This window comes from Pinus tabuliformis, chromosome 2_1 (genome assembly GCF_031772625.1).
Source record: "Pinus tabuliformis cultivar Carrire ecotype Pingquan chromosome 2_1, CPIR1, whole genome shotgun sequence".
Lineage (NCBI taxonomy): Eukaryota > Viridiplantae > Streptophyta > Pinopsida > Pinales > Pinaceae > Pinus > Pinus tabuliformis.
This window is the reverse complement of record NC_142299.1, coordinates 585,746,931-585,819,019: the sequence shown is the minus strand read 5'-3', so window position 1 is coordinate 585,819,019 and position 72,089 is coordinate 585,746,931. Positions and strand designations below refer to the sequence as shown.

Here is a 72,089-nt window from a genome sequence, read left to right as displayed (position 1 = left end):
ACTTGATGGCAACAACAACACCAAGACACTCTCCCCCTTTGACATCAAGGGCAAAGGGCGGACCAAGATATTCTCTCCCTTGTGTTGTTCATGCTCCCCTTGAGTACATGCTGAATTCTCTGATTGAGCTCCCCTTTGTACATGTTGAGATGCACTGAAACCATCCATGCTCCCCCTGAGCACAAGCAGAGTCTGCAAAAATATTCTCCAAAAGAATAACATGACTTTATAACTCAACTATGTGAGTATGACATTCCTATCACCAATGATGCATACATACATCCATCTCCCAACCAAGTGGGGATATACCAAATTTGACTCATCCACCTAACCAAGTGGGGATATACCAATTGTTTATACATGACAAATATAATTACATCATCCATCCCATGCAAAGTGGGGATACAAATTACATCATGTGTCCAATAGGACTCATTCAAATGTGTGAGAAGACATATCACACCCTAGACTTTTACATGACTTAAGCAATAAGAAGTATAAATATTTGAAGCCATAGTTGGACTTAGCTTTTGTCTAAGATATTCAAATGTTTCTCTGGGTAGTGGTTTAGGAATATATCAGCAACCTGTTCTTTGGAGGGAACATACTCCAATTTGACCTTTTGTTCAAGCACTTGTTCACGTAGAAAATGGTATTTGATGGGTATGTGCTTGGTCTTGGAGTACATGACTGGATTCTTTGAAATACTGATGGCACTTGTATTATCACATAGAATGGAGATGGGTGGAGTATATGTGATCTGAATGTCTTGCAAGGTTTGCATCATCCAAAGTAGTTGTGTGCAGCAAGATGCAACAGCCACATATTCTGCTTCAGTTGTGGATAAAGCAATTGAACTTTGTTTCTTTCTGAACCAAGACACTAACCTGGAACCCATATAGAATGCACCACCACTAGTGCTTTTTCTGTCATCAACACTTCCTGCCCAATCTGCATCTGTACATGCATGAAGAGTAAGATCTTCATCTCTAGGATACCATAAACCAAAGTCCTGAGTTCCTTGAAGATATTTGAAAATTCTTTTGACTACCTAAAGATGTGATTCCTTTGGATTTGCTTGGAATCTTCCAACTATTCATACTGCATGCATGATGTCAGGTCGAGTACCTGTTAGATAAAGCAGACTGTCAATCATGGATCTATAAGTTGGTTGATGTACTGCTGTTGATTCATCATTTGCACTGAGACTACATCCTGTTACCATTGGGGTACATACAGGTTTAGTATCTTCCATTCCATACCTTTTCAAGATCTGTTTGAGATATTTGGTTTGTGAAAGAAAAATACCATCTTTATTTTGTTGAACTTGTAGACTGAGAAAATAGGTAAGTTCACCAAGCAAGGACATTTCAAATTCTTGCAACATTACTGAAGCAGAATTCTGACTCATGGATTCTTCATTGCTACCAAAAATGATATCATCAACATAAACAATAATAATTAGAAATTTATCAGTTTCAATCTTTGTATATAGATTGCTATCTGTTGAACCTTTTGTAAAACCTTGTTGGTGTAGATATTTGTCAAGGCGGTAATACCAGGCCCTTGGATCTTGTTTCATACCATAGAGGGTCTTTTTGAGTCTGCATACAAGTTTTGCATCATTTCCAAGAATGAATCCTTCTAGTTGTTCAATATAAAATTATTCTTCTAAATCTCCATTTAGGAAGGTTGATTTTACATCCATTTGGTATACTTTGAATTTCTGAAAGCTAGAAAGAGCAAGAAACATCCTTATGGCTTCAAGTTTGGCAATAGGTGCAAAAGTTTCTTCAAAATCTATACCTTCTTGTTGAGCATACCTTTTACAAACAAGTCTGGCCTTGTTTCTAATGACTTCTCCATTTTCATTCAGCTTGTTTTTGAATATCCATTTAGTTCCTATAATATTTTTATCATGAGGTCTAGGAACTAATTCCCAAGTATCATTTTTTTCAATTTGCTCAAGTTCTTCATCCATGGCCTTGACTCAACATTCATCTTTACATGCTTCTTTTACATTTTGAGTTTCGGCGGAGGGTAGTAATGCTAGATAGCTTGAGGTCCCTGTAATAGTTCTTCTTGTCTATACGCCTGCATCTTTTTCCCCTAAAATTTGAGTTTCTAGATGATTTTTCTGAACATACCTGGATGGAGTCTTTTCTTCTACCACGATTTCTTCTTCTGGTGCTTCATTGGTTTCTTCTTCAATATGATTTTGATTTGATGTGGGAAAATAATCCCCATCTTCTTCATTGTCATAATCTTCTGTTGATTCTATCTGTTTTGGATTTTTGCATGCTTCATCAACTACAACATCAATGCTTTCAACATTTTTTCCAAATCTTTTATTATAACATTTATATCCTTTACTTCTGGAAGAATAACCAAGAAGAATATCTTCATCTGCTCTGGGTTCAAATTTACCAATTTTTTCATCAGTCCTTTTGATATAACATTTGCTTCCAAAAACTTTAAAGTATTTTACAGTAGGAGTCTTACCATACCAAAGTTCATGTGGAGTTTGAGTGTTGTTTACCCGAACATTTGCTTAGTTGATAATAGTTACAACAACGAATGCAGCTTCACCCTAGAAGGTTGCAGGAGTTCCAGATTCATCTAGCATAGCTCAAGCCATTGGTTGAATTGTTTTGTTCATTCTTTCTACCACACCATTTTTCTGAGGAGTCCTTGTGGTGGAGAATTGCCTTTTTATTCCATGCTGTTCACAAAAGTCAAAGAATTCATCCGAGGTAAATTCCCCTCCTCAATCAGATCTGAGGCATTTGATTTTTCGATCTAATTCATTTTCAACCAAAGCTTTGAAGGCTTGGAAATTTTCAAAAGCTTCATCTTTATGCTTTAGAAGACCTATCCAACACATTCTGGAAAAATCATCAATGAACAAAATAAAGTATTCTTCTCCACGAGGTGACTTTTTCCTTGATGGTCCACATAAATTAGTATGGACAAGTTCAAGAGGCTTACTAGCTAACCCTTCTTTTTCCATGAAGTGAACTCTGGTTTGCTTGCCGATTTGACATGGTTTTCATATTGTATTTTCTGGGATGCTGATATCTGGAAGATCACGAACAACCTTGAATCTGCATGCTTTTCTTATTTGAGAAAAGATTAGATGTCCCAATCTTCTATGCCACAGCCAATTTTCATCATTTTTGCTTAGATAGCACTGTTGTTGTCCTCCCTTGAGTATGTATAAGTTGTTTGGAGTTCTTGTACCTTTTATCACAGTCTCTCCTGTATCAAGCTCACGAACAACACATCCGTTTGATCGAAACACCACTTCATTTCCTTGATATTGAGTATGAGTTACCTGAGGTTGGTTGTGGCTTCTATTCATCCTTGGAGTCAATTGAGTCTGATTTACTTGGTGATCTGCTTTATGCCTTTGCTGATGATTGTCATACTATTCATTGGTCTTTACTGCATCAAGATAGCTTTTGTTGGAGGTTGACGACTTCTGTGATTGAGATGCTTCTTTAGTATATCCAAAACCTGTCTTTATCAGAGGAGGACGTTGAACTTTGATAATTTCATTTAAAGTTTATGCTCCTTTAGCAAATCTAAGATTGAGAGATTTCGTTTTCTCAAGATCCTTTCTTAGACCCACAATTCACATTCAAGTTTTTCATTATGTTTTTCTTTTCCAGCAAGTTGGTATGTCAAGGTATCTATAATCATATTCTTTTCTTCTAACAGATTTTGAGTTTAGATGTTTCTTCATGAAGGTCTTCCTCTTATAAAGCATCCCAAAAATTATCATCGTCATAAGCCCATGAGAAGTCTGTAATCTTGTCTAGTTTTATCTTCATCACTATTAGATAAACCATCGATATCTTCATGAGTATAGTAACTCCTTTTATTCACAACTTGTTTTCTATTCCCTTTTGCATATTTATTTCCTTTTTCAAAATTATCTTTATGAGGACATCTGGCAACATAATGACCGACTCTGCCACAAGAAAAGCATTTGAAGGGTAACTTACCTCTAAACCTTCCAAAACCCCGTTGAAGCTTTTTGACAAAGTTTACCTCATCTTCTTCTTCTGAAATATGTCCTGATTCATTGTGTTCTTCCTTTCCTTTTGCTGAAGCTTTGAATGCAGCTTCTCTCATATCTGATGGTCCTCCTTTTCTCATCTCAAAGGCAGTTAAGATTCTGTGAAGCTGCGTCATAGTGATATTCTGCAAATCCTGTTTTTCTTCTATGGCAGACACTTTGGATTCAAATTTAGCAGACAAGGATCTCAAAAATTTCTCAACTAAGGTAACTTCCTTAATTTCTTCACCTAGATTCTTCATACAATTGACAACCTCATCTATACGTAGGAAGTAACTAGTTATGCTTTCATCACTATGCATCTTAATAGTTTCATACTAGATTATGAGAGTTTAAAGCTTAGCACGTTTTACCTAAGAGTCTCCTTCATAGCTCAGAACGATTTTGTCCCATATTTCCTTGGCTGATTTGAGCTGCATGAATTTGACAAACTTTGATTGTGACAGACTTCCCAATAAAGTATTGACAGCTTTGACATTGGTTTCATATTGCATTTTACCTGCTGTATCTGTAGGAATTGTTGTTGGAAATGTATATCCTCCTTCCACAATTTCCCAGACATCCGTTCCAAGCGATTGTAGATAGGTTGTGGTTCTTATTTTCCAATGAAAAAAGTTGCTTCCATCGAAGATTGGAGGTCTGATTGATCCCATGCTTTCTTGATTATTCATGTTGATGGATCTCCCTTCAAGCGATCAAGCTTCTTCTGAAAGACCAGCTTTGATACCAATTATTGGAAATAATACTGAGAGGGGGGTGAATCAGTATTATCAGATCAATAATTTTATTTCCCAAATAGATTATATACGCTACTTCAGTGAAGTGAACTGGTGTGTACACGCGACTGTGCTTAAAAAAACCAGCGTATATGCAAAGAACTTGTGATTTAGACAGTTTATCATGTGTTCAGCTTAAACCAATATATCAAAGATTTATTAGACAGTGTAGAAAAAGCAGAATAAAGCATCACACATAAGCAACACACATGAACACCAAGATTTAAGGTGGAAACCCAATGTGGGTAAAAACCACCTGCTATTGTCATCTCTGTCTTCTTTTAATAATAAGAAAATTTGTTTACAATCTTGTACTACTGCAGACTCATACCAGTATGCAGGATTCTACCTGCAGAAGGTTACAACCTTCTCTCATTTTCTAGCTTCTACTGGAAGGGAGCTACAACCCCCTAGCTCTTGTACTAGCCAATATGTTTACTAGTACGTAGGTGCCAGCCTACAGAAAACTCCACTCTTCCACTAGGGACCACGTTTCATGAATTTTCAGACTGGATACTCCTGGATCACAACACCACAAATTGAAGGCCACGTTTCATCAAATTTTCACACTGGACCCATCAAAGCCTTTTAAACTTAAACTGCATCAACCAATATTCAGTTAATCTGAACAATCAGATCACTGACACCAAAACTCTGTGCTGAACCCAGAACCCTGCATCATCATCCAGAACCAACTGTAACCTCAAAAATCATGCATTAGAGTGTATACGCTACTTGGTTGAACCCAGCCTGTGTGTATAAGCCACTTCCTTTAACCCAACCTACATATATCCCTAAAGATACTGAATCATACATTTCTAAACCACAAATTGTACTGATAAGTGACATTCTGAAGATCTACTGTCATATTATAGAGTTCAAAACAGATAGCAGCAAGGATCACCCTTCCCTCTTAATAAATCAATCAATTAGACTCATTTTCCTTATACAACAGTTCTATGTTCAGATCTAAGAGGACTTCATTGACAAACAACAATAAAACAACAGAATTTGATCAGATAGATCAGTCAGATCTGAATATAAGATTTTCTTTTTTGCATACGCTACTTGGAAGAGTCGAACCTGCGTGTATACGCGCTTTGGCCGAGACGAACCTGCGTACAGATCTGCAAATTTTGACTTAGAACTTTTGCTGCAATTCCAGACTTCAGACAAACCCAGATCATGATAGATAACAAATAGAACAGGCGAAAAACATCAGATCTGGTCACAACCAATATCAAATCATTCAAGAATAAGTCATTTCAAGTCTCATGATTCCTGATCCAATGTTAAACTCAAGGTGCACATGAATATTTCAGATCCAGTCGCAAACATAACCCTGCAACATAATATATACTTCAGATATAAGTATTCCTTAGAATCTCATTGCTTGCACACTTTGGCATAATGATATTCTCCTCCTTATATACTCTTAGGCCTTTTTTAATACCCTGGACCAAAATACCTTGGATCAAATACCTTGGACCAAAAACTTGGTTTTCCAACATGTATGTGCATTTCCTCTTGTGAAAGTGTGTGTATACGTTATACGCTACTTTTGTTTTGTTAGGCTGTGTCATGCGGAAAGAGTCAATTTTGCGGAAAAAACCGACCTCCCTAGAAGCTTAAGGCTTTCTAATGACAAACAAAACAATAAAGCACTATCTTTCCCTAAACATGCATTTAAAATAAAAGCAACCAGGTGTTTAAGGCTTACCTTTAGTCCAACGTTGTTTGTAGTAGCCAAACCTCTTCGATCCAGATGAGCTCCTTCTCCTTGAAGCCTGCATACACAAACAAGCAAACGATTACATAGCACCTGAATAACTCATATAATAAAACATATTCATCATAAAGACCAAGGAGTTTATGAAACAAATTATAAATAACAACTTGTTGAGAAAAATGAACTTAATTGTATTAATTGGAAACAAAAGAAACCTTACAACCAGTGCCTTGGTGTTGTGCAGGTCCCTCCCAGGGTCCAGCAAGAGTTCTCCTCTACTTTGATCAGCTCACCCACTTCCAAATGAAGCTAAGAAAGGATTGGAATCTCTCCTCTCAAGCTCTATAAGGGAGTCCTAATTTCAGCAGCATCTACCCTTAGGAATGTTCAACTTTCAACCTCCTTTACCTCTGGCCCAATGCCTATATTTATAATGCTTTGGAGGAAGTTAAACAGGTCCACCATCAATGGGATAAGCCCCTCTTTCAAAGGGATAGCTCCCCTCTTCATGGGATAAGTTCCTCTTTCATTGGGATGCATGAACCATCTGGAGGCGCTCAATACACGTCAAACCATCTTCTAGAATGCTCTAGAATCAACCGCAAGTAAGTTTTTTGAAGTAAAACTTGTGCCTTTTGACTTTTACAGGGGTACGCACCCACCCCTTTACAGACAGAGCGTACAAGTACGCAGGTATTATATACTTGAGGTGCGTGCACGCAGGTAAGAGTAAGAGAAAGTGCGGAACCAGAGTTATATTGCTTTTTTAAAGGCTTCCTCTCTTTTTTGGAGTTTGACATGAGGAGCAGAGATATAAGACTTGCCAAGGAGGACAGTATGATTATTGATGGAGCCATACTGACTGCAAATAGTCATGGTGACAAATTTTAGTGTAACAGATTGCCCCCTAAAGTGCGAAGCCTGTAGTAGATTAGGGTTTTATATCATCTAGGAAGGGTGAAGCACTTTATCATTTCGAGGATTATCTTGTGGAGAGCCCAGTCGGAACCTGCAAATATTCAACACAAAATACATATATGAGATCATATCATCGCTGAGGTAGGCATTCCCATACTCAGATCAAAAACTTAACTAACAAACTAACTACTGCTCTGATATAGGAATGATTTCGTAATAAATCATAATCATAGACACATGTAGACACAGTATGGACGCAGCCATCTGTTTATGAATAGTCCACAACATAATGAATACAAAACTCCTCGCAGCCTGGATGTGGAAACTAGATCCAGGGTCTTCATTTCTATATCCCGATATAGTACGATTCTATCCATGCGAATAAATGAGTTGATGTCGAACATGGTAGAAACCACTTGATTACCAGTCAATGATGTAAACCGTTAACAAGTGTGAGAGAAACCACCAGTGATGTCAATGGCTCTCAAAGTACCCAGTTCAATCCATGAGATGTGAATAGATGTGTTGATGTCGAACATGTCACGGAATCCTTTGATCGAAATTCAATGATGTAAACTGTCGTCAAAGGCGAGAAACCTGCCATTGAGGCATGCAGATCCCAAGGTACTGACGATTCCTAGATCATCTTTCTAGATAACGTGCTGATGTCGATAGAAAGCGATCCGTTGCAGGCAAGCCCACAACACGAAATCATAGATCAAGTTGAAGAAATGTAGCTGTAAGGACTGACTCAGGGATGGTCAAGATGGATGACATATATTTTGCAGATGAATCATGGTTTATTTGCAGTGACCTCTTGAACACATAACGACACAACAGATGGCTTGGTGAGAATTGTCCCAAAGTTAATACCCAGAAACCGGCTGAAGACTTTCAATGTGGTCTGATCAACTATTAGGCAAAGGATTTCCCAACCTAGGTGAATGAAAAGTGTCGTGTTCAAGAGTGGTGATAAGGTTTTTCCGAGACAGAATATAACAAATAGGCTCATTTTTCTCTCTTTTCCCCCACCATTTCTGGCAAGTACCTCTTTATTTTTTACAAGCTTGAGGAGGATAACATTTGCTTGATTATAAGCTCATCCTTCGGATGAGTCCAACTTAGTTTAGATTCGAACCCTAAGAAGGAGTGGTTCGTTCCTGTTTGTAATCGAACAGGTCCTTTACTGTGAAATTTTAACGAGTCCAGTATATGAGAAACTCGGCGTTTTTCAACTTTAGAGAGTCTGAAAAAACTTAAGAAGACTCCAGGGTTGACCATTTTCGTAAATTTGTGTCTCCCAAGCCCGAAAAAGTATAAAATAATACTTGAGAGAACCGCTTGATCTTTACGACCAAGGAGTACTTTCATGATTAGTGTCTCTGATCTGAAAAGTAAAAAGTGATCAAGGACACGTCGTTTTATTTCCAATATCGGATTTGAAACGATAAAAATCTGGCAATCTTTTCATGTTTTTACGGTAAGAAAAGAGCTGTAAGTGGACCATCTTTTAATTCCGTTTTAACGAGTGTAAAAGAAACGCTCGGCAATCTTTTCATGTTTTAGGAGTTAGAAAAGGGCTTAAAGATGACTCTACTTGTTTTTGTTTGTAAAAAATGACAATCTTCCCTGAAAATCCTTTATCCTGCACAAAAACCAACACATTACTCATACCTGTTGAAGATAGATAAAAATACTTTGAAAAATACCTTTTCATGGTGAAAAATAAACAAATTTACCATTTATTTACCCAAAAAACCTATAAAAAGGGCTTTTACCAATTCATTTTTACCATTTTATTGTTTGAGGAGAGCAAAAGGGCTTTTGGCAAGAAACTTCCCGTGGACATTGCGGAGAATCCGACCGTCGAAATCGAACGCCGTCTCTTCCAGGTATTTTACAACATCCTCCTCTTCAATTTCATCCATTTAGAATTCTTTTTTAGGCCCCAGATTTGATTTTTTGGAGGTTTTATGGTTTCAAAAACCGCCTCTCGGGGTACGCGGGCACCACACTAGGGATCCGCGTACCCCGACATTTTCGCAGTTGGAAAAATGCCAGGGGCACGCACCCTGCCTTTAGAGACTCTGCGTACCCACGCTCTGTTCCTAAAGGCGGGGTGCGTACTCCGCGCAATGAGTTTTTAAACCCTAAATTCTCCAAAATGGACCAAATTTTTTTGATTTTATGGAATCTAATGGATGTTTTCTGGTGTGTAGATTGTTCACCATGCTTGATTGGCGCGAGAGAGAGCACGAAGATGTTGATTTGGCCGCCATTAATCATCAACCGTCAATTGATGCTTTGAAGGCATGCGGCCTTTATAAATACTGGGCCATACCTGGCATGAGGGCCCAAGTGAGCTTTCTAGAGTGGCTGGTAGAAAGATGGAACGTTCAGGACCAGTGTTTTTATATTGGAGGGCACCAGCTTGAGATGGAGCCGGCAGATATCTATTTTCTCACTGGTTTTCCCAAGAGAGGCGAACACTTGACTCTGTTCGGGACTAGGCCAGGTGGCCAGTCTGTCACTAGTCTCCGACTAGAGTGGTGTAACACTCAGTCTCAGGAGAAGGGGATAGACATCAAAACTATATCCCGACCTGAACTTATGGTGATTGCCTTTATAGTTACCAGACTTTGCGGGGCTGCCGCTTTACACATTGCCACTGGATCCCAGATGCGGATGGCGATTGATTGCTATCGAGGTACCATTTTCAACTGGTGTGAAGCTGTGTTGGCCAATGTAAAAGGCCAACTGACTAGGGCCAAAAACGGACAGCTAAAGACCTTTGGTTATGGGACTTTAGTTGTGAGTTTTGGCTTAGAGAGGGTTCCGATGCTGATCCCACAGCAACTCACTATTGAGGCTGGGCTTCCCCGAGAGCCCAAATTGATGCGATGGGTTGCGGTTATGGCCCGTCATCCTGATGAGGGAACGGAGGTTGTCCTATTTACTCCGGAGTACTTTCGCTGGTTAGAAAACCAGGTCTTTTCTATACAGGATTTTCCTTATGCCGGAGTTGATTTTCGTGGAGATCCGGACATGGTTCTTCCACAGGGAGAACAATGGGATGACACAGGTAATTCATTTTTCACAAGTTTTTAAAACTATCTATTATTTTTGTTTTTTTTATATCGACTCAAAACTGATAGTTATAATTTTCAAAATGCAGATGTAGGCCCACGATGTCCAGCCAATCTCCGGCCTTACGAGAGGAGACTACCAGCAGCAGCGGCACCGGCCCCACAGGACGAGGCCACAGAGACTTTGGCAGAGTTGGAAAGTGACCTGGAGCGTCTCACAGCAGATATACCAGAGACTACCATAGATGATATTCCAATCAGGTTTCAGTGCTATGTAGTCGGGGTCCCAGGACCTTTTAGGAGGTTCTTGTGTAGGGTGGCCCGTGCAGTGGTGTCATATAGAGATCATCACCAGTGATTGGATGGTCGTTTTGTAGACACATGTGACATTTTGGTTTTTTGTACTTATCATTTTTGCCAATCATAAGGTGTTTTTCAACCTATGATCGAAGACGATGTATTTTTTAACACACTCCTATATATATATCATTATAACCGGCTTATCTTGTAAATCATGTTATGGAATGGTTTTAAATTTACATGTATGATTATTGCAAATGTCTATTTAACATTCGAGAAGCAATTGCATCTGCTAATGTATTTAAAGACCTTGGAATATGTTGATATTCAATGTAATCAAACTCACGTTCCAAGAGACGCACTCTCAAAAATAACCTTAATAACACTGGATTTATGATGGCATACACTCTATTAAGCTGTAATAAAACGAGTTCAGAATCTAACCTCACTATCAAACTCCGAATCCCAAATGAAATAGATTCAGACAATAACTCAATCACTGCACTGTATTCGGCAATGTTGTTTGTTGTTTGACCGAGGCTCACCCCATGCATAGATACTAAATCTTCAGAGGGCGAATAGATAACCCAAGCTGCGGAAGAGATATTCCGTGTACTACGACAAGCACCATCAGCGAAACCAATGTATGTTTGGAGAGGCATCGACATTTGCAATATCAAGAGTAAAACCAAGATAAGCAGAAATAACGACGAAAACACACTCTCTAAGCTAAGCACACTGTCTAAACTAACAAACACACCAGCTAGAAAGAAAAACTAACCTAACTAAAAATCTCCATACCCATTCTTTTAAGCATAATACCTCTTCAAGTAAAGACCATTTTTGGGTTCACCTAAAGAGTCCCCGTCAAAGTATACCAACTCATAGGCCCCTTTTGCTAGCTTTCACTTGACAATATAGGGCCCATGCCACATAGGAATGAATTTTCCAGCACCTAATTTATCATTAGCTTGATCATATAATAACACTAGGTCTCCTTCCGAAAAATTTCGAGGGGTCACATTTCGATCATACTGAGCTTTCATACGTTTTGCGTGAGTCTCGATCGCCAATGCAGCATCACGTCGATTCTCATCTAATTGAGCTAAGTATAATAAACGCTTCTCCTCTTCGGAAGTAGCTGGGAGTAACTCGATGGCCATTTGCAGTGACGGGATTTCGCATTCAATGGGTAGCACAGCTTCCAAACCATAAACTAGTTGGAAAGGAGTGAACCCTGTTGATGTTTTCACTGAGGTTCGGTACGCCCAAAGTGCTGAAAATAACATGTTGTGCCAATTCGACCGATGAATACCAATGATTCGTCGGATCATGATAACTAGAACTTTGTTGATGGACTCAACCAGACCGTTGGCTTGTGGATAATAAGGAGTTGAACTATCGTGGCGCAAACCAAGCTGGCCTGTAAGTTCTGTCATCATAACGTTTCGAAAATGGCGCCCATGGTCAGTGATTATCGCTTGTGGGACACCAAACCTAGCAATTATATGATTGAACACGAAAATTGCAGTTGTCTTGCCGTCTGCCTCGAATGTAGGCATCGCCTCGGCCCACTTAGTAAAATAATCTACCGCAAGGATGATATACGCATGCCCCCCGGCCGAGTGAGGGTTACATGTAATAAAATCGATACCCCATTTGGCAAAAGGACCAACGGCAATTATAGGGTCAAGAGGAGCAGGGGGAGCGCGCATCTTTCGATCAAACACTTGACAGTTGTGGAATTTTCGGACCATAGTAATACAATCTTTAAACAAGGACAGTCAGAAGTAGCCAGCGCGCAATATCTTTTGGGTTGTGGCATACCCAGACATATGACCGCCACACGCTCCAAAGTGACAGTCATTTAGAACCCTTTCAGCCTCTTCGTGAGTCCGCCCCACGGCGATAAAGAGTATCCCAATAATTTTGTATTGTTGGGACTGGAATCTAATTTTTCGACGTTCCGACCTTGAAACGTCGGGCCGAAAGGATTGGGTCTGGAGATAGACGATGATATCCCCATACCACGGATCTAAAGTGCTGATTAGAAACAAAGATTCGTCCGCAATGGGCTCCTTTGCCACAGTTTCCGTGTCAGCACGCTGGAAGTCACACATTAACTCCGCAAAAACTAAAGATTTCTTAGACTTAGATTTCTCAAACTCCAAGTCGGACTCCTGCAGGATAACAATCCATTTAGAGTACTTGCCCCCTAGCAATTGTTTGGTCAAAATGTAGATCATAGGGTTGCAATCCGAAATTACTGTAGTTTTACGAAGTAAAATGTAGCGACGAAAACGTTGGACAGCTTGAATGGCTGCCAATGCCAATTTCTCCACATGTGAGTATTTTAGCTCAGTCGGATTTAACGTGCGACTGAGGTAATATATCACATGTTCACTTCCGAATTCATCTTCCTGGACTAACACCATTCCAATAGTGGAATGCGAAGCTGTGAGGTATAAGAAGTAGTCCTGGTTGTAGTTGGGAGGATGCAGCAACGGTGCATGGGTCAATGCGTGCTTGAGTGCATCAAAAGATTTCTGAGCTATCTCATCCCAAGAGAATTGAGCGTTCTGTTTCAACAACCGGGTAAAACCCTTAGTGACCTCGGCGTAGTTAGGAATGAATCGTCGTAAAAAGTTTGATTTCCCTTGCAAACTTTGGAGTTGGCGAAGACTCGAAGGAGGAGGCAAGTTGATGATAGCTTCGACCTTCGAGGGATCGACACGAATGCCGGCTTTTGAAACAGCAAACCCCAGCAATCGACCCGTTTCTATACAGAAGACACATTTGTGTGGGTTCAACCGAATTCGATAATGCCTACACCTCATAAAGATTGCTCGTAAATGGACAAGGTGATCAGCTCTATGTAAGGAATGAGCAGGCAAGTCATCGAGATAGGGTTGCACAATGTGCTTGATGTCATGAAACGCATAAGACATCGCCCTTTGAAAAGTTGCTCCGACATTCTTGAGCCCAAAAGGTAATTTGCAATAAGCAAATGTCCCCCATGGACAAATGAAAACCGTTTTTGGTTGATCGGCAGGTAGAATATTGATTTGATTGTAACCAGAAAAATCGTCCATAAAGGAAAATATTTCGCTGTCAGCACAATCATCAATGATTTGATCGATATAGGGCGTAGGGTAGTTGTCTTTTGGACAAGCTTTATTAATGTCCCTATAGTCGATGCATATTCTTATTGTTCCCTGCTTTTTATTCACAGGAACAATATTCGATACCCAATCTGTTAACAGGATCGGATAAATGAAACATGCTTTCAACAGTTTCTCAACTTCTGCTTTAATTGCAGCCGCTTTTCGTGGGTGAATCTGACGCAAACGTTGCCGGACGGGTTTAGCGTCCGGGTAAGTCTTGATCTCATGAACAACAATCGCGGGATCAATTCCTGGCATTTCCTCATAGGACCAGGCAAACACGTCGCGGAATTCTTGAAATAGGGCCTTGTATGTTTGAAATTCGTCATTTGTACACGAGGCACCTATATGAATGTTCTCATCAATTCCAGGCTTAACCGAAATGTCAATGGGAACAGTTCGAGAGATGTTTCCCAAATTCAACTCTGAATCAGGATGTTTCATTGGATTCTGAGGTTCCTTGACATATTCAGTCGTAAAGATTGATGAGAAATCATTTTCAAAACGATCATTCTCGGGCAAGAACGAAGATCTATGATGGAGATCTTCCCATGGTAAATCATCTACACATAGGATTTCACGAATTTGCTCATCAGAGTGAACAAGTTCAGGAAACGTAGTCGAGTCCGAGCTTGATGTGAAAAGTGATTCCTCACAGACCACATTCATTAAGTCGATTTTGGTTGAACGCGGGTCGGTAAAAGACTGCACGGCTTCATAGGCAATTTCATATGGACTCAAAGGCATAGCATCACCAAATGAGTCTATCTCAGATTCTAAAGGGACGATCCAAGGATCATCATAAACAATGGTGTCTGATGTAATCATATGAATGGATGCAAATGAAGACAATGCGTTGATTGGAGGAAAAGGAAAAGTTCCCAGTAAACCGGCATCTTTAACTAATCCTACGCCAACATCCTTATATGGGATAGTCGTTTTACCGACATGCTGAATACTCTCTGAAGAGGCTGGGTCGGATGAAAAGAAAGCCAGTTGATCTATTGTTACGATCTTTCCATTATGTGGGAACTTTATTACTCGGAAGACCGACGAAACGACCGCTGTCATAGCGTAAGACCAACTTCGACCCAAGAGAAGGTTGTAGTCTAGAGGGGCATCAACCACCTCCACATCTAGACTAACGGTTTTTCCTTCAACCCCTATAGGCAAATCCTGTAGAATGCCAAAAGGATGAAACCCACGGCCATCAAAGGCCTTAAGAATTGTCGGGGATTGATTTAGTGAAGGAGAACCAAGCGATCTACAACACTGTATCGACATAATACACGTTGAAGCTCCCTCATCAATTACAGTCCAATGAATAGGCATGTTTTTGACTATCACTGGAATCTGGAAAGCCATTTGATGAGGTAAACGTGGTGTACTATTTTCTAGATCGAAGATTATTAGGTTCGGGTCCTGAACATCAACAGCTCCTATAGCCGGCAAAAGTAATTTACGCTGTGCTGGGCATGATTGCAGCACTTCCAAAGCCGACATCGTTGAGGGTGAAACAGCTAAGTCCTCAACAATGTTATAATTCTGGGCCGCTCTCGCATGTGGATTGAAAGCAGACTTTCAAAGTATACCCTTGGCGGGCGGTTTGATTACTAAGTCAGGGTTAGGTTTCTCGATCTGTAGCGGATCAGAACCGGGAGCTGAGGTTGATGGATTAGAATGAGAAGATTCTTCTTCTTTGCCATCAACAGGACTTTTACTACCATAATCTTGCGATCGAGTCGCAATCCTTACATGGGACATCATCAATATGGGTTCTTCATTGGCACTCGAGGAAGAACCTATCATCTTGCTATCTTGATTTGGAAATGGATCCTTCAAAACAACAGGAGTTTGGGAACCTTTGACAATCTTCGCAACCTCGGCTCGATGAGGGCAGTCTCTTGTAAAGTGATCCTCTTCACAAATAAGACAAGGATATCGAGGTTTGCGTTTTTCGTCATTGGTTTCCAATTTTTTAGTTTTCTCCTTTGGAGTTTTGTCTGCTTTATTCATCTTCTTTCCTTTCTTCTTTCCACCGGATTTTGATTTAGCCGTAGATAATTCTATAGCGTGAATATCGGCAGAAACCTCTGCAGAAGAATCTCCTGTCGGGGAATCAGGCAAGGTTATGATAGGAGAAGAATTCTTGGAAGACTTCTTCTTACTTTTAGTGTTAACCGTACCAATCATACCATCAGCGGCATGAGATCCCGAAGGAGCTGTAGCGATTTGATTTGACTTGGGAAGATCGGGGATCTTTTCGTGTAACGTACCTGACTGAGTATAGACCAAATCAAGGTACTGTGCTTGAGCAATCACTTGCTCCTTAGTAACTACTCCGGATTTAGCAACATCTTCAGTGATCCTTGGCAACAAAGATTTTACAAACCACTCAGCCAAGATTTGATCCGGAATAAATACCTTCACTAAACGTCGTCGACGTCTCCACTCATGAATATGATCTGAAATGTACGTGGATGTCGATTGTTTTAGCGAAGTTAATAATTCCGTGCCATTGTCATATCGGACTGGCAACTGGAAATGAGTTAAAAACGAAGTAGCTAACTGACTAAAATTATAAAAAGAGGCTCGTGGTAACTCAATATACCACTTGGCCGCAAGACCAATGAGAGTGTGTTGGAAAAGACGTAAGCAGATCGAATCATCCGAGATGGAATTAGAGGCACACCAGAGGTGGTAAGTCATCACATGATTCGACGGGTCCTCTCCAGACTTACCTTCGAACTTGGGAATGTCACTGGGCAACTTAGTCGGCATTGGCGGCCAAAACGGAAGATAATTAATTGGATCGTTCGTTAGGCGCGACAAGTCTAGTAAGTCCAAAGTTGCGATAAACGGTAGCTGCCGGTTAGGATCCCTAAAACTCTGGGTCATGAGACCAGCCCCAGGAGGAGGATATCCAGGATAACTAGGAATAGGAATCGCATTCGGGATATTGTATCCTCCTGGAAAACCAGGATTAACTGCACCGTACTGGGGTTGTTGAGGTTGTTGATAAGTGTACCCAGGATACAGTTGATACTGATAAACTGGCTGCTGGACAGTAGGACCGAATTGGTACTGTCCCTGGTACGGTTGATAAATGAATTGTGGTTGACTTGTGACAACCGTACTTAAACCAAGTTGTCCTACAGGCATCTGAACCGTAGTTTGAATCGTGGATCCAGACGGTGGTAAAGATGTCTGAGGAGTAGATACAGGAACAGTAGAAACCGGAGCTGTCGATACTCCAGAAGTAGGTGGGGTAGATTGAACAGATGTTGCGGTAGTTGCAGCAGTCGTTTGAGATGGAGTACTAGGCGCAATAGGCCCAGACTGAGAAACTACCGAAGGTACAGAAGTTTGAATATTATATTGGACTGGTTGCTGGGGTGAACCAGAAACTAAGGGTTGTACAGTTTGAGATGACAACTGTACATTTGGCTGCAACACTTGTTGCATTTGCGATGGATCCCACACTATGTTCATTCCGGGGTACTGACCCATAATAGGTTGAGAATATTGAGATCCAAAACAGGGTTGAGGGTAGGATTGATAATTGAAAGGTACATTTCCCGTTCCTTGAACATAAGATTGACCTTGGGGTGGTTGGAAACCTTGATTTGAGTACTGACCTTGGGGCAGATACCCTTGAGGCATGTACTGATACTGGGGTTGACCTTGAGGTATAAATTGATACTGGGGTTGACCTTGGGGTACATATTGAGTCTGGGGTTGACCTTGAGGAATGTATTGTACCGTAGGCACGTACTGTCCTTGAAGTTGCCCCCCAGGTATTAATTGAGGCTGCCCCCCAGGCGGTAACTGGCCACCTTGAGGTTGAGAATTGGGAGTAGAACCTGACATCATAAGAATGTCTTCTATGCTCAACGGCTTTGCACCATTGCTTCCAGTGAATAACCCATGTTCAATGGGTTGAGGAGATGCTCCCACAAAAGTACCAGAAAGTGACTGATACCCAGAGGGAACAGAAGGACCGCCATACAAAAATGATTCAGGTGATTGAGTAAACATGGACAACTGACCTGACATATTTACGGGAGTGTAAAAACCCCTAGGTGGATAAGGAGTACGAGGTGGTGAAAAACTTAACACTGGGTTGTCCAAATAGTTAGTTAAAGAAAAATACCAAGTAGTACTTCTAGGTGGACTGTAAAATATTGATTCACGCTCCCTTAGATCAATAACAGGTTGATTTTTAGGGATAGGGATGCCTGTTTCTTCTTCCGGAGCAAGTTCTTCAATAGCTATCAAACCAAAAGGAAGATTTTCGGTGATTACTCTTTCTACCCTAGGTGAATTAGGAGCACTAGAAGTTGGAGAGACAAAACCCAATGTTGGAGTAACAGGTTCAGATATCTCAGGTTCTTCACCTATATCACTGACAGATGAAAAGCTACCAGCAAGTTCGGAAACTGAAATAGACTCAGGATTATAGCCTGTTACTAGAGCTTGGTAATCAGGATGTACAACCAATGAAGACTCTCCTTCTTCAGGTGACCCAACTTTACTGCCACTAGGAGTTACGAGGACTTTCAAACCTTCGTAATGACTCGGGACTTCTTCAGGAGGTTTGCCTCGAAGTCTACGGGACTTCCTCAATAAATTAGCCACGGTAACAACCTCAGGAGACTGGCCCTGAAGTCTACGGGACTATCTTGGTAATTCAGCCACAGCTAAAAACTTTTAACTACTGCACACGCAAACAAAGTAAAATCTCAAAGCAAACTGCCTAAAGTTTCTAAAGAACCAAACAAATTTGAATCACACGCCTAAAGAATCTAGAGATCAAGCACACACAAACAGTAACTTTCCAGACCGAAAACACTAGTTGGTGATGAAATCCAACCTCGCAGAATTCAATACAGAAATAGCGGTTGGAACAGTTACCCCAGCAGCCTGCTTAATGAATAGACTAGACCAAGTTCCTCCACTTTAACCGTCTCGAGTGAAGTGAACCCCCCAGAAAATCCAAGTGAGTCTAGCCGACGTCTGCTCCAGGTACAGTGGGATCTTCCCTCCATCGTCACCTTAGGAAGAATCCTAAAGAATATGGTCACTAAGGCTACCGACTGAGACAAATACACCTGGGGGAACAGTCTATGATCCGATATGCACGCAAGGGCAGAGTAGCAAGCTCAATCCCCTTGAAGGCTCCTTGACATAATCCAAGGTTTACCAACAAGTGACCCCAGGCTCCTCGACAATGGTTAATCCGAGGTTTACCGTTTGTAATACGTGAATATCTGGCGTCGTTCCCAATGAGGAAGGATTGATTCCCACACTGGTTCGGACACAATCTCGTGCTTCTCCTTTATGAGGAGCTTTCCCAGAGCATAAATGCAACAATTGGATTTCTTCCTACCACAAGATTTAGCTACTTGTTTGTTTTTACTGTCTTGGAGAGTTAATTACTCTCCTACTCCAAGGCACTAGCCTAAGCTAAGTTGGTGTATCAGAGCCCTAGAAATAAAATGTTACTAGGTGAATTTTACTTTAAGCATTAATTTTTATGGCTTTTCTTTAGGACAAAAGGTAGCAGAGATGAAACTTATGATGTGTAGACTCGACTCAAATCCACTAAAAAGATGCACCTAGGATGAAACAAAACAATCTTTCCTTTTCAATGAATTCCCTAGATAAGAGAGTTGGAGAATGCAAAATTTATAAAGACAACTTTCTTGGCAATGAAAATCAAAGAAAAACAAATCTATTTATCTTTTCCAAAGCACACAACACAAGACCACTAATTATTTCACGAAAACTTCATTTCTCTTTTCAAAGACTTCAAACGCTACTAAAACAAACTTTCCTCAAAAGAGATTTTGTATTTTTTTTTCTATTTTAACAAAGCATGTAAAACTACTTAACAAAAATCAACTTTAAAATCAAAACTAAACAAAAATCAAGTTTAAGATCTATGAAAATCTAGGAGAAATTTACCTAAAAGCAAATCTAATGAGGTAAAAGCCTACAAAATATAATTCCAGGTTGTTTTACTCAGTTACAATTCAACCAAGGACTAATTCATGCAGAATCATAAATCAGTCAAAAACAAAAATAACAAGCTCTTGTTCTTTTTCTTAAGAATGAAATTCACAGCTTAACAAACAAGCCTTCTCGAAATTCCGCAAAGAGACAACACAACGGTAGGTTTCTCAAACAAAGGTGGATTTTACAAATGGTCTAACTCCTAAGAAGACTGAAAAGACCAGGGATATCCAAGGTTTCTACAACTTCTAAAGCCAGAGTCACTACAAGACCAATCAAAAAGCCAAACCTAGGGCTAGAATTTCTATGAACTTCACTAAAACCCTTGATGCTAATGAAACAAGTCTAGATGAAAGCTTCTGACAGGTAGCCAGTGGATCTGGGCAGCAATAAACAAACTAGAAACAAGATCTAAAAGGTAAAAAGGGAAAAATTGAAATTTTCTAAACTTTTGACAGGGTATGCAGGCAGCCTGTTTACACAGGTGCGTCCACGCTCTGTGCACAAAGCAGAAGTGCGTACAAGTACGCACTGTGCTTAACCCAGAGGGTGCGTACTTCTCTCAAACACAAGAAAAATAAAAAATAACTCAATCCTAAGCTATTCCACCCAAATTCACAGTCAATCAGTCAAAAACTAGAAAGAAATCAAAGTTTCTCAAATCAAAGTATCAATCAAAAGAGAAATCAATCAAATCCATGGAATCCCCAGTGGAGTCGCCATTTTGTCATGCGGAAAGAGTCAATTTTGCGGACAAAACCGACCTCCCTAGAAGCTTAAGGCTTTCTAGTGACAAACAAAACAATCAAGCACTATCTTTCCCTAAATATGCATTTAAAATAAAAGCAACCAGGTGTTTAAGGCTTACCTTTAGTCCAACGCTGTTTGTAGTAGCCAAACCTCTTCGATCCAGATGAGCTCCTTCTCCTTGAAGCCTGCATACACAAACAAGCAAACGATTACATAGCACCTGCATAACTCATATAATAAAACATATTCATCATAAAGACCAAGGAGTTTATGAAACAAATTATAAATAACAACTTGTTGAGAAAAATGAACTTAATTGTATTAATTGGAAACAAAAGAAACCTTACAACCAGTGCCTTGGTGTTGTGCAGGTCCCTCCCAGGGTCCAGCAAGAGTTCTCCTCTACTTTGATCAGCTCACCCACTTCCAAATGAAGCTAAGAAAGGATTGGAATCTCTCCTCTCAAGCTCTATAAGGGAGTCTTAATTTCAGCAGCATCTACCCTTAGGAATGTTCAGCTTTCAACCTCCTTTACCTCTGGCCCTATGCCTGTATTTACAATGCTTTGGAGGAAGTTAAACAGGTCCACCATCAATGGGATAAGCCCCTCTTTCAGAGGGATAGCTCCCCTCTTCATGGGATAAGTTCCTCTTTCATTGGGATGCATGAACCATCTGGAGGCGCTCAATACACGTCAAACCATCTTCTAGAATGCTCTAGAATCGACCACAAGTAAGTTTTTTGAAGTAAAACTTGCGCCTTTTGACTTTTACAGGGGTACGCACCCACCCCTTTACAGACAGAGCGTACAAGTACGCAGGTATTATATACTTGAGGTGCGTGCACACAGGTAAGAGTAAGAGAAAGTGCGGAACCAGAGTTATATTGCTTTTTTAAAGGCTTTCTCTCTTTTTTGGAGTTTGACATGAGGAGCAGAGGTATAAGACTTGCCAAGGAGGACAGTATGGTTATTGATGGAGCCATACTGACTGCAAATAGTCATGGTGACAAATTTTAGTGTAACAGGCTGCGTGTATACGTGCCTTGGACAAAGTAAACCAATGTATACCTATCTTTCTTCATTCTTTGGAGTCTAATCTGTAATCCTTTGCTATTGACCTGCTGCACTTTGAACTTTCATCTGAGTGAGTTGCCATCAAGGACAATACCTGTATCATAATGCCAACATGATCTAGGGTCCAATGTAGTGATACTCTAAATAAAGAAGATAATCAAGCTCCACACCTAACAATCTCCCACTTGGAGATTGATTATAGCAACTCCATCGCTTCTTCATTTGCTAGACATTGAATCCACTTTGGACCTGGTTGTTTCTCATCTTCTTCATCATACTTGAACACCAATTGAAACTGAGCAGAATCTCAGTTTCTCCCTAGTTACAACTTTTGTTAACATATCTGCAGGATTTTGGCTAGTGTGTATCTTTTCCAACTTCAACTGTCCATCTTCCAACGCTGACCGTATGAAATGATACTTGAGTTGTATATGTTTAGTCTTGGAATGAAATGTAGAGTTCTTTGCAAGATGTATGGCACTTTGGCTATCACTGTATAACCTGCCCAACTACTGCTTCTTACCCAATTCATCCAGAAACCTTTGTAACCAAAACATTTCTTTACTAGCCTCTGTAGCAGCAACATACTCTGCTTCCATTGTTGAGAGTGCAACAACACTTTGTAGTCTTGAGACCCAACTAACAGTTGGTCCACCTACAGTAAACACATACCCTGTTATGATCCTCCTATTATCTCTATCACCTGCATATCTACATCAACATATCCCTGTAGAGTAATGTTTGAACCACCAAAGCATAATTCTTGATTTGTGGTACCTCTCAAATACCTAAGAATCCACTTCACCGCCATCCAATGTTCTTTTCCTGGATTGTTCATGTACCTGCTTACAACTCCCACTGCATGTGCAATATCAGGCCTTGTGCATACCATTGCATACATTAAGCTTCCAACTGCTAATGCATATGGAACTTTAGACATATGAGCCATTTCTTTCTGAGCCTTGGGACACTCCTCCTTACTTAATTTGAAATGGCTAGCCAAAGGTATACTAACTGGTTTTGTATTCTTCATATTAAACCTTTTCAACACCTTTTCTATGTACTCACTTTGAGACAATGTTAATTTGTGATTCTTCATGTATCTAGTTATTCTCGTACCAAGGATTTGTTTTGCAGCACCCAAATCCTTATTGCAAATGAGTTCGCCAATTTTATTTTGAGAACATTTATTTCCTATGTGTTAGAACCTGCAACAAGCATGTCATCTACATACAATAACAATATAATATAGCTGCCATCAATTTTCCTTTTGAGATAAACACAATGATCATAGTGACATTTAGTATAACCTTGTTCAGACATAAACCTGTCAAATTTTAGATACCAATGCCTTGGAGCCTGTTTTAAGCCATACAAGCTCTTCTTCAACCTGCACACTAGTTTCTCCTTCTCTTTTACCTCATATCCTTGTGGCTGCTGCATATATATCTCTTCCTCCAAATCACCATGGAGAAAGGTCGTCTTTACATCTAACTGCTCAAGATTCGAATCTTCAGCTGCTACTAGACTTAAAATAGTTCTGATTGAAGTCATTTTAACAATAGGGGAAAATATCTCATCAAGTCTATACCCTTTTTCTGTGCAAACGCCTTCACCGCAAGTCTAGCTTTATACCTTTTTCTTCCTCCATCTTCTTCCTTCAACCTATAAACCCATTTATTTTGCAATGTTGTTTTACCTGTAGACAACCTGACTAAGTCCCAAGTATGGTTATGTGCTAAGGAGTCCATATCTTCTTTCATGGCTTGCTCCCACTTCTTTCTATTTTCTGCCTGCAATGCTTCTTCATAACATTCTAGTTCACCAGAATCACTCAACAATACATAATATAATGAAGGAGAGTATCGTTCAGGGGGTCTACCTATCCTGGTAGATCTTCTAACACCACTTTCAGGTGTTTGAGGTACTTGTTATTGTTGTGGTTGTTGTTCTGACTGTTGATCATTATGATTTTCAGGCACCATCACTTTTTCTGTGATCTCATTAAGCACTGTGTATTCTCTGTTTTCTTTTTCCCGTTCCTTTTCCTACAGCTGATCCTTATAAAAAACCTTTTCATTGAATATGACATCTTTGCTCCTAATGATTTTGTGTTTTTCATAATCATAAAAGTGATAACCAAAATCATTAACATCATATTTAATAAAGGTACATTTCTTTGATTTTTCCTCAAGCTTTGTTCTATATTCTTTATTAATGTGGACAAAGGCTTCACAACCAAAAGTCTTTAAAAAAAAGTAGTTTACCTTTTTACCTGTCCATGCCTCCTCTGGAATACCACCATCCAAGGAACTTGAAGGCCCTCTGTTTATTAGATAAACAATGGTATCTACAACATCTTCCCAAAATTGTAAAGGAAATCCTACATGCAATCTCATGCACCTTGCACGCTCTATGATTGTCCCATTCATCCTTTCTGACACACCATTTTGTTGTGGTGTTCTTGGAACTATCTTTTCTCTGTGAATTCCACTTTCTAAATAGTACCTATCAAACTCTTTGCTACAATATTCACCTCCGTTGTCTGACCTGAGACACTTCAACCTTTTTCCTATCTCATTTTCAACCAAAGCTTTCCATTTCTTGAAAGTATCAAATACATCAGATTTATTTCGAACACAATAAATCCAGTTTTTTCTGGTTGCATCATCAATAAAAGTAACATAATAGTGAGAGCCACCGAGAGATGATACCTGAGAAGGTCCCCATACATTTGTATGCACAAGTTCTAATTTTTCGCTCTTATTTTCTTTCCCAACTTTGAGAAATCTTATTCTCTTCTGTTTTCCATAAACACAATTTTCACAGAATTCAAAATCAACATGCTTCAAACTTGGAATCAAGTTTCGTGAGTGAAGGATATGCATCTCCTTCTCACTCATGTGCCCAAGCCTATGATGCCACCATGCCATATCTGCTCTTGTAGAGGTTAAAGCATTAACAGAATTAGAAATAACATTGCATAAATACAATTTACCAACATTTTCTCCTTTTGCTATTACCAGCGCTCCTTTATTGGCCTTCCATGTTTTATCTGTGAAAGTAGTTACGCAACCTTGACCTCCCAACTTTCCTGTTGAAATCAAATTTTTCTTTAAATCTGGAACATGCCTTACCTCCTTCAATGGCCATTGATTTCCATTATGCTATTTTATGAAAATTATACCCATTCCATTGATTTTACAAGGTTTATCATCACCCAATCGAGCCTGTCCAAAATCTCCTTGAACATAATCATGAAAATGTTTCCTATCAGGTGTGGCATGGAATGAGGCCCCTGAATCTACCACCTAGGCATCAATAATATTTTCTAATGAAAGAATCAAAGCATCTTGCAACACATCACCTGTCACATTCGCTTCATGGTTGTTTTCTTGTTGCACGTCTCCTTCTTTTTCCTTTTGAGACTTGCAGTCTTTCTTCAGGTGTCCTTTCTTCCTGCATTTCTAGCACACTATCCCCGATTTGGACTTGGATTTGACTTTCCTTGACTTACTGCGATATCTTGGGCTCTTTCCTCTTTCCATTTTTCTTCCCGTAGTCTCTGCAATCAAAGCATTACCTGATGTCTCACCGGAGCTTTTCCGTCACATTTTCTTGCTAAGGATTGCACCGACAACATCATCAAACTTTAAAGTACTAGATCCAGAGACAGAGTTACTAATGGCCATAACTAAACCATTCCAAATTTCTGGCAATGAGCATAGAAATAACAGAGCCCTAACTTCATCATCAAAAGTTACCCCTACAAAACTTAACTGATTGGTAATTGTCTTAAATTCATTTAAATGATCAGCAACAGATCCACCTTCTGACATCTTCATATTAAATAAACACTTCATGAGAAATACCTTATATGAGGCCGAGGGTTTTTCATATAGTTTGGCCAATGTCGACATTAAATCCGCTGTTGTCGTTTCCCTTGAAATATTAAAGGCTATCGACGCTGCTAGGCACAACCGTATTGTTCCAAGTGCCTTTTTGTCAAGAATATCCCATTTTGTGTCTGTCATACTTGTTGACTTCTTTGCCTTTCCGCTCAATGGTTGGTACAAATCTTTCTGGTACAAATAATCTTCCATCCGCATCTTCCACAGGTGGTAGTTTTGGCCGTTAAATTTTTCAACCATAAACCTACCATCTTCCGCCATTGCTCCCACTCGAACCAAGAACCCTTCTCTCCTGCGAGTTTATCAACCAAATAGACCTTCGGCTCTGATACCAATTGTTAGAAAATTATATATTACAGAGCAACAAAACACATTAAATATATTTCAGAAATACAAACACATAAAACACATAAAACAAGAGAGACACAACTATACGTGGTTCACCCAATTTGGGCTACGTCCATGGAGAAACAACCAGTCCTTCTGTTTATATTATCCAGCAAACTGAAGAGATACAACCTATAGTAGATCCGTTGCAGTTCCCTCTTCACTCTCACATAATCTCCTCTCTCTTTCTCACTCAGAATACAGATCTACATAGACGCAATACAATTCCCTCATATATAGCGAGGGGTTGCCTTCTAAGGCAAAAAACCCTAAATTAAACATAACTTCTACTGTCAGATCTCTACCTAATGAACGGCCCAGATTGACTACGAAATTACAACATTATGATCTGGGGTCCAATGCAGTGATACCTATAAATAAAGAATATAATCAGGCTCCACACCCAACAGTTTTGAGGCCCTAAACGATGTTTTTTTGGGGAAAAATGACGATTGTAGTTACAATCATGTCGACAGTTGTAATCCTTAGAGAGATATTTCCAACGAGGTATCGTACGCGTCAAACGGAGATAACATGACCAAGTTATGACCCTGAGAAATTGACTTCCCAACTAACCCCAACGGGGCCCATAAAATCTTGTTGTTACATCTCCTCTGGTTAGGGTTTTGGTTGTTTAGGCTTTTCTCAATAATAAAAAATCCCTTGAGCCCCATTGTAACTCAGTTCATAGGCATGTAGCCACCAGATCTCTTCCTAGAGATAAGCTATCATCGCCCGAGCTAGTCTTATTTCCATTATATTTGTAAGCATACTTTAGTATTTTTCTATTAATGAAATGAAGTGTTATTTCTGCTTCATCTCTGTATTTATGGTTATATATGCACTTTGTTGCATTCCTGTTTAAATCCAGATCAGTGGTATTCGAGTGGTCTGCTCTTTCTTTGTTTTTCTTTATATGTCCCCAACGAGGTCTTTCATATTATCATTTTCCCACAATATTGTTTCCTGCCACCACTCTTGCTCACCTTTTAACACACATAAATTTCCCAATTTTTCCATTCCAATGGGTAATCTTTTTAAAGATGAACATGCATATATCTTCAAGACATGAAGGCTTGGTACTGTTCTTCATCCCACACTCCCGTGTTTGATTGTCCAGCGAGACTCTCGAAGTTTTGTATGCATGTGAGAACCAACTTTTCTAACCTTGAGTATCCACTTGGAACCCGTGTCCCTATCCCCAACTCAATCAAATCATAATTATTAGACAACTTTAGAAGCTTCAAATTTGGTAACCACTCCAACGCAGAGAGTTCCCTTATCCGACTACAGTTAATCAATTAATTTTACCATTTTAAGATGTTCATACTTGTAATTCGGGAATGTTGGCCCTTGATACCAGAAAAGCACAAATAGCTTCTTCATGTTTTTCATGTCATGAGGAAGATTCTCAGCGATCCGGTCAGTCCATCTGTGGTACAAAACTAAGTTCCTCATCTCCGACTAGGTTCCCATTATGCCATCTTGATGATACGAGCCTATGCATACTTGCAACTCCACCAAGTTTTGAAGGCCCTTCAAACTCCAAACGCTCGTTGGTGTTTCCGTTTCCACACTTAAAGGTGTGTATAACAGGATTCTTCTCAGCGACGTAAGTTTAGAGAACTCACGCAGAATCATCATTAAAGAAGTGCATACATCTAAATTAAGATACTTCAGATTTTTTAGCTCCCCAATCTGAGATGGCAATGATTTTAGACATCCAAGTTTAGGAAGATGGCATATCTCTTCACCTAAATCTTTGATGGAGAGCCCACTTAGTGACAAAAATTCGAGCAGTCTTAGTTGCCTCACTGATGTTGGGACTGAAGTCATTTTGTGCAACCAGACAGGTTGAGAACCCTAAGAGAGGTGAGGCTGAGTACAAATTCTATGGGAAGCAATTCCAAATTTTTGTTGCCTTCTAAGATTAGACTCGTGATCTTTAGGCATCTCAAGTGACTAGGCAAATCCCCAATATAGTTATTGGGAAGTGATATCCTTCTGCAATTATTATATTGGTCCTCTTGGAAATTTGGTGGATTTTGGCTTGTCATGAATAAACAATTCTCTTCTTTGTGAGCTATATACATTGCCATTTCATGAATAATATTGTGAATTCATATGCTGGGAAACACATTGTGAGCATGCCTGCTACTTTTCCTAAAGACATCTGTGCTGTCTTGAACAACGTGGAACAAGGAATGATCTACTAGGAGTTTTACATAGTGGCACACAGTAGCCATGTCCATTATATGTGTTCCATGTTTGCTCTTCACCACACCTTCCCCAATCCACATTTGCACTAATTGGTGTGAATCAATTTCCTAATCTTGCTTATGCATAGTGCAATATAAAAAGCAATTCTTCACTTTTGAACTAGGCAAAGTATCATAACTCCACCGCAATAGTTTATAAAGTTTTGCATCAAGGCTAGAATGAGTACCTGGAAAATATGGATCTACATTTTTAATAGAATACAAACAAATATCCCATTCATGTACTCTGCTTTTCCCAATCATTGTTGTGGCGACTATATTGATGGCCAAAGGAAGACCTTTGCATTGGTCAACAATTTGCCTCGCATGCGCTTCTATATACATGGAAACTTGGTCGTCTTTGAAAGCCACTCTGTGAAACAACATGCAACCTTCATCTCTATAGAGGGGTTGTATTTCAATGGACTCCTGTGCACCCATTTCTCCAATCAGATCCTTCCTACAAGTAGAGAACAAGACTTTACTGTATTTTCCATCCCGAAATTCCACGCCTAGTTCTTGCAAATCAAGCCGACTCCTCAAGTCATCCAATACCAGACAAATTTCATTTTCTTGAGATCTCTAGATTGCTTTACCTTACACTACAAATCATAAATATTATAATCCTCAAGAATTCTGACCGAAATCATCTTGAAAACCTCCCTATATTTGTAGTAGACCCCTTTTAGGAGAGACATTTTGCCAACACCGAGCATGCCATAAACACCAATCAGGTGAACTTGATCGCCTTCATTAAGCCACCTCTCCACTTGGGCTTGAGCATATATAATCCCCAAACCCACAAACCCAGAGGCAGCTACACCTTGAAGCAATGCAACTTCTTTATCCAACGACTTTCATGAAAGAAACTGTAGAGAAGTCACCAACATTCGCAATTTGCTTTGAAAGACATGGTAGAGCCAATCATTAAACAATTTGTTCTGGTACTCTCTTATTTGTTTGGAGGGCCTCCTGGGATTGTTCACAACATAGTCAAGACAATGATGGCGCCCTCCCGAGCTATCGAGTAGGCATTTTGCCTCAACAAGAGAATTTTGCAGCAATTGCAACCAAACCTTCACGATCTCTAGGGGTGCTTTCTGTGGATCTCGAAAGATGGTTGCAATATCTTGTAGAATGATCTCCAGAGGCCTCAAGTCAATTTGCAGAATGTGATGGGAATCCTCGTTGTTAATAACATGGGTCATCAATTGGATGACTAGGTCGATCATGTGATCATTGCCTCTTCCCCTGGTGACGATTTCCATGACTTTCTTGTTAATGTTGGAAAGCAATGTAGAGAAAGGAATGCAAGAGTGTGCAGTTGGGTTATATCTGTGGCGGAGCCTGCAGGGCAGTTGAAGAGGGGCTGTGATGGAGAGCGAGGGAGGCGGATTGGGCGAGGATGATGTGGTAAACACCAAGCACTTAATGATCATTAATATAGTTTTAAGGCGTTTGTATGAAATTCGATTAAATAAAGTTTATGCCAATCACAATGAACAAAAAATTGCGGGAAACCCAAAAAATTATGCTAACCTAATTTTATGGGAATGTAAGAGTTAAAATAAAAGATAATGCGAGAATAAGACTTTACCTTTGCTTTGGTTTGTGGCGAAGAGGGGACAATATGGATCAAGTTGAGATTAAAGTATATACTAGCAATTGCCCCTAAAGGTGCAAAGATACACCGAAGGTATGGAAGCTTTGGGAAGATTTGTCTTTCATCATTGTTTTTGAAGTAGCAAGTTTGTATTATGGTTATGCATACAACATACTGAATGAATTATCACCAAAATATGTGAATTGTGTGTGCAATTGCAGCAACTGTCCCAAATTTAAGGATTGGGAGTGCGGTACCCGAAAAATATGCCACTACACATTTTAACCATGGCTATGTAGGGCCAACAGATAATACTGCTAATGCAATATCAACACTAAAGCAGAAGTCTAAAAGCCATGCTAATCATGGCTATGTAGGGCCAATAGATAATACTGCTAATGCAATATCAACACCAGAGCAGAAGTCTAAAAGCCATGCTAATCATGTAACTATTGGAAATTGGCTAAAACAACCATGTGATTGTGAGGACATGAATAGGTCTGTTTACCGTGACTTGGCTCAATGTGGTGGTTCCCCTGAAATGGTCTTGTAGAGAGTGTTGTTTCCCTGTCATCATTTGAGTCAATTCATAATTGTCTTTAGTTTTCCATGTAATTAGTACCAGACAATTTATCCAAGCTATGCCATGAATTCTACAATATTTAAGTTGATACTTACAATTTTCTTTAGATAAAAATAATAGTGAAAGTTTATGAAATTTTATTGCAAATGAGAAAGGATATTTAATGGTTTCCTTTTATAAATGCTATCCACACTTCCTTGCCTTTATTCTATCTAAAATGATTTTTTCCTTAGCATTAGTGCATCATTTATTTTTCCCATAAATAGCAACAAGAGTTAAACTCCAAAGAGCCCATTATTTCATTATGTTCATGGAAAGATGCATCTAGGATTATCTTGTTCTTATGTCACATGTTAATTTCCTATTTAGAAGGTTCAAAGAATTTATTAATGCTATATTGTCATTGTAATGGGCTATCAAAGTTATGCAGACATAAAACAAAGAGCTTTGTATGGATGCTTATGGTGGAAAACAACTATTGGTAAAATTGTCAGTGCTTTGTATGGATGCTTATGGTGGAAAAAAACTATTGGTAAAATTGTCAGTGCTTTGTATGGATGCTTATGGTGGAGCTTTGTATGGATGCTTATGGTGGAAAAAAACTATTGGTAAAATTGTCACTGCTTTGTATGGATGCTTATGGTGGAAAACAATTATTCATAAAATTGTCAGTGATTTTTTTTTCACAACATTTTGCCAAAAAACTTTGGTGTGTCTTGGTATTGCAATGTCAATTTCTAATTGTATAGTGTTCCATATTGTATTTCTGATGGCATGCATTGACTTTCCGCACAATGACATTACTCTGCATTGTGTTATTTGAAATTTTTTCCAAGAAATTAAATATTTAAAATATGGCAATCATTTCAAGATTAGAAAAAATAATTGTGTTAAGGAACAATTTTAATGAAACCCCTTCATATAACCAAGTTTACTTGTTAAAATTATTTGGTTGGTTGGTAAAGCAAGGTTATTATTAGTTTTTTTCCAAGAGAAAGATAATCTTTATATAACATATATTTTATTTTAAATAATATAAAATATTTGGTCTGGTTTTTTTTTATTTATCCATTTAGGTGTTGAGCCACAACTCACTTTTCATAATATTTCTTTTTTTTTGTTCTCTACAGAATATTAGTAAACACTTAAAATATGAAATTTTAAATATTTGTATTATTATAGGCACACCCATCATTCAAATCCAGAACATCCAAAATTAACTTTCAAACTCCTTTCTTGGAAAAATGCTCCTCCCATTATTCTCTAAATGAGTATTTTCGCGCAACCCACGCAATGAAAAGGAAATGCAACATGGTTAAGAAAAGACATAACATATAAGATTTAGTAAATTTTTTATCAAATGGTAAGACAGGGTAAACCAGAATAGGAATCACATTGGAGTAATGTAGACTCTGGGCATTGGCAATGGCTAAAAGACTCGAGGAGATCTATATTGATATGAACAGAAGTTATTAATCCATCGAGATCCATAACACAAATTATAATTATATTGTTATGAGCAGTTAGTTAATTCAAGATAGTTAATTAAAAAAAAGAACACACCTCCAATTCTTCTTTAAATACACATTTTACCATAAGCAAACCACTCAAAGGAAAATGCAAAATTAACCAAACGCAATGGTAACCAAATAGAAAATCAAAATAGAAATTTCATGAATAATGTATAAAGTCTGAGCAATGGCCATGGCTAAAGGAGCCCATGAGCTCTATATAAATATAAATTACTCTGTGTGCTTAAAAACACTATAAACGTTCTTGAAATACCAAGATTAGAAGTACTCTTCCTCACTTGAAAATGTAAAGTTGATTTACCCATATATTTTTATAGTTCCAAAATTTCAAAATGTCAATTGTTTGGTGCGATGGCAATTGTTCAGTTGGAATGGGCTCTTCGCACGTATTCTGAAGTCATTCAACTCTGGCAGCTTCCAGCTAAATGTATTGAGGAAGCAATAAACGTGCAAATACAGGGGCTGGTGCCTGGTCGCTGGAGCTGGGGCCTGGAAGCCGGGACTCGTGACTGGAGGCTGGAGCTCTGGCTGGAGATGCCATTAATGTTGAGCTAATATGAAAACAATCCTGCCCAATCGAAAATTATCAGGATTCTCTCGTACGCGTCTGATTGATGTGTAGATAAATGAGTTATGAGAAAGAATCGTCTGCTATATAAATCTATTAACGGCTCACGTCATCTTCCGCTTCCCGAAGTGAATGTCTCACGTTAGGTTTCTTTTCTCGCCTTCATGCTGATCTTTTTGGATGATTGATGAGGGGCAGTGTTGTTATTGGCGTTAGATGGGTGAAAGCTGCATTTGCTGCTCGAGAAACTATGACCAGACTGAGCAACGACAGCGCACACTGTGCGGCAACGTGCTTTGACAGATCCAACGATGGAAAAATTTGACAGATCCAACAGTCGAAAATGAAAAGGTAGACGATGGTGGTAGCTTAACTGATTCAAGAAGGACACCTTCAGTGTAAATATATACCATTTAAAAATATATATATATATGATAAAAAAATTAAGTTTTCATGTTTAAATCTCTTTAGGCTCATGTTAGATTCGGATCTACACTGGTTTAAATTACAATATTTATTTTTTGAAAGAAAAAAATAATAAAATAATAATAAAATGGTAAGAAAATAATTAAAATATTTGATAGAATAGGAGTTGTCTATTGAGGGGGAGGAATTCCCGGACGGTCAAAAGTGGTCGGAATCCAGGAAAAAAATTTCAAAAAATCTTGTAGATGTTGTGTTTGAATCATATTTTTTATGGTGGAAATGGATTCAGCACCATCAAAAACATCTAAGACATTTAAAATTATGAATTTTGACAATTTTTACTTGGATTTACAAAAATCCATGCAAGAATTTTTCAAAATATCCCCTAAATTTCCATAACTTTCTGGGGAAAAAAACATAATTTTTAAATAGGGCAATAGAATATAAACGAAAAAAATTAAATTATTAATAACAATTAATATAAATTTAAAGTGTTTGTGCAAATTTCGATTAAATAAAGTTTATGCCAAAAGGAAGCTTAGAGATGAAGAGAATGAACCGAAAGTTTATTCCAAAATGAAGCTTAGAGATTAAGATAATGAACCGAACGTCGAGAAAACTGAAATTTTTTATGCGAACCTAATGTTATGCAAGACTTAAAATAAAAGATAATGCGAGAATAATACTCTGCCTTTGCTTTTGTTCGTCCCGATGAGAGGGCAATGTGCGTCGGATTGAGAATAAAGTGGCTTCATATATTAAAAATTTATAAATTAAAATTAAGAACTTGTATTATTATATCTTTTGAATGATATGTAAGAGCAAATGTACGTAATAAGAGTAGATGCACGCCAAAAATTAATTTTATCGTATATATTTATTTATATTTTGAAAAATATTTATATTTAAAAAAATTATTGTATTATTAGACGTGAATATATATATATATTAAAAAAAATTATAATGAATGAATTATATATACATTAAAATAATTCAAATAGTATTATTGAATTTTTAAAGAAAAAAAGAATACTCAAAGAATCTAAACAATAAAATTGTAAAAAATATAATAAAATTAAAAAATAAAAATAAAAATAAAAATTAAATATATATTTTAAAATATTTTATTTATGAAAATAAAAATAAAATTAAATCACAAAAATATATGTAAATAATAAAGCTTTAAATAATAATAATAATTATAAACGATATATAAATGTGTAAAAAAATTGATTTAAAATGAAAAGATGATCACAACTAAAATAAGAATGTATTTATGTCAATTTAGATTCATCTTAACTTTACATTTATCAAACAGCAAAATGGATCAAATCTCTTGAGGTGTAAATTTCTTTTTGAGTGTAAAATGAGGAAACGTTTGCACCTGGAGAGATTTGATCCCTTAGGGCACTTGATAAATGTGGGTTTAAGATGGATCTATGCTAGTTTTAATCGTGCACGATCACAAAAAAATTGTTGAACATTTTATTATTATGATCATTTGAAATATGCGAAATATATCTAAGATTGATATGGTCAGTCTCGAGTTTCTCAATTTCATTAGTTTGTTGGGATGATAGAGACTATTAATAACTTCAATGATGAAATACAAGTTTTGACTGCAAAGTCACAATGTAACAGTGTTGAATGATAGAAAATATGAATAATAAGAATGTAGTTAGTTACAAATAATTTCCATTGTGATCAATCTCAAACTATTTTCGTATTCTATTCTTATTGTCACGCCTGTTTGTGTTTCCATCTTTTCATACTGATTATATGAAAAGGGTGGTTGAAATCATAGACCAATGCATCTATTGCAAGTAATCAAATATGATTAGAAATCAACATATACACTAAAATCAATGCATCTAGTGAAAGCAATCAAATAGGATTAGAAATCAACATCTACACTGAAATCAAGGCATCCAGTGCAATCAATCAGATAGGATTATGAGTCAACATCTTAATAGAGAAATTTTGAAGTCTAAAATGGGCCTCAAAATAAAAATGTACAACCAAAATTAGCTTTATAAGAACCAATAGAATTCAATATGATGATGTCAACCATGGGGGATGATTCACCATTTTTGAAATAAAAAAATTAAAAAGATTAAAAATATAAATAATAAAAAACTATTTTTTCCACTGATCTCCCAACAATTTTACTCAAATTTCGAGTTGGAGCACTTATTGGATGCAAAATTTAATTCCTCATCCAAGGACTACCGTTGTTGCATATTTTCGATGAACCCGACTACAAAAAAAATGAGAAATAGATGAAAAACATGATTACAATCACGCTTTTCATGTATTTGTCATTTTTCATGTAGCAAGGTCCATCAAAAGTATGTAACATGGGTATTCCTTGGATGAGGTAATAAATTATGCATCTAACATGGGCTCCCACTCAAAATTTGAGTAAAATCGTAGGGAGATAAGTTGAAAATATGAATTGAAAGAGTAGTTTTTTCTTTTTTTCCCTTTAAAATTTAATGATGTAATCTAATATTTTTTTTATTATTCCCACTATTATTTTATAATATTCCTTAGGAGGTCCATTTTATACCTCAAAATTTCTCTAATGACACTAAAATCAATGTATCTATTTCAGTGAAAACCAAAATATCACGGTTTTTAAATCTATCTTCTTTTACCTTTTTACAAAAGCCCTATGTCCTCTTTCTCTATGGTTAATAATGTTTAATATTACATAATAGTATATAACTTTAAAAATAACATTATATAGTATAATATATTAAATATTATATAACATTTTATATTATGTTTAATATTATAATATCATAATACTATATTGAATATATTATAAGATTATATTAGCTGCTATATGATATTAGTCAATAATTATTATATAATAGGATATGGACCGTAGTTATTAATGGATTTGATTATGGAAAGCACAACTACAGTTTGCAACGAATCTTGTATTTGTAGAGGATCATTTAGAAGTGGCTATAACATCATGTGTTATGTAGATTATGGAAGCATCCCTCTTGTCTTATCGGGAATATAAAGTTGCAATATTGCACGATGGATCAGAGGTTCGAGGATCATTATTAAATGCAGTGTGACACTGTCCTTTCATTATTGATTTTTTTCTAGTTATTTTTTATGAGGTTGTGGTGGAGTTTTGTATGGAAACGAAGGGATCACCTTTTGTCTCTAGGACATGGATATTAATCCCTTATTATCTAGTCTTCACCAACCCCATGCATGGATATGGTTCGCCATTTGAGGGTACAACATTCCTTTTGTTGCATTAATGGGTTAATCACCAGATATTTTAGATGGTTTACCTTAAATGCCTGCACCTTCAGTTTCAATCTGTTTGGTTTGATGTAAATAAAGCGGCGAATTTTCATGATCCAAGTTTGCATTGATCATTGGGAGTTTTCAAAGACCGTATTTCGATGGATAGAGTTTCATCTTTTTCTAGTTCATGCTTGTGCACCACTATAACAACCCTGGTCAAAATTCCATGTAAATAAATTTAATAAAGGAAAAATAATAACTGAGGTCATGGAACTTATTCCAAGCTTAATGTTGGGCAAAACATCATAGTGTGGGTGTTCATTTGGTTTCTTATGGCTAAGGAAATTGGCAAAGGCAATGGCAAAGGCTTTAGAAAGGCAAAATGACATATTTGGCAATTTATTTATGAAAATAATGGAAATTGGGAGAAAATGAAGGTGAAAGGTTACATGTTGTATGTGAGGAAGAAAATGAAGTAAAATAATGGAAAATGAAAGAGAATAGAGGCCTCATTAATAAAAAGGCTTTTGAAGATTGGTGGTTTCTTTTGCCGAGTTCAGCTTTGGAGCTCTCTCTCTATTCTCTCTCTCTCACACTATTGAAAACTTAAAGAATTCTTGGAGCACTTTAGCATTGGATGGAGAAAATAAAAGAAGGAAAAGGGAAACAAAGACCAAGCAAGGAAGAGCAGGATCAAGCGACTACTGCGAGATTATTTGCAGGTATCGAGTTACATGTATGATTTCCTTGCTAGTTTTGGCATGCATGTGTGTTCTTGGTTCTCTTGTTGTCATTAGCATGGGTTTTTCCAGGTGTGACAATGTTCTTTAGCCTTGCCTTATCATTTCCGCATAACCATGGTATGATGGGGTTCTCATGTTTTGGTTGAGCTGGATTGCCAGATGGATTCGAAACTGAGTGAGGTGGTCTCTGAAAGAAATAATACATGGCCTAGTGATCCCTGAATTAGACTGTGCATTGCGGTAAAGCCTTGGCCTAGTAACCCCTTAACCAGATGGTGGGTTGCGTAAATCCAAATTTTGCGTTACCTTGGTGGGCCTAGGAATCCTCAACTACTAAATGGCGGGATATATGGTAAATAGTAGAGATGGGTGCCGTCTATCAGGCCTAGGAATCCTTGGTTGATGAATGGCAGGATATATGGTAAATCTTGGAGGGTGGAGTCATGGCTAGGCCTAGGGATCCTCGACCATTGTATGGTGGGATGTACTGTAAAACTTAGAGACTAGGAGATTGGAAAATTCGTCACAGTGTAGGTGGAGAAATCGAGTGGTGTCCATGCTTGTTTACGACCTAATGATTTGGGATAGATTATGGTAAACCTTGCTTTTATTGATGAGGGTGAGGTGGTTTAGCCTCTTGAATCCTTGGTTGATTTTGGTTATTATTCCCACATTCATGCTTGGAATATGGCATGGGGGTGATTGGCTAAAAGAAAGATTTGGTTCAGTCAACCTATGGTCAGGTGGTTTGTGGAAGTCCCATATCTGTTTGGCTTTTGCACTCATTACTAAGAGCTCTTTTCCTTGGTATTTCATGTTTAAATGTACTAATTTATATGAGGATTTTATGGCTATTGTATCCTTTTTATTTATGTTGTTTATATACTGGTTATGAGTATGTTTTATAACAATGATGATGTATGGCTCTCATCATGTTTTGATTTGTAAATGAATGAACAATGAATATATGACATAATAGATGATAATGCAACTATTATGGTAATGCATCAATGCTTCTTAGTGATTCTCAGATAAGTAGGAGATCCCTATGATCATATCTGTTTTTATGACCTATAGAATGCATATTTGTGACATGTGTTGACGAAATCCTTGTCATGGCTAGTAGGTGTCCAGTCACTTCATTGATCAAATGTTTGCATTAGTACCTTTGTTTCTATGCTATTTATCATTACTAAAGCCTTATCTCTGAAAAAGTGGCACAGAATCCAAGGTCGTTGGCTCAAAACTAGCTGAAAAAGTCCCCAGTCACTAGCATGCCCTTGCTGTGGGAGTGACTGGAGGGTCCCATTCGCATGCATTCCCATGTCATGGGAGTGACTAAGGATCTAGGTCAGTGAAATGTCAAGTTACCTCAAGGGTTGGTCACCTCTAAGGGTTGGTTGGCTCCTGAAGTTTTTGTAACATATGTAGATGGTCAGATTGGTTGTGTTTGTCAGTTCCACTTCTTTAATTGTACACGGGGTGTTGAACCAGATCATAGTATCCTCTTGTCACATGTTTACCCCAATAGACTAGTTGACTTGGGTAAATGTGGGAGGAAGCTGTCATAGAGTGGTATGAGAGCATGGTTCACCCCTTGGACTAGATGGGCGATGTGTTGGTCATACATTGATGTCAGTTTCATATGTGTTCTCTATGCTTGTGGTCTATGTGCTTGTTGCATATGCATGGTGTTGGGCATGGTTGCGGTTGTGTCACCATGGAAAAGTTGATGTTGTTGTTGCTGAATGTGTCGTCATGAGTGTATGTCAGTGAGGCATTTTTTATACACAACAGTGTTTACATGTTGTTATGCATACATTGACATGGTTATAGTTGTCATGCACGGGGTCATGATGTGTGGTTGATATGGTCATGCATTGATGATTGGACTATGGTTAGGATGCTATCTATATGTTGTTATGATTATGTTTATACATGTATTGTGCTAATCTAGTTGATCTTGTAGACGACATATCCTCCTCGGAACTATACGAAGGTATGTTGATTATATTATGTTCTAGTTTAGCTGACATGTATACTTGCAGGAAGAATATCAAATATGTATAGAAAGATGGTATAATATAGTTCACTAGACTCTCCCTATGGATCATATGAGCAACGTGGTGTTGGGAACTCTTCTGACTTAGTAGACACATTGAGAATCTTGAAGGAAAAAGTAAGAAGTTGTAAGGCAAACAATGACAAAATCATTTAGGCACAAGAGAAAAAAGCAGAAGTAAATGTAGTAATCCTTCAGAGTTTGTCAGAATTGCAAAGATAGGGACCACTCAGGATCATCCATGAGTAGGAGGATAGAACTAATCAGGCATATGGAAGTAGATCTCATGGTGGGCACAGGTCAGATAAGGATGACACGGTTAGAGATGGAAGGCTCTTGGATACTCTAGATAGGAGAGGTGACGGACACATGTACTATTCTAGTTATGGTTCTGACAGACACTATCATCGTCATCGTTACCACTCCATTAGGAGGAGTGGAAAAGGATACTTGCTAGATGAGTTCAAGAAATCTAAGCCACCTACCTTTGATGGATATTTGAAGAAGTTGGAGGATGTAGAGGCTTGGTTACTTAGGACAAATAAATTAATTGAACTACATGAGTACACAGAGAATCTGAAGGCTAGAATAGCTATATTTAGCCTCAAAGGGAAGGAAGGTATCAGTGGGAAGATGTAAAATGGGTCAGAGACATCAGGGCAAAAGACTTGATTTGGTATGAATTCAAGAGACTCTTCAGGAAGAAATACTTGTGAGAAAGATACTATGGAAGTAAGACCAAGGAATGTTATGAGCTAAAGATGGGATTGATGATAGATGAGGAGTATACGACTAAGTTCTTAGAGCTATTGAGGTATGTACCATATCTTAAAGATGAGAAGGCTAAATCTCAGAGATTTGTCATTATGTTTCCATTAAAATTTAGAGATTGAATTGAGTATGATGAGCCTCAGTAACTTGAGGAAGTTATTGGAAAATTGAAACACTATTACGAGCATTCAAAGCGTAAGAATGAATCTTAGCAAGGTTGGAAAGGGAAAGATAAAGGTAACGATAATTGGCAGCCGAAAAGAACAAGACCTCAAAATGTAGAAGAGAAAGAGAATGTTTCATCATACAATAAGTTCAATGTAGCTAGACAGGGACATGGGTCACAACCTTAGATCTATATTGCATAGGAGGTGCAAACTATTGGGGATGTTGGGCAGAGAATTCCTCGTATATATGCAGCATTGTATAACACACAGGCAGATCTCCAGGCATCTATCATTGAGATGGACAATAAGCTTTTTGATCAAGTTGTTTCTATTTTGATTGACCTTGGATTTAATTCTAGTTATGTTAACCCTGACTTAGTGGATAAGTGTGGTTTGAATAAAGAAGTGCATGCAGAATCTTGGTTAGTGAAGTTAAGGTCTGATTTTTTCTCAAGAATTTGAAATTCATGAAGTTTTGTGCAATGTTATTAAAGTAATTGAATTAAATCTTTGAGATGTCTCTTAAGGAACAAAGGTAGTCCTTGTATCAAAAAAATATTTTATTTGCAAAGGAACCATAAAATGTCATTCTCAACCTCATTTGGAAGGATTGTTCAGAATCTACAATTACCCAAAAAGGTCGAGATCATATGAATAAAATTCTAAGTAACTTATAAGCCATTACCAAAGCTTGTAGAAGCTCTTTCTCCCACGAGTTGTGCCATTCCGAAACAAGAGATCTGCACAAACACACACACACATATAAGGTTGAGACCTAATAGTTGTATAGAAGTCGACCTTGAAAGAAGAATCTTTCATTAGGGGAATTTTGAGGTCGAAAATGGGCCTTCTAAGGAAATTATAAAATAATAGTGGAAATAATAAAATAAGATTAGATTAAATCATCAAATTTTAGAGGGAAAAAAAGAAAAAAATATTTTTTCAACTTGTGTTTTCAACTTATATCCCTATGGTTTTACTCAAATTTCCAGCAGAAACACTCGTTGTTTGAAAAATTTGATTCCTCATCCAAGGAGTTCCCATGTTGCATACTTTTGATGGACCCTACTACATGAAAAATGAGAAATACATGAAAAGTGTGATTGCAATCACGCTTTTCATGTATTTCTTTTTTTTCGTATATCAGACTCCATCGAAAGTATGGAACATGGGTACTCCTTGGATGAGGAATTAAATTTTACATCCAACAAGTACTCCCGCTCGAAATTTGAGTAAAATCTTGGGGAGATAAGTTGAAAGTATGAGTTGAAAAGTAGTTTTATTATTTTTTTATTTTTTTATCTTTTACTTTTTTACTCCAAAATGGTGAATCATCCCCCATGGCTGACATCATCATCTTGAATCCTATTGGTTATTATAAAGTTTATTTTGGTTGTACATTTTTCTTAGGAGGCCCATTTTAGACCTCAAAAATCCCCTAATGTATTTTTGACAAGCATATTGGGTCTATCTAAAAGGTCTATTTCATTGGTTGATGAAGCCCCAATCAAAGAATCATACTCATAATTATACATCAGGGTGATAACATGGATCTGGGTTACACTTGTTGGCAAGATAAGGTGCGTTTAGGTGAAAAAAAAGAGGGCTCAGTCGAGCAGTTCAAGTGCTCGATCGAGCAATTTAAGCGCCCAATCGATCCATTTTTAAGCACTTGATCAAGCTTCTCGAGTGCTAAAAAAATGGATCAATCGATCTATTTGAATTTAAAATTTAAGCGCTTGATCGAGCTTTTGAGGTCCTAAAATCCAAAATTTCAGCACCCCTTCTGCAAAATTTTCTGCAACATCATTTTCTACCTTGACAGACTTAGGGGAAAAATTGTCCTCTCGTGCTTTTTTTTTTGTTCTTTACTGGTCGACCATTCTTTACCCTAGGTAAAACCTTATTGGGTCTTTTACCCCCATCCATTTGCTTCCTTAGGAAGTCATGGAAACTTCACCTTTGTATGGATGCATTTTGTAATTTCTTGAAGCACCTCTTTGCTGGCTATGACATAGGTATGTAAGCGTTTTCTTTTCTTCCTTTCTAAGTGTTGATTTCTTTGTCAAAGTCACTAGTTTACACTGCTATGAAACCCCTATCTATATATTTCCACTTCTTGGATTTATTGGTCAAAGGTTTTTCTTTTCCTGTTAATAATGTTTCCACTATGCGTCTTGTGCAGGTAGAATGTGTTTTTTGTCCCTAAATAGGTAACTTATCAATACCTTCCGCTGTCTTCTTCCAACTCTTTGTTCAACGTAATTTTTTTTTTCGATGAATACAGCTTCATTATAGCATTTCTCATACATGTTGTTTCCTTCTAGGTACTCTCTAAATCTCCAGGCCCATGTAAATATTTCATTATGAGAAAATGGAGCCTTCTAACCACAACCCTTGTGTACCAGGTCGGTTCAAACAATGTTTCTTTCTTGGTTGCGTGCTATACGAGTTTCCTATGGAAAATAGAGCAACTATATTCTTATTATTATGAGGTTTTATTTTTGCTAATTTGATTCAGGTCTTGGCCGATGGCCTACAATTCATGTTTTTAAAAAAATTAAGAGAATAATTGCGAAGTTTGAGATATATTTGGTTATGCACTGAATTTGCAAGCAATTGTATTTTTTCCTGTACTGCTCCATTTGGTGTGGAATTGAGGTTGTATGGATTTTCTATGGTATACATTCAAATGTTTTCGAATATGATGGAATTTTTTTCTTACGTACTTTGAATAATTATACTTTTACTAGAATTGGTTACTTTTTTAATCAATAGATGGTGTTTTAATCTTCACTCTATATTGTGGGTTACAACATTCACATTTGTTCCCCTTCGGTCTCATAATCATATTTAGGTTTACATTTATACTACAAAACGTTTCTTTTTGGTAATGTTCTCTAAACAAAAATTTAATTTTAACAGTACCAACGGTTTTAGTTTCGGGAGTTTTTTAATTACAGTATTATATGCAGCTATTTGGAATGTTATCAGCTTTGTTTTTCCTAGTTAGGTGTTTAGGGGTCGATATATATAGTTAACTATACCACTGGATCAAGTGGCTTGGTTACTCGATACGTGTGACAACCCTCACTGTTAATTTTACTACTACATATCGGATTTGAAATTCATTGTTATCCTCCAACGTGTATTAATAATTCCTTGTGTTAGCATGGTTATCTACACTATTTCACATATGGCATATAATGCTTGGTTTTATGTCTCATCATGGTAACAATAATGTGATCTATAACATAATACTTTTAGATTTTTTGTATTAAGCATTTTTTAAAACTCCAAACTATGAATGTTGGTCTGCCGAGCATAAAAAATAGAATTAAAAAAGCATACACCTTTTTTATTCAATCCCAGTACAAGCTATAACTATAACAATGTTTTAGGACTATTTATTCCAGCTATCACCCTTACCTTAATAACCTCCCCTTCCTTGCATGCAAATATTTCCTTGTAGTCTACAAGGGTTTCGCTTCCCACACCCTATCTTCCTTCCTATTTCAGCTTAACTAAATGTGACTACCTATAAATAATAAATAATACCTCCTTAATAATGGAGCATCAACATATCTCGAGAACTTAATAGAAACAACCAATTTCTTGCATGCCTCAGAATTGATCATATCTTCGACTATGCGACAAAAAATAATCGAGTCCAAGATGTAGCTCAATTTACTCCTTATAATAACATGCAACGAAAAGGATTTTCTCATTATACTATCATGCTACAGAGAAATATAAATATAAATATGGCATACAACAAAGTATAATTATAAGGGTTATCATTATTCTATCTCTCTACAAAGAAACATAATTAGAACAAAATATTACAACCAATAGCAAATAATAATAAGAATAATCGTGCAACAGTTTTATAATCAAAAGTCTAAAGAATATATCTTCTAATGAGGAATTACTCAGCACTGGGTTGCACTCCTCTCGACCATGAACTAACTCCTCCAATTTCGCTCGAGCTAAGAGTTCCATGCCACCACCAGAACCAACAACCCCTTTGATTATCAATGATTTTCTTTTATATTTTTTTTTCTTTCCAACAAATTTCTATTTTGCAGTTTGGGTGTGGCAACCTATTTTTCCTAGGATTTTCTCTTGTTCCTTTTTCAAGAAAAAGTTCCTTCCTTTTTCTTTAAAGCCCACCTTTTTCTCCCGCAACGCTGTACTTTACCCAACTTAGTATCTATCTCCAACTAAGGAATTTAATACAATCTTTCTCTCCCATTGTATTAAATTCATTTTTCAATTTTTTTTTCTCTTAGGGATTTTAAGGAGATTTAATAGGGAAGATTCAATTCATCATAAATCAGTTGTTTCCAGCTGACAGGAAATCTTCTACTCTCATGCTCCATTTCCTGAGTAATTCTCATTTTATTATTTATTCATAATAAATTCATTTATTACATCATCCATAAGTTTTTTTTTATATCAAATTATTCATAGTCTAATGTGACTTCCTCAGTCACTCAATTCAAAAATAATTATAGACCAAGTCTAAAACAATACATTATTGCATAGAAATTGGAGGGTATATTACATCGGATTTCACTAGTCACCAAGGAATTTTGTAGCTTTTCCTAACATCAATATTGCAGTTCTACTCGATAGTTTGTCTTGTGTACTTATCCCAATGACGATGTCTCCTCGTCAATGAATGGCCAACTATAGTGGAGGGTCCAGTTCGAGGGTATATTCACATCCCAGATGACTGTCTGGATGGACCTATCTGGCGTCCTTATATGATACAACACCAATGGAAGTTGGTTAAGAGATTCAAATTTTGGAATCTCGGGAATTTTGAGATAAACCTCATTTCTCTGATTCCGAGGTTGGAAATCAAGATCTAAAATGGATCCATGATCTTGGTAAATTCAGAAAGCATAAGTTGTACTTTCTACATTTAGTGGTTATCAAAAACTTGACTCCTTACTATGTTTGTTCATTAGAGATAAACGGGTGGATCATTACAAGATTTTTGCAGGGCGGGAAGACTTGGAGTGCCTCCTAAGAACCATCTAGTACTATTTGGGTGACATTCTTATTCACCTTCATAGAGTGGAAACAAATATTGTTTCTGAGTCGGATTCCTATTCAAGGAACAATTTAGATGCTTCTGCGGTGATCAATACTCCTGTCGTCCACAATGCACCCCCTCTCAACTCAGTCCCTAAAAAAATGGAGGCCCAATGTCTCTGGTGGTGATTTCAAATTAACATTTCAAGTTTCTGCTTTATGCTTTTTGTGGTTGGTCTCTACAGTCTGATCAACTAATTTCAAAATGGTGTCTTATGATCCTTGATCTATGGTTTTATTTGGTTGTTGGAGTGTTTGCATGTCATGGTGGCTCCATAGCTACTCAAACTTATATTAGCATAGTCGTGCAATGATGTCCCTGCCATACCTTCGTCATTTATGCTCATATTATAACATTAGGTTTCGTAATTTTGTTAATTTTTTGTACTCACAAACAAAAGCCTCACATTGCATATCTTGGATATTGTTGAATAGAGAGAATGTTTGATGTAGTGGCTATGTCATAGGCAGTCTTCAGTAGCATCATGAGAAGGATAGGATATTGAAAAGTCTTTAGTACTACTATTTCTCTCAAGGTACTTGCCGGTCATCATGAGAAGAAATGCTATGCATCATGTTGACAAACTGGTTCAATGTCATGTATATTTTGAAAATGATTTTTGATTAATAGAATTTTTGTACCCATTTACCAAATAAAATAAAATAAATAAATTATGTACAATGAAGAGATGGAAACAAAATACTAGTAAAATTTAACCTCTCATCATAACACTCTACACTTTAGTATCAAATGTTGGATAGTAAATATTTCTTAGATGAACAATCATCTATGTGACTACTTAGGTGTTAATTGGTTTATGGCTAATTCATATTGATGCATTATGGTTACTTATTAAACTTTTCATTATCACACTTGTGTTTAGATACTTAATTTGTAGCTATTATTCACGGATTGTTTGAATCCATTAACCACCGACTCTTAATTCACTAATCTCGCTTCGACTGATATGTTGCTAAATATATTAGCACAATAATCGTGTCTTATCAAAATTCACTGTCACCACTTACTTGCCTTATTACCGCATATGCAACATTGATTTTTTTATCTTTATCCTCTTCATTTACATTTATGGTTACTTTAGCATGCTAGGATAACCATAAGTTAAATGTTGATAATCACATTTATTAAACATTATTACATCGTAAGGTGTTTCCCTCTGAGAAGATATCCCCTAATTGCAACTCTGCACCATTTTTCACCCTCAAATCCATTGTTAGACAATTGAACAATGGTCTTCCATCAGATTAAAATAGCTACGATTTTTTATTTATTTATTTAAATAAAACATTAAAAATAAAAAATAAAAAAAAATAGCTGTTAATTAATAAAATAGTTATGATACTTAAGAAAACACTACAGAGCCCTTCCTTCACGTGAATAACTGACTTTGCAACGGACGAGCTGCAGAGATCCTCCTCCACCCGCGAGTGTCCCTGCATTCGAATTAGCCACCTATGATGGGGAAGTTCAGTCGTGGAAAGATGAATTGGGGCATGCCCAATGTTTGGGCTTGTTGGCTATTAGTTAGGTCCATCTGCCCCCCTAGGTTTATCAGACTTTCCTTTAAGAGCGTTCATTTGTTTCTTTATTTCATCTATTCGTTTCTCGCTATTCGTTTCATTTGTTCACTGCTTACTGCTTATTTTAGAAAATTTATTGCTTTGTTTGGTGATGATTGGAAATTGTTTCAGTACATTTCTTGCTTTGTTCGATGAGGATTGGAGATTTTGTTCTGTGATGATTGGCGATTTCAAGGCAGTATATTTCCTTCTTCTTCTAGGAAATTTCTTTCTCTTTGGTGTGTGAGGTAAGTCTTCTTTCTCTTTCTTGTGTGGGTTATGATGTGATTTAGTAATAAATCAATCATGAGATTTTTTCATATTTAAACGTGATTCCATTTGTTACGGTGAGGAATGAAATGTTCTATAATTTGTAAATGGGTTTGACCCACCGCTACCTTTGGTATTGATGTATCGCTACTCGCTTTGTAGAGGTTTAGGAAATAGGAGGAAAGTGTCAAGGAATTTGATATCCATTTGTCGGGTTACACAGTATTTTCTTGACCAAATTGCAACAATGAAATTCTCATCAACCTCCCACCTCATAGATTGTGGCCTATCATGTGTTGTCATTATGATGTAATTCAGTCTTTTGAATAACACATTGATTTGGTTGGGCCTATGCCTTCCCTTTTGGCTCTGCAAATATCTTGATTAGATAGTAGTTTAAGTGTAATGTAGTGACTTGATTAGCTTTAGTGTATTTACTTTGATTTTTAATTCACTCAATGCATGCATTCACCTCATTTCAATTGTTTTTGTTTACTTTTATAACTGTCTTAGAGATCCGATTTCAACTGCATATAATATAATTAAGTATTTTTCCTTACTCTTGATTTCTTACAAGCATCTCAAGAGTATGTTTTTGTGTGTTGATTAGTTGTACCATTTAAGAAGATTTACTTGTTTGAGAAATGCATACAACCCCTAGGGACATCCCTCTAAGACTACAAAAGTACTAGTCAAAACAGAGAGACATGCAGAGAGGGTTTAGCTGTCTAAAGTTGGTCCACAACTCTGTCTGCTACCTTTGGTATTGACATCTCGCTAATTGCTTCGTAGAGGTTGAGGAAATAGGAGAAAAGTAGGAGTCATCTGGAGATGGAGCCCTTATTTATGTCACTCTAAAAAATGATAGTTCTACCCAAATCAAACAAGGAAATCTATTTTACTCTATTTTCTGTATTGTTCTGGAGTAAAGAGAAATTTCCATCTCTTGGCACCCTCCTCTCATAAACATGTACCAACTCAGCCTTTTGTTGAATTTAAACTGTATAGATTATAGCACAGGGATATTTTCAATGGTTGTCTGTCAAAGAATACTTGGGACATTTTAAATATGAGGTTAAAATGATAGAAAACCTTATGAAAAGTTAAAACAGACCAAGGGATTTTATTTTGAAGTTGGTCTACGTTTTTACCATCTGAAACACTCAAGCACCAAAATTTTCATGGGACAAAGATGAAAGAATAACACTTAGGACATTGTTATTCCCCCAGTGTAAAAGAGTGAATTTTTGTTCCCTGTGGACATTGGGCAATGCATTTTGATCATTTTTCAAGAAAATGAAAATTTTGGAAAAGGATTTTTCTGATTCAATGTTATTCCCTTTTATATTTGACTTGGATTTCATTGTAGAAAGCCATGATTTCAAAAAATTCTACATTACTTTGTAATAAATAATCATTAATAACTGGTCTTAACTGCATTAAGAACAATGTACAAGTTTTTTGAGAATTTGTAAAAGAACTTGATGCAATCCTACAATAAAATTTCATGCAGTGCACTGCATGGAACTTTTACTTGACCTGTTTTCTAGAATAATTACAAAGTTTATAAGTCTTTACAGATGATATTTGGGATTTTAACTTGTGGTTCCTATGTTTTCATTGCCTTTAGCTAACCTTGGAAGCATTTGGGAATTGGGATCCCTATAAAAGAGGGCATAATTCTTTTCTAATGGAGTTTCATCCACCTTGTTTATTGCTACCATGTAATACTTTACCTTTGGAATAACATCAATTCAGAACTAGTGAATTGGAAACACCTTATTTGTATTGATATGGATTGACCTTCTGTACATTAAATTCTAATCCTGCTCTTCACTGTTATTCAGGGGAAACTGAGAGGATTCGACAATGCAAAGGCTGAGTTTTTGCATTGCATGATGAGCCTGAGGTAGCACGTGTTTGGTTTACTCATAATGACTCATCCAGGCTACCAATGGTTATATATTTCGGTGATTTATGTCTAAAGGAATTTGGCCTAATCTATGTGTCTGATGTCTCTTACAGTTGTTTAACTAAAAGAGATGAATTCATTGTACTCGCTACGGATGGGGTATGCTGAGATTCTGATTACAAATTTATCATTAATACTTATCCTGATTGTGCAATTTAAACGTACTTAGAAATCAGTATTTGATCTTTACATATTTTCCGTAGGTCTGGGATGTATTGTCTAATAAGGAGGTTGTGGAAATTGTGGCATCAACACCTTCTCAAACAACTGCAACCAGAGCTTTGGTGGAGTATGTTGTTCGAGCATGGAGGTTAAAATATCCAACTTCCAAAGTGGATGATTGTGCAGTGTTCTGTCTTTTCCTCAATAATTCTCTACCATATGAGCCAAAATAAAAAAAATCTAGTGGCACAGGGCCCTAGTAGTCAAGCAGTGCCACAAGAGATCACTTCAGTGTCAGCTACAAATTCACGCAAATATTTGGACAAGAACATAAGATACTTTAGTGAGACAAATATCCCCACATTAGAGCGTGCAAACACAGTGAGGAATGCTAATGATCTGAATGATGCATCTCAAAATTTAAATAGAGTCAAGAGCTCCAAGGAACCGAAGGGCCCAGAGAGAACACAATCCCAGAGAAAACTTGTTGAGTGTATTTCCATTGGTGATGATGAGGAATGGTCTGCTCTTGATGGTGCTACAAGGGTGAACTCTCTTCTTAATCTTCCCAAGTTTTTGATAGGAGACAAAAAGGTTGGAGTACTGAGGAAGTGGCTTTGAATCCTCTCAGATAAATATCAGGTTTGGGAGCCTCAATGGGCTCAAATTTTCAGTTTTTTAATCGTGTGTCCAACTTGCTTTTGTTGGACTCAGATGGTATCTTATATAAGAATTTCTTGTGAACAATGTCTTTGTAAAAAAAAATATAGTTCCATCTCTTACTCTAGGAAAATCAGTGGAAAAAATAATGACACAACCTTTTTATTACTTTAGGTTTTATGTTGTTTTGAATTACGATTAAGAAGTAATGGAGCAGGGAATGCCTAAAAATGTTATTTCACTACATGGACAAGTGGGTTTCAAATACAAGCTACTAAAATTTTTAGTTGTCTTTGTCCTAGAAATTGTTGTTTCTCTGTCTTGACTAGTAGATTCAAAACATGTTATCCTACTAGCTTGATGAGGATGCAAATACTAAATTCAAACTCATAGAAATAATGTTCTCTTTTATAGGCAAATATTTTAAGGTAGTTTCTCGCAAGCATTTTGTGGTCAGAAAATTTTGTTAGGAAGTCTATGCCATAATTTTGGAGCTTCAACTTGTCTTTTCTTTTGGGGTTATCACTTTACTTATAGGTGTATTTAAATATTGCTTCTTGTAGTAAGTTGTTTGAATTTTAAAAGACTAGATGGTCCAACAAGCTTCAAGTTCGCTCTTCAACTCATATTTTTATTTTCTCCATGTATGTAAGCATTTCTAATGTATATCAACTTTCTAAAAATGTAGTTGACACAAGTAGCTGCTTTGTTATTTCAAACATTTGTATATTTTTCTTTTTGCTTGTTCTTTGCTTCTCTATGGTTTGGTGAAGAATGATTACTCTTCTCAATATCATGCACTTTACTAGGATATCTAGTCACCTAATTTAGGTCATGCAGCATAGGTTTATTAGCCATGTATGCAGAGGGCATTAAGATGGATAAATACTAGCAAGTAAGAAAGGTTGGATGGGACCTAATGATGTAGCAACTTTTGAGTACAAGAGTTCTGACTGAAGGAAATTGGTAGGTTTTCACTTACTAGAGATTCTGTTTAAATAGAGTAAAACCCACTATCATAGTTGTATCAACACACTCGTTTAGAACGTAAAGCACAATTCAAATGTCCTTTTACCTCAATATATTTTACAATTTAAACCACAACAAAATCCTTAAGTTCTAGTGTATAGTCTCTGCAAAATACTAGGGTGTACTTACTTTTTGTTGTCATGTTAGCCTCTTAGTAGAATTTTTAAAGTGTACACGACATTCTAAGAACTCAAAATTTATTTTCAAATTTTATTATATTCACTTGAAGATCTTTAAGATTGTTTAAATGGACTAGAGGTTTCCATGTCAATTAATTGTAGAGTTGTTGGTAGTTTTGGGATTCATTGTTTAAAAAAAACCATTAGTCAATGTGGTATGCTATCCATCATCAAAACAACAAAAGATAAATAGATCAAGGATTTTGAGATCCATTTGCAGGGGTTACACAATATTTTTTTGCCAAACTGCAACGACAAAATTCTCATCAACCTCCCACCTCCAGACCCGAGAGATTTCTTCCACCACTGCATACTACTAGACCTATTTCAACCTATCATGTGTTGTCATTATGGTGTAATTTAGTCTTTTGAATAACATATTGATTTGGTTCACCTATGCCTTGCCTTTGGCTTTTTAAATCTCTTGGTTGGATAGTAGTTTAAGTCTATTGCGGTGACTTGGTTAGATTTAGTGCAGTTACTTTGATTTCTTATTCACTCAAAGCATACATTCACCTTATTTAAATTATTTTTGTTTACTATTATAACTTATCATTGTCTCAGAGATATGATTTCAACCACATAGAATATAACTAAGAATTTACCCTTGCTCTTAACTATTTACAGGCATCTGAAGAGTAGGTTTTTGTGTGTTTATTACCTGCGCTATTTAAGCAGATTTGCTTGTTTGAGAACAACATACAACCCCTAGGGACATCCCCTTGAGACTGGAAAAGCACCAATTGAAACAAAGAGACATCCAGAGAGGGTTTGGTTGTCTGGAGTTGGTGCACAACTTTGTTGGCGCAAATTAACAAGCATAGATGCAAAAGAAACTAGAAACTTCTTCACAAAAGTGATTCCAAAATTCGTGTTGATTATTTAAGAAATAAGACAAAAGGGAAACAAAATATTCAACTTGTAAATTGATACAATCTCAAAACAAATATCTACTCTACTAAGTGCCCTTGAATAAATCAAATTAACCCATGTTAGAAGGGAAAACAATTGTGTGGTCAATCTCACAACCATCATCGGTGTTAAAACCATTGATAATCAAGGAGATAACAAAGGTGAGGCCATGAACAGATAGCCAATTGTTGTCCATACTTCATAACCTTGTAAGAAAGAAAGGTTCCCATCCCAGGAAATTCAACAGGCCTATAAAAAGATGGCAGACAAAATAAAGGCCAGGCCACATCATTTGTCTTTAGACTTATATAATCTAATGTTGGACAAGGCTCTATGATTATACCTTGTTGAAGAAGTCCAGTTCACAATCAAATTACTCCACTTATCAATCAAACTTGACATCTTTTGTTAGAAAAAATGTGGTTTTAGATGAGAAATTAGAGATTTATAAACACTAATTATCAATCACAACAAAAGGATCTAATTATGTAATCCACAAGAATACAAAAGGCCAAGAACTTGACTATTCGGCTGGCTTCAGATGTCACAGATTAGGAGTGTCTTAATTTTTTTTAGTCGGTAAAGGAAAATGGGAACCCATGTAATCAACCATACTTTCATAATTTTTTTGCTCCCAATTTTTCTCAGCAACCACCACTAAGATAAAATTAGAACAACATCCTCTATAAAACCATTGGGCGAGAGAGGAAATTTATAATCCAAAGGATTAATCTTATCCTCGATATACGTTCAGATAAAATTCTATATTTGTCACTTATATTACTAAGTTCGAACCACTTCACATGTCACTGGCATGACAACAATCCAGAATACAACATGAATAATATACATTATTCGAGAAGATAGAAGGATACTGGTAATGGATCACTTCACAGATTCTTAACTAGATAAAATTAAACCCTATCATTAGGCCAACTACTGAGAACAAGATTCTTGGTACAAAAACTTTCTAGACTTGTCGAGTAGCATATGGAAAGATTTCCCAGGGGCAGCAGGTGTCAGGTGTAATTATCTTTGACCCTGAAGGAAAACTAGAAACATTGTATGCCTGGGAATTTATGAAACTTAAAATAATCAAGTCAAGGCTTTGGCTCTTTGAATAGGAGTCTAGACTATGAAGAACCAAATGCATAAAAAATATGACATTGGTTGAAGATTCAATCATAATCATTTGTCACGTGGTCTTTAAAACTCTCCCAAAAGGTTGCCATCTTAATAGATTGTTACGTGGCACCGAAAAACTATTAGAAGGGTTTGAGAAAGTCAAATTATTTCATTCCCTTAGAGGGCTCAGTTAACCAGCAAGCGCAATGGAAAAAAGGGCCCACTCCTTACCTCTTGGTCAAATTTGGAAAAATGAAAGGTGTGGGGTATAGGGATTGGTAGTGAGGAAGTGTGTAATCTCCACCAAGTTTTTTATTCACTATTCTTATTAAATTATCATAAAAACAACCATTGATAAGTGGCATTTCAATTACAACAAGCATTTACATAGAACCATAAGAGTGGTCTGATGTGATGTTAATTCACACTCATAGAGGGAAATCTTTATCAACCCTGGCAGGATGGGATGGTGCAGAACATGTGGAATTTTTCCTCATCTTTCAATGAGAATTTGGAAGTTTAGTTATGACTTTGGAGGAGAGGTCTGGGACTTACCATTCTTCTCTTGTTTTTTTCTGGTTGGAAGGTCTGGTTCAAGTTGGAAGGTCAGATTTGGAGATGTTTCAAGTGGGGGTTCCTGAAATATGTTGTGACTCGTGAGAGCCTGGGAGATTGGCTTTAGAAATAGGGAAAACAAGACTCAACTACATTTTGGATTTTGACCTCATATTTCAATCCACATACTTTGTTTGTTAATTTTGAGTCTTCTTCTTGTCCAAATTCAAGGAATTCATTGGGGATTGAAGGTTTATTTTCTTATGGAGTTTTTTCTCAAAGTTTCCCAGTCATATGTTTTCTGAAACAAGAAAAAATGGAAAATCATCAGGACCACATTCAAAATTAAATTAGACATAGTGAGTGCCTTTTGTGATGACACTTGAGTAGTAGCACAAGAAATGAGTAGAATGGAGGCATGGTGGAGGGATTGGGAGAATAGTTGTCTAAAGGAACTAAATACCACAAGGAAATAGGTGCTTAGGATGAAGGCCCAAATTGAAAAACATAAAAAAAAAGATCCTTATGGATGTAGGGGAAGATAATAATAGGAAGAAGTTGGAAAAACAACTAGATTTGATAAAAGAATTGCATAAAATAGTTCAACATTTGGAGCTAGAGACAAATTTGGGGTTTGTAGATTTGAGGTATTCTGCCTTGCTAGTGATCTATGTTGGTTACTTTGGATAAGATCAAGTAGAAACCAAAGAATAAGATAATGTGGAACAATGCTCTCATCAATTTAGGAGAGGAGACTCACCCATGCTGTCATATCAATTGTAATAAGAAAGAAGACTACCCATTTTGGGTATGGAAACAAAACTATTAAATGTTATGATGTATTTCAAGTCTGTAATTTTGTTGGGCTGGTTTGTGAGGCTTTATACAAGCTATATAGTCAATAGTAGCACTAGAACAAGATAAGACAACTAGGAAGCAACTACTAGCATCTTTTGGAAATGTTTTTGGATTGTTTCATATCTTTTCGTTTGTATTAAAAAGATGAATGGTTCAGCTACAACCCCCTCGTTTATTTAATATAAATAACAACTTTTAAAAACTTTAACTTCTTATGTAAATGGAAATACCAAACCTGTAATAAGAAATCAACCCATCATATGCAACGAGAAATAAATGATAAACGAGAATTTGTATGGCCATGAAGTCATTGTTTGGAGCAACTCATGCATTGGTAAGATCAGAAGTCTTTTACACTTAACAATAATATCATTATTCGATCATTTAAGTAACAAAATAAAAGTTGCCACAAAATGTGTTAGAAAATTTAATCATGTCATTCGTCCCTGTTGATATGACGACGAGTAGTCAGTGACAGTGATGGCAAGTAATCAAAGACACTATGCGAGGAATTAATAGTCGTTCGAATTTGTTGAAAAATAAATGAGAGTAGGCATATTTTTGTAGAATATACGACTGTCTACATGTATAAATTTTCATAGGTTTAATGCAATCGATAAGCTCTCTTGGAGAGTCTTCAAGCTCACTTTGTGAGTTTCAACATGGTATTGGAGGCATGTGAGCTCAGTGGTGTCAAGACTGAGTGGTACTATTGATCTGTTGTGCATTACATTGAGCCCTTAGAGGAAGAGGCGTGGAGGAGCCACCTTGAGAAGCAACAAGAAAACACTGTCGTGAGAAGCACACCATCGTTGTTGGGAAATGCGCACTCGTTTAGCCTGAGGAGCAATGGTGTGTTGACTCAGACGTTGGATGTTTTGAAAATATAATTGTCTTGAGCAACAAGTATTGATAGTGTGGAAGTTGAATTTTTGTGTGGCTGTTGGGATCTGAGCTAACATCTATCATGAGTCAGTGTGTCTACTTGTTGTTGAGTGTTAGCTCCTGTGCTTGCTGAAAGAGTATATGAGTTTGTGCGGCTTGCATGTATGGTTAAAAGAACTGCTAGCGAAGTTGAAGCTACAGTTGGTGTGATTGTGGTCCTAAGAGAAGCGGTTTTGTGCATTCCATTGTACGTATTGTGCAACATAAGAACTGAAGCAAGCGTTGTTTGATCCCAGAGATATTCTGGTGCATTAAGGAGCTTGAAGAGAGGCGTTGTAGCATGAGGGGCATTTGATGACCCATTTATGTGAGTCGTTGTATGCATTTAATCACATGGTTTCTGTTAGAAGTATCAAATTGACTATCTACTATAGAAAAGGTGCAAAGCTTGTCAAAATTCGCAGCTCTAGACAAGCGTGTGGAAAAATGTGCAGATGATTGGAAATGCTAGTGACTGGCGCCCGTGGCACGGTAAGATGTGTGAGCTTGGTTTAGTGGTGTTAGATCTACCTGTGTTGAATTGTGAGACAATGATTTGGTCCATTGGTGTGGCGTATATGCATGTTGAAGAAGATTTGTTTCACTAAGGTGACAATAACGACGACACATCCTAGTTGCAAGGGAGTGCCTTGCAAGATATGGAGGACGCTGGTATCATTTTAGAGCCTGTGGAGCCAAGAGTTCTAGGTTGCAGTCATAAGAGTGTTTGGAGTGTGTGATCTAGTTTTATCACAACCAGTGTTTGTCATGTTGCTACAGCTACCATTGTGAACCAGAGGGTTGAGATCTGTGAGGCTTTGTCGTGTTGCTATGTTGTGCTTGTTGTCCATAATCTTTGCTGGTGTTTGCATCTACCTAGGACCTACAAAGCAAAGATTTGAGAGAGTTAAGATCTGAGTTAGGGATCTGTGTGTGGTTCTTGAAGCTATAGAAACCTGACATCAAGGTTATCAACACAGCTAAAGCTAACTGTGGATGAGTCATTGAGTGAAAGGAGATGCAAACGTGGAATTGTTGTTGTGAAAGCTCCATTGAAAGTGTGGTGAAGCTTGTGAAAAAACCATTTCGAAAAATTGATGTCATCCGTGTTTCATTGTACAAGATGTCAGGGCATGCAAGATGCCATTAAAAGGCGTGTGAAGGTGGCTTACAGATGTGCCACAGTGAAGGAGCATTCTGCAAGGGGTTGTGTGTCGTTAGTGTTGTTATTGCAAGGAGCCACAATGTCGTGAAGTGCTGTTGATGTTGTGAGCCTTCATCAGTTGAAATAGTTTGCATGCCATTTCAGAGCTCATGCTAGCTGTGAGGAGACAAAGCTTAGGTGAGCTATTGAGAGGCTGCCTTGTGTGGTGAGACTCACTACTAGAGCTTATGGAGTTGTGTGAGGTCCAATGTTGTCCAGAAGAGGGCATAAGGGTGAACCTAGGAGCGTGTGAGCTCAAAGCTAGAGTTGTAAACTCGATGGTGTGCAGAGTTGTGGGCTCTGTGGTGTGAAGAGCCAGAGGAGGGCTCGATGGTTGTGAAGCGCAAGTGGAGTCTGCCCCATTGTTGACGTTTTTGGAGAGAGTTGTTTAAGACAACTGTGTGGCATAGATCCAATTGAGTGTTGGCAGATAAGAGTGTCTGCAACCGAGTGTCCATTGATGAAGATTGTGCCGATTATGATGCCTGTGTGGTGTATATCTAGTGGAGTGTTGGCAGATATCAGTGTCTGCAACTGAGTATCCACTTGTTATGAAACCAACTCACAAAAAGATAGAAAAGATAGATCAAATAAATAAGCCTCTTAGAGGGGGCAACCTCCTTTACATTACACAAATGAACAATTCTTGGATGATACAAATGATAAGACCTACTTTCTATATGTAGGAGTCTAAGGGGTCATAGTATAATCAGAGCCGACATAAAAATAATAATGTAAGGGCGCAACAATAACAATAGTGGGCTTTTATGGGGCACAATAATAACAATATGGAGACTACATGGGCACAACAATATAATAAGGGGGTTGCACTAATAACAATAGTGGTTACACTAGTAGTATAGGGACCTAACATGCCCCTCTCCTTCAAAAAGTGTTGTCCTCAACACTTGAGTAGTTATGGATGCTTCCGTATAAAATTATCATCCATCCATGTGGAATATTCAACGGGTAAGTTCTTCCACTTGATGAGATACTCTGAAATTGATCTATTTCGTAGCTGTCGATTTCTCGATTCTGTGACTGCTTCAGGTTGCAATATGATTTTTCCTTCCTTGTCAAGTTCTGGAAATATTGTTTGAACTGGGATCTTTTGCAACTTTTGAATGAGTTCCCATCCTGCTTCGTCATTCTTCCATTCATCCCTTGCTTTGTTTATCGAATTTGGTTGGATAATTATTCCAACCACTAGAATTTCTGCAACCATACGTTCAATTTCACTCCTTTGGGCATATGGATATCTATAAGGCTTGACTCTTAGAGGAACACTTGCTGGAATCAAATGAATAGCATGACCATGATCACGAATAAGTGGGAGGCCTTTGGGAGTCTCAAATACCTTGGAATGATTGCCCAAGAGCTTTTGGAGATCTTGAAAAATAGATGATTTCAATGTGGGAACCTCTAGCGAACATAATTGTGCAATTACACCTCTTTGTTCTTTCTTTAGAAGCTTTGTCATTCCGTTAGAGCTGATTATCATTCCCAGTTTCCCTGTGATACCCCTTAATTCAACTTCCTTTCCTTCTGAAGAAAATTTGATAAAAAGTTCTTGAAAATTAAAAGCTATTGTACCCAAGGATTGTAGCCATTGGACTCTTAGTACAACATCAGCACCACCCATTGGAATGGAAACCATTGGGCTATTCAATACATATCCTCCCATAGATAGCTTGATATTATGGCACTTTCCATAACAATTTATGGTTCCTCCACTTGCAACCATTACTTGACACTCTAGTGCTGGATATAAGAAGCAATTCAATTCCTTGGCTATCTTACAATGAATAAAATTATGGGTACCGCCTGAATCAATCAACACTATTACCTTTTTCTTCTTGATATGTCATTCTATCTTGATAGTTTGAGGAGTGGTAATTCCAGCCAATGCATTACAAGATATGGTCAGTGTTATAGCTCCAAATCTCACTCTTATGGTTTGTGATGCTGCACTCATGGCCTAGGGCAACCCCTCCTTCCAGACCTGGTCCTAAAAATTTTAAAAACAGTGTTTTATTCCCTATACGCGACATTGCCCTGAGTTAAACGCGTGTACACGCGGGTCTGTCTATACCCAACCCGCGTGTATGTATTAAAACACTTAAAAAAATAAATAATTCCTCATTTTCGGGCGGAGATCGCGAGTTTTACCTGTTGATCACTTGTTAGTGCCCGTGGCCCAACTGTTCCCAACCAACTCCTAACTAAAAAACTACTTTGGAGATGGTATAAAAAGACATCAAAGGGAAGGCCAAGGGGAGAGAGGAGGAGAGCAAGATTATTATGCTGAGAATTTTCCCTTAGACCAGGTCTGAAGTCCTTGGTGCCTTCTACACTTCCCCCATATTGCATAGGAAACCCTTGTTTCCATGTGTATTGGTGATCATTCATCCTTTATATCACCATTGAGTAAGACTTGGAAGGAGCTCTTGTTGGAGGCTTGAGGCTGGAACGAATCCGGGAGGAAGCTTTGCTTGGAGCCTGCTGAAGGTGTTTCAGGTGAAATCTTTCCGTTATATGTACTTTACTTGCCTTTATATAAAGAAACACGTCTTGGTTCCCGAAACAATCTTTCTTTATGCTTATGAGATTCTTGTCTTGAATTCTTATGCAAGTAGTTACTTAAAGATTTTTATAACTAACTTTATGGCATGAAGATGGTTTGTGTATAAGTATTGGTCCATGTACTGTTGTGTTCTTTGATTTGTTTGTTTTACAGGACAAAGGAGAAGAAGGGAACTCCAAGAAGGGTTTGGACCCTAAAGGCCTTCTCGAACGTAGGACCTTAGGTACGTACCCTAAACATTGGAATTTGCTTACAATAAAGATAATGGCTGTGCGTGTGTTTCTTTGAATAAGCAATCTTCGGTCTGGTAGAGTCTTAACCCAAAGGACCCTAGGGGTACTTTCCCCTCAACTAGAATTGGCGACTCCGCTGGGGAACAACGCTCTTGTTGTTCCTAGTTTGGGTAGTCCTCAAGCCAATCAAGGCTCAGCCCCTCTGTTTGTTGGCTCTGACTGTCTGATCTGTTCTTGAACTCTAAGTTTTTCCAGTTTTTTCAGTCTGTATTTTTTATTTTTCTTGAAAATCTTCAGATACACTGTTTTCCTAGATTACAGAAGCGTATATACGCAAGTTGTACTAAGTGAACCCACGTATACGCGAGTTTCCTCAGTTACAATCGCGTGTACACTCATTCTGCACATCACTGCATGCGCGTATATTATATAATTTTCAAGATTTATAAATTTTCTTTTTGCTGAATGTTTGTCTGGTGGTTTGGGTCAGTTTGAAGCAGTCATTTTCCAGTAACAGTCCTCTGTTTAACAGGGGGCATCTTGTTTTGAACTCTCTCTAGTTATAAGGAGTATCAGTCGTGTTTTCGTTGATTGCAAGCGTCATTGTTTTTAACACACAAGATTTCTGGTTAAGAGTCTTGACTGCTCTGTTTTGGCAGAGTAGAAAGATTGGATTCAATCTTTGTGTCCATTTTGTTTCGGTGACCCTTTTGTTTGCTTAACGAAATCATTTTTGTGACCATTTGCTCCTTCGTTTCAGGAAAGTTGTTAATTAACATCTTCTTGAAACTTGTCTTTTGATCTTTGGACTTTCATTGCTGCTTTTAAGAGCGATTTCAAACGCATTTATTTTTGTTGGATTTTCATCATTTGAAAGGTGTGAATTCACAAAAGTGTTTGGTTGCTTATTCACCAATCATTGGTGTCAGTATTTTTGAGAGCCTTCTTTGAAAAAGACTTTTTGGTTTGATTGAAAGAAAATCTTTTGAAAGTTTTGAGTTTCGCTTTCTTGAACTTGCTTTTCATTTGATTTCCTTTTTTGCGAAGTGAAAGTGCTTTGTGTTTATCTTAGAACTTGTTTTTATTGTTTGGATGAAATGATTGGTAACACATCATCTTCTATCTAAGCATTTTAGTGGCAAGACAAATTTGATAAGTGAGCAACTTTCCTTCTTTGTTTTTAGAGTAGTCTTTAAATCTTGCATCCACATATAGTTCTTGCATTAGAATAGATTTGCATCTCTTTTTAGGCATATATAGTGTTGTTAGTTTTTGTGAGTGTGGAGTCTGAAAAGAAAAGTAAAATTTGTTTATATTAGAAGTACCTTCTGAACCTCATAGAAATTTCTCTTCATCGAAAACAAAAAGTGCATGTGCATGTAGCTAAGTTTTATTAATTTCTTTTGCGTCCATAAAAACACCACAAGTTTCATCTCCATTACCTTGTGACTTAAAGAACAGCCTAATAAAATCAAGCGCTAATTAAAATCCATTAGAACTTTTTTGTTTTAGTCAGTTACACCAACAAGTTTAGGATTTTAGGGCCTTGGATTAGGCAAGTGGAGAGTTAACTCTCCAAGGCCACATAAAACGTCAAACATAAGAGTCTGATTAACGAGAGTAAATCCAATAGTGTTAGGAAGACCAGGAAAGCTCCAGATCTGGGAGTTAAGCACGAGGGTCTGTGAAGACAGGGAAGAGAGATACCCCCTCTCCTACTTGTCCGAACTTACCTCACGACTATTCCGCCTGGCTTCTGCGACGAGTTGGTACCCATAGTTGCCTCTCCTAGGGATCTACACAGGTGGATGCGGAGGGGAATCCCGTGGCACCTGAGGTTGACGTTGTATCACTCTCAACAGTACTACTGGAGGGCACCCTTGCGAAGCTTGGGGGCTTGCACCGGCGCAGGCTGTTGTTAGGAGGTCAGCGTAACTTCCTCTGATACCTTCGCTGATAGGACTGGGCCCTCATCATCCCAGACTATCTTCGGAAGGCCCCTTGATTCACTTTCTCGTATTTTGGTGTCTGGTCCTAATCACCCGGAGCGGAAATACTTGGAAGATTGTTTGACTGGCTGTATCTTTAGGGACTTTATAGTGTGTGCTCTATGCTCCTAGTTGGCCTAGCTTTTAATTTTTTGAGTCTTTAGTTAGATCATAACAAAAAATTCAAAGTGGCTGACCGATCTCCAAGACGGTCTCGAAGACTTCGTGGTCTCTCGCCACCAAGTTTAGAGCCTTCTCCTAGAAGGCGCAGAGGCAATACTACCGGTGGGGTTCGTCCCACGCCGGTTGACGCATCAGGGATTGATCCTCCTTTCGGGGACATTAGCGGCCAAGCAAGGCCTGGCATTTCTGAGCAAGAGAGGGACACTCCAGTCCTTTCTCGAGTTCGCTTTCAAGTGGAGAATAACGTAGAGGTAGAAGAACTTTCAGAGTCATTAGTGGCTCCAAATTCTCCACTACCATCTAGTCATCCAGACGTATTGCAATACGTTGGGACTCCGTCACATAGACCATCAAGTCCAGGTTACGCTACGCGCTTACCATTCATGACCACTACTGGAAGCATGGCTTCTACGAGTGCTACCACTATGCAAACCCCTACATCGGTGCAAGGGGGAGGAACCATTTCCATTCCCTCTGCTTCCTTGTTCGGATCTTTTGCTAGCACATCATTAGTGGGATCTACCTCCATTCCGTCCACGAGTGGAAATGCCCAAACCAATGCTTTTGGTACTGGACTCTTCCCTTTTGGCACCCAATCACAGGGTATTCCATCGGTTCCGTTAAGTGTCGCTACGTCCATGTTGGGCGGATCGGCTTCATTCCAAGGTTTTCCTTTCGGAAGTGGTCATATACCACATTCCAACCCAACGGTAGGATCCATGCCTTTTTCTTCTATAGGACAAAGCAGCAATCCTTTCCAAGGTTGGAATAACCCTGGGGTTAGTAGCTCAGGAGCTGGGAATTCGTTTAGCGGCCAACAAGGGAATAGGCCGTACTCCACGGTTAGCATGTTTCAAAGTATTCCTCCCCTTGCTTCGGCTTGGAATCCATATCAGGGGTTATCAACTCCTTACCATTCTTTAGGAGGAAACTTTGCAGGTTATGTTGGTTATACGGCAGGAGTTGGTCAAACTCTGAATTTTGCTGGACCACAAGGCTTGCCTTTTGGTTCAGCCGGTTCTACTAGTCACTTCGGGCAGCCTGGTGCCTCCCAAATCCCAGGACAATCTTTTCAGAGCTTAGGGAGTTCTGCCCAGTCTGGGTGGAATCCCCTAGGTCCTCCTAGGCTTCCGTTTCTGGCAACGTTGAACTTGCCAGATCCCACTAAGTTAACGAATGACCCAATCAGGTATAATCCGGCCTGGCCTCCGGTCCCAACCAAACTCCCTTCGGACATTCCAAAATTCGAAGGGAAAAGTGGTGAGGACCCGGGCGACCACATAACCACATTCCATCTGTGGTGCTCATCCAACTCCCTCATCGATGATTCGATTAGGTTGAGACTCTTTCAGCGCACCTTGACTGGTAATGTGGCCAAGTGGTATATAGAGTTGCCAGGGGGCAGCTTTACATCGTTCGCCGACTTAGCCAACATCTTCTTAAATCACTTTCAGTTGCCTGTCCGCTATGACGCCGGAACTGAACTTCTGGCCACCTTTCGTCAGGATAAGGCTACTCACATTTCCGATCACATTCAGGAATGGAGACGGAGAAAGAGGCTCATTAAAGCCGAAATTCCTCCGGAATACCGTCTCGAGTGGTTTTTGAAGTCTTTACAACCCGAGATCTCCAAGGATGTCTCCATGTCTGGGGTCTATTCTGAGGAGCAAGCCATTTTTAGGGCCCAGCAATTAGAATTGATCTACTCTCAGTCTGGGATCCTACAAAAGTACTTGCCAGATGCTCCTGGATCTAAGGTTGATTTAGCTAAGCCGAAGCCAGACCTGCACGCGGACGGTATCGTTGGGCCAATAGACACATCTACAGTGAACTTGTTGAATCAATTGCAGCAGTTGTCTTTGCAAACTGCTTCTAACAACCAAGTCACATTGTCTAATCCTCCCGCTTCCCAAACTTCTTCAATTAACGTCGTCCAATCCGATAACCCCAAAGGAAATCAAAGTTCCGATGGGAGAAATAAAGGACGTGGTAAGAAGAAGAACTCGGTTGGGAAGCCCGATGCCAATAAATCCGGCAACAACGCTGGTGGTGGTAGAAATGAGTCGAGAAAGAAAGTCAAGTTTCCATGCAAGTTGTGCAATGGAGACCATCTAACTCATCTCTGCCCCAAGATTCAAGACGCTCAGCGCTTGTTAGGGCAGCAAGGAACTTCTAGTTCTCAAGCTGTGTTAACCAACCCTTTCCCCCAAGGGCAGCAACTTCTTGCTGGCGCAAGTTCAAACCCTGGTACCTCCGCAGGGGGCAACCAGGAAGGGGAAAAGTCATCAAATGTTTTCATGATGGGTGCTCACGCTAATGTGACCACACGGTCACGCAATTATGGTGAAGGTGAAAATTCCAAGTGTAAATCAGTTCCCGAAACTAACAACCCGCTTCATATTGAGCGACCTTCTGTCGAGACTGTACCTCGGGTACCGAAAGGTCCCGCAAAATGCGCGACTATCAACCCTAATATTAGGGCAGCCCAGAATTACTCCATTGTTGAGGATCTGGCCCAGAGTCCATGTGCTATGTCCACGTTAGAGGTTCTCCAGTCATGTCCTACTCAATGAAGCGCCTTGCTATCGGCAATGGGGGCAGTAGATCCAAGTAATTCCTTAGCTCTCACTTTTGATATGAGTAATGTCAAAAAGAGACTTCCTCATCACATGGCTTTCCAGATAAAGTCTACCTACCAGAAAACGAATATTTTTCGGACGGTTGTAGATGAGGGAGCTTCCACGTGTGTCATGTCTATGTCATGCTGGAAGGCCATTGGATCATCGTCGGTTGTTCCTTCACCTACCCTATTGACAGCATTTGATGGTCACTCTCATAGGCCATACGGGATTATCCCGGCTTTTCCTATATGTGTTGGAGGAAAGGTCGTTAATATTGAAGTAGAAGTCATAGACGCTAACCTAGACTATAATCTCCTATTAGGAAGGAACTGGGTATACGAAATGGAAGCCGTTGTATCGACTCTGTTTCGTGTCATTTGCTTTCCTCATGAGGGGAAAATCGTTAAGGTTGACCAATTGGACTATTGCCCAGTTGATTCGCAAGCAAACTCTGACTCTACTATTCCTTTAGTGGCTAACCCCCGTCCACCTATTGAGAGTCTAGGAGTCGGGATGTACTCTTCATTGATGGGTACGTTTAATCTTCCCCCTCCTACAGCTGGTATAGATACAATTTCATCCTCCATGAATCCTTTACAGAGAGATTTTGTTCAAACTCCTTATCCTTCGAATCTTGGAACCTTAGCTTCATCTGTGACCACATCAGGTGACGACAAGGTGGGTGAAATAGAGTCTCTTATGTTTGCAGCAGAACCTAGATGTGAATCTATCGATAACTCTGTAGATAACCATTCTACTATTTCCTCTGGGAAAGAAATAGATGGTGATGTGGCTCATTTTCGGACCCTTGATTCCACCTCTGCATCGGATTGCTCGGATATTGTTTTTCCATCAGATGAAGCGGTATTCGAAGCAATGACGGCCGTAGATCGACCTTTGGAAGATGTACATCGTCGGTTATACTTTCATTCCCCTGTGCATGAAGTCGAATCTCAGTCCTCCAGTTTGACTAGTGATGTTTGTACGGTCCCTTTGGCTCCAACACATTCATTTGCCGAAGAGAGTATATTGGTTGGTTCGATCATCGTACCTATAAACATCCCTAGGAGTAAGTTGGCGGAGCCCCGGAATGGGCTCTACCTAAAGAAGTACTTTGCTTAGTTCAGGCTGGGAAATGACTTCTTTGTACTTTATGTATATATTTATACATATATCGTCGAGCGTTTTCTGATATTAGTGCTTTTTGTCTGCTATGGCAGGTGCTGATGGATGATTTGGTCTATGTTGGGTTCGCCGATGGTGCTAGTCGACACACTTGGAATCTTGCTTCCGTAGCTTGGGTACTTTATTATCCAACTGGTCAATTGATGGTATCGAGAGGCGTGTGTATCAGTCCTGCTTCAAACAATATGGCCGAGTATACAGCTGTGATCAATTTATTATCCGAGGCAATCTCTTATGGGATCGACTCGTTGGTAGTATATCTTGATTCTCAATTGATAGTGTCTCAATTAAATAACATTTATCGCGTTAGGGATCCATTATTATATCGCCAATATTTAAGGGTGAGGTTGTTGCAAAGATCATTCATTTACATTAATTATTTGCACATTCCAAGATTTCAAAATTGGTTAGCGGATTCTATCGCTAATCAAGCATTAGACTGGCATATCAATCATTCATCATCATAAAATCATGCATCAAAAAGTCAAACTGTATATATATATATATATATATATATATATATATATATATATATATATATCATAAAACGCCTCGAGTGTACATATGTGTGTCCAAAATATACAAAATTGGGACTCAAATGCCCATAATCATGTCAGGCATATCTAACGCCTCGGCTCAGGATGAGCATCTAAATATGTAACTATAGCATTGGCCACGCGCTGAAAGACGCGAACCCAGTCACGTGGCATGCCAACCACATGACGCTGCATATCCGGAGGAAGATCCTCTATCTCGACCATCGGTACTCGGCAGCTCAGTCTTGCCAAGTGTCGCTGGACGTTGTTGAGGGTCCGTTCCGTATCGGCAGCCGCCTCTTCGGCTCCTCGGCCACGCCGTCCATGCCGCGGGAATCCATCTGGTCGTACGGGCCCGATGTCTGGAACATGATCATCATATTAGTCATTTGAGTCTCACCAAAAATATTTTTCAAAATTTATCATTATATTTGAAAAATCCAAAAGATCATAAAATCATAAAAAATTCTTACCAATCTCGCCCCATGTTGCGTCCGGTGGTAACACTAGATCAGGATCTCCTCGGAAATCTAGCCCAGCATAGGGGTAGTCATCTACGGCGATGATCTGCTGCTCCCACCAGGCAACGAAGTCGTCATCGAACGCATTCCTTGGGACTTCCCCACCCCCCAGACGTTTCATCAAGTTAGCCCACCGGCCCATGCGTGGATCACGTGGACTGCTGATGGGAACTGCTACCCTGGGGCGGAGTGCGGGAACCTTCCCGAAGAAGAAAGTGCACAAGATGGTTCCGAACCCAAATTTCTTGGTCTGTCCCCTCCTGATAGAAGTGAGTTGTTCCTTCATGTTGGCAAGAAGAGGAGTACACCAGTCAAACACTGTAGTGAGACAGTCCACTGCCACGCTCATGGTTACCCGTGACGCCTGATGTAGTGAGGATGATCCGTTCACTCGAGCTATGGTGAACAAGATTATCCTGAGTGACAAACTCGCCACATGTGGGATAGAAATCTGACTCCCAACCTTCCGATGACCCGGGCAGTAAATCTGTACATAGTCATCTACACTGAGGCTATTCTGGGTTCTGCCCCGGGAATGTACTACCTCTCCCCTTCGGGAAAGGCCCGTGATAAAATATATATCTTCCACTTCTATCCTGAGTGGCATCTGATCAATGATGAATGCTTCCTCATCGACATCCCAATAGTCAAAGAGCCTCTCGAGCAGACGCGTGTTCCCTTTCATATTTGGCAATTTGAAGAATTTTAGCAACCCACATCCCCGTAAGGCCTCTAATGCCTCATCATTGCCCATAACTTCATTATCCACAGCTGAGTGCTCTCTTTCATGCCATGTGAGAGTCATCCTGGAAGAAAAAATCATTTCCATCCGTTAGTTTTGTATATAAAATTAGTTTGCTGCGCACACGCGGGTTCACCTGTACACAGTCGCGTGTAGGGCCGTCGTATACGCGAGTTCTGTAATGCCAACCCGCGTGTACACCGCAAAACATTTTTTTGAAAAAATCTAACGGCGAAACATCAACTAAAATTCCTAAAAACTATCACAATTAATTGCAAGACAAGTTTGAGGCTTACCTGGAAGTTTTCGGCAAGTTTGAATGGTTGAATTGGTCACAGGGAAGTTTGCTCCTTTCGCTCCACAAGTTTTGCTCTCCAAGTCAAATGGTGATAATGGTAAGTCAAAAATGCCTTTTATAAGTTTTGAAAATGCAAAATTTTTTCAAAATTTTATTTTGTTTGACCTCATGTGACTTTTAACTTGGGAGCTTGGAATGTCGAGTTTGGTTTGTTTTTCAGGACATTTTGGACATTTTTCGACAGTTCGAGACGGTTCCATGACCGCTGACCCGTCATTGCAGGTATCGTGTTTTCACTGGCATATAGGCTAGGGACACCATTTTTTTTCCATTTCATTATGCATACTAGCCTTCACATGACTGATACATCTGCCGTAGGGTCCACCCCATCGTCTTATGGTTCGTAAGCCATTTTCACTTGCCGATTTTTTAAATCATGACACGATGGTAGAGCCATCCCTTTACATGGGCATCGTAGTTAGCACCTCACTGACATTTGTTGCCCATTCTGCTTCGTTTTGAGTAGGCTCGGGAGTCCTCTGTAGTCCCGCCATGACTTATGCGTTGAAGACTCATTCCTCTTGACTTCTTCGCTTCGTTCTGGCCTTATACCCTAGAGGCTCCTATGTGTGTCGAGTTGTACTTTTGCATTGCATGTTGACCATTTGCGCCTTTTGGCCTAGAGCCGGCTTCACTTGGACTCGTGTTTAAGCCAAATTTTGACCATGACGTCTGCAAAATCAACCTTGCATACCTTTGACTTCTACAGCTTGACATACCCTGACCCGTGGAAGGAACATACCTCTGAGTGTCACTGACCAGTTTTCACCTCCCTGCATTGAGCATAGGAACGTTCCTTTCCCGGGAACTAGATCATCTGTTTCACCGACACTCGTTCTTTCCACTGTACCATAGCATTCTTTTATTCTTTTTCCGGCTTAACAGAAAAAGACAAAAAAAATTAAATATTCCAAAAAAGAGCGGGAACAGGGACATTATTTCCATTTATTGTTGGCAACTAGAGTCAGTCGTGTCGCCCTTGAACAAAGCACTCAAAAAAAAGTCTCCTCCACATGGGTGGGATTTAGTTTGACTTAGGTATGCCATAACCTTGTTATTGAGTCAGTTCTCCCCCGATTGGTTATCCCTTCCAATCATATGGAGGGTTCGTTCGTGCCTCCTGCATGGCGAACTTATACAAAGTCATCATATGCTGCCACATAGTCACATTGAGTCGTGCTTTTGTTCAAGGGAAGTTAGCCTGAGTCGGCCTCTCTGCGGTGTCTCTTGACTCATTTTTCAGCCGGCCATCCCTGGTTGTCAGTATCATGTCTATCATCACATCAGTTATATTGGTCCTTTACTCATGCCGGTTTGAGAAGGTCCCCATTGACTTCTTGCTGGCGGGTCTTGTCCTTATCGACGACGACACCTTGCTCTGAGGACAGGCCTAGAAGCCGCACCCTGGCCCTATTTTCATTATTGATAGGTCAACTTGTGCTCAGCATCGATCAGTATCATGGGTCTTTGACTGAGTGGTTTCCCTTGTGTTCGACATCAGCATACATTATCACACATTGGGATTCGTGCAGTACCTTGGTTTCCATTTGACCCTATTGGTGGATACCTCGCCTCTGTGTCGGCTTTCATTATTGGTTGTTTCAGAGGGTTTCTGTCGTGCGCTAGCCACATCTTGTGTACACCGGAAACGTACTTCAGTTGGGTTACTACATCTTTTTCGTCCAATTCCTTCCACATTATTGGCCTACGGGTTACACTCGCGCTAGATTGATGGAGGATGCCTTAATGCCTTCCTTCTAGCGGATCTTTCCCTATCGACTCCGACTCATTGCTCTGGGGTAAAGATCTAGAGTCCATTTGGCAGTACCTTGGGGTTTGCAGTCATTAGTGGCAGATTCCTCGCTATCGACAGTGGGAAACCATCATTGTCTCCTGATCGATAGATTTTTACAGGTGTTTGACTTCATCTCATCTATTCACACTTGTTAGATTGTACTGGGTACCTTGACGCTCATTATCATTATCGGTGAGTAGTCTCGCGTTTGTTAACGGTATACATCAATGACCGGTAATCAAACGATTTCTCACATGGTCGACTTTAGATCATTTATTCCCATGGTGTAGAAATGTACCACGGCGGTCGATGAAGACCTCAGGTTGTATCAACATTCATTGGTTCACTTGACAGTTGCTTCTGTTGCTGCTAGTTGATACCACTCCACCTTATATGTTGCAGCTAGTCATGGCGACATTCTATATGCTGGCACCTGAGTTTGCAGTGTAGTACCATCCTATTCCATCATGTTCAGTTGGTACCTTTTGGGATCAGTCTTTGATATCAGTGATCCGTTGTATCTTTCAGCATCATTGACAGTCTTATATGTGATATTCAGACATGTACTTACTCATTATGATCAGATGATCCATTATGTATCTCCTAGTCCTTTATACTTGTATACTTAGTGGATCCGCTTGTACTTGATATGCGGACATGCTTTACTTTTTTTGAGCATGGGTATGCCCGCCTCAGATAGTGTTTCTTTCTTATCTCCTTTTAGTGGCTTGGCAGGCTGAATTCTGTTGAAGTCCTCCTCGGTTTTTCGACAGAGTTCCTTTCCATGTACTTACATAATATATTTCGGCCATCATGTTCCCCTTCTGACCTCATACATTAGGGGGCATCTGTTATAGCTCCAAATCTCACTCTTATGGTTTGTGATGCTGCACTCATGGCCTAGGGCAACCCCTCCTTCCAGACCTGGTCCTAAAAATTTAAAAAATAGTGTTTTATTCCCTATACGCGACATTTCCTTGAGTTAAACGCGTGTACACGCGGGTCTGTCTATACCTAACCCGCATGTATGTATTAAAACACTTAAAAAAATAAATAATTCCTCATTTTAGGGCAGAGATCGCGGGGTTTACCTACTGATCACCTGTTAGTGCCCGTGGCCCAACTGTTCCCAACCAACTCCTAACTAAAAAACTACTTTGGAGATGGTATAAAAAGACATCAAAGGGAAGGCCAAGGGGAGAGAGGAGGAGAGCAAGATTATTATGCTGAGAATTTTCCCTTAGACCAGGTCTGAAGTCCTTGGTGCCTTCTGCACTTCCCCCATATTGCATAGGAAACCCTTTTTTCCATGTGTATTGGTGATCATTCATCCTTTATATCACCATTGAGTAAGACTTGGAAGGAGCTCTTGTTGGAGGCTTGAGGCTGGAACGAATCTGGGAGGAAGCTTTTCTTGGAGCCTGCTGAAGGTGTTTCAGGTGAAATCTTTCCGTTATATGTACTTTACTTGCCTTTATATAAAGAAACACGTCTTGGTTCCCGAAACAATCTTTCTTTATGCTTATGAGATTCTTGTCTTGAATTCTTATGCAAGTAGTTACTTAAAGATTTTTATAACTAACTTTATGGCATGAAGATGGTTTGTGTATAAGTATTGGTCCATGTACTGTTGTGTTCTTTGATTTGTTTGTTTTACAGGACAAAGGAGAAGAAGGGAACTCCAAGAAGGGTTTGGACCCTAAAGGCCTTCTCGAACGTAGGACCTTAGGTACGTACCCTAAACATTAGAATTTGCTTACAATAAAGATAATGGTTGTGCGTGTGTTTCTTTGAATAAGCAATCTTCGGTCTGGTAGAGTCTTAACCCAAAGGACCCTAGGGGTACTTTCCCCTCAACAAGTCAGATTCATTTCTTCTTTCTTTAGGGTTTTTTCCTGGTGTATATCCTCTTCTTTCAATGTTTCTTGTTCCTTTTCTTCCTCCTCTTCACAATCTATGTAAATTAATTTCTTCTCAGTACACTTATGACCTTTAGTGTATTTTCTATCACAACTGTAACAAAGCCCTTTTTGTCTTTTTTCTTCCAATTGTTATGGTGTCAAACTTGTAGGTTGCAGAAGGCTAGGGACAACAACACTTCCATCTTTACAGTTGTGAGTGGTAGGCTTCCTTGTTGCCATAATTTTTCTTTCCATTTTTCTTGCCAACCTGAATGCCTTCTCCGATGAATCAGGTTCCCAAAGGCGAACCTCATGTTGGATGTTATCCTTTAAAGTCCCTATGAACACATCAATCCTATGCTCCTCTGGAATATATTTTACCCTTATATTCATTTTTTGGAAGTCCTCAATGTGCTCCATCATTGAACCCTTTTGTTTGAGGTTTATCAATTGGCTAAAAATGTGTTGCTTTTTGTATCCTCATAATGTGTTATCATTTCTTCCATAAAAATTGCCCAAGTGACAATTTTTTTACGAGAGAAAAGCCATTGATACCATACAAACGAATTTGGTTCCAAATATAAAGTTGCAATGCATACCTTTTGTGTGTTTTGCACATTATGGAGATCAAAATATTGCTCCATCTATAGTATCCATGTTATGGGATCCTTGCCATCAAACTTCCTCATATTGATCTTTTCTTCATTTTAGGATCTCGATCTTGAAATGA

At 38.4% G+C, this 72,089-nt stretch overlaps 1 pseudogene; it reads left to right on the top strand.

The window, feature by feature from the left end:
- The first annotated feature begins 32,519 nt into the window (after window positions 1-32,519).
- Window positions 32,520-49,887, top strand: LOC149201824 (putative protein phosphatase 2C 66; annotated as a pseudogene).
- The last annotated feature ends 22,202 nt before the right edge of the window (window positions 49,888-72,089 follow it).